At 37.3% G+C, this 72,089-nt stretch overlaps 1 protein-coding gene, 1 long non-coding RNA gene and 1 pseudogene across 2 annotated transcripts; 2 read left to right on the top strand and 1 right to left on the bottom strand.

Moving 5' to 3' along the window:
• Positions 1-6,137: 6,137 nt before the first annotated feature.
• On the bottom strand, positions 6,138-7,946 carry LOC113309329. The gene is made up of 3 exons (XR_003340525.1): positions 7,715-7,946; positions 6,633-6,718; positions 6,138-6,309 (listed from the first exon to the last, which is right to left on the bottom strand). It is a non-coding gene; the product is annotated as an uncharacterized LOC113309329 (long non-coding RNA).
• Positions 7,947-26,318: 18,372 nt separating this feature from the next.
• LOC113310091 lies at positions 26,319-28,156 on the top strand. Its single transcript, XM_026558654.1, has 5 exons — positions 26,319-26,429; positions 26,582-26,723; positions 26,816-27,027; positions 27,361-27,619; positions 27,699-28,156. Exons 2-5 carry the CDS (start codon positions 26,709-26,711, stop codon positions 27,996-27,998), a joined length of 786 nt encoding a protein of 261 aa, XP_026414439.1. The 5' UTR covers positions 26,319-26,429; positions 26,582-26,708; the 3' UTR covers positions 27,999-28,156.
• On the top strand, positions 26,330-67,068 carry LOC113310090 (annotated as a pseudogene).
• Positions 67,069-72,089: the final 5,021 nt, after the last annotated feature.

The raw sequence follows: 72,089 nt of genomic DNA, 5'->3' as shown, positions 1-72,089 counted from the left end.
ATAGGCAAAACCGATTTTCACAGTCACGTACATTTTAGAGTTTGTGTGATTGGAGATTGGGTTTGAAAAATAGGAAAGTTCAAGATGTCGACATAATGAACATGTGCTGAAATCTTATTTCTTAACTGTTCAAAGATATTCCTTGATACTCAAGTTGAGATTTTAAACCCTACAAAGGAGTTAAATTGATTTTAAACCAAAAAGCCTTTGTCACACTCAACTATATTATCTCTGATTGATTTCCTGGGATAGGAGTGGTTACCAAACAGATTATTCCTTTATTTTCTAGAAGAAGATCTAAAGGGTTGAGTGCTTAAAGTCTTCAGAGAGACTGAAGAAACTTAAGATAGTGGACTTTATCTTCTGATTCACGTGTGTTGGCCAGATTGGTTGTAGGCCCAGGGATATTGGGAGAACTAGGTAACTAAGGGTAGTTTTACTTGGTCTCAACCGTACGAGTTGGTAGTGTCTTTGTATAAGGTCTTCATTATGAGAGTATTCATAACTGGACTAGCTCCCGAGGTTTTTCTGCATTTGCGGTTCCCTTGTTAACAAAATCTTGTTGTGTCTTTATTTTTACTTTCTGCAATTATAATTATTGTTATAGTTTTAGTTAAAAGTAAATACATTGTACGTTAATCCCAATCACTTGGGTTGATCCCTATAATTACGGTTTGGTTTCGAACTAGTAACTGTATACCAAGTGTAGACCTTGTGGTTGTTATCTTCTTGACAGTCTCTGTCTATATTAGATCACACGAGGTACCATACTTATAGGATGATATCGAAAATATTGTGGTGTACTTGGTACCCTAATCATTTCACATTGTTCAGGTCTAAGATTAGCACATAGGTCATTGCATACCTATTTTCCGAGTCCTTGATCCTCTTTGACAATGCATGCACTGGTCTTGCTTGTTTAAAGTATACAGTAGCTATACACGTGCCATCATCTCCTCGCAGCCTTATGATGCAAGTGTCCCATACAATCTTCCAAAACTTGCAAGTTAGCTTCCATTTTTCTAGCCATGCCTAATTCGCGATTGTTGTATGCCAACATCGTATGGCTTGATAGAAAGTACGAATATCCAGTAAATGATTATAACTATGTCTCACATGTCGAGATAGATGGTATAAGTTACCAAAACATGTTGCAACCATCTTCCAATTAGATGATATGAGTAACAAATTGTTAGGCTACAATGCGCCTACCTACGTACCCGAACTGTACCATGAAGGGATCAAGCACATAACACATTTCAGTCGAAATATCAAGTTAACTTCGGACTGGAATGTAGTTAAGCCCTAACTAATCTCACACTGATTAAGGTGCAGTCATGTTCCTTACGCCTCTGAATCCCAGTAGGACTCTACGCACTTGATTCCCTTAGCTGATCTCACCCATAACTAAGAGTTGATACGACCCAAAGTCGAAGACATGATAAACAAATCTGTCTCACACAGAAAAGTCTATTGAATAGATAAATCTGTCTCCCACAGAAACACCTACGAGATTTTGTTCCGTCTTTTTATAAATCAAGGTGAACATGAACCAATTGATATACCGGACTTATATTCCCGAAGAACAGCCTAGAAATATCAATCACCTCACAATAATCTTAATCGAATAGCAAAACAAGATATTGTGGAATCACAAACGATGAGACGAAGATGTTTTTGACTACTTTTCTATCTTTCCTATCGAAGAAATTAATCTTAATCCAATCTTATGATTGTACTCAATCACGATAGAAACAGTAAGATCAGATCATGCAACTACAGAAAAAATAGTTGGGTCTGGATTTACAATCCCAATGAAGTCTTCAAGTCGTTGACCTACAGGGTCTCGATAGAAACTTAAGGTTAAAGGATAATCGGCTCTAGATTATACAACTAGTATCACACATGAGGCGTGGGTATTAGGTTTCCCAGTTGCTAGAGTTCTCCTTTATATAGTCTTCAAATCAGGGTTTGCAATCAATGCTACCTTGGTAACAAAGCATCAAATATTCACCCTTAGATGAAAACCTGATTAGATTCAAGCTAATATCTTTCAACTGTTAGATCGAACTTAGCTTGTTATACGCAAATGAAATGTAACGTTATTTAGGTTTGAGTAACCGTACCTAAACGTGTACACCTAGTTGGTTCAACAATAAACCAATGGTTAGCCATATGAGCACTTTCATATCAACCTTATTCATCTTCACCACAACTAGTTCAAATGACTCAAATGAACTAGTTAGAGAGTTGTTCAATTGCTTAGATCTCATAGAAGTATACAAGACACAATCGAAGTAAAAACAATTTTGATTCACTCGAATCGATTCATGAACATTATAGCCACGGTTTGCAAAGATTGCATTCCTTAATTTATAAATGTCTTAGTTCACGAATTAAACTGTTTTTAGAAAATAACCCACTTAAGTACTTAAGTACCCGGACTGAACTTGTTTTCAGTTCACAAACTCCAGCAGAAATTCATGGGATGTGAACTTCCGATAGTACGCGTACGGGTACACGGACTTAGCTTCGGTCATCCTGAACAAGTAAAGTACGCATACTTTGGTTCAAGGATTTTGGACTTACACAAGTACGAGTTTACATACAATGTTTATATCCAAACATGGTTATATATACTAAACTCTCATTTCAATCATTGAAACATTCTTAGAGGATATTATATAGTGGTTATTCACATACTATTTTTCATCAACGCGATTTTCAAGAGATTGAAATAACTAACATGACTTCTGTCACGAGTAAAGATGAACTTGGCCAAAGCGAAAGCTTACCAACACATATTTCGAGAAATAGATAAGCGAGATGAACTCGGCTCGAAATAACAAATGTGTATAATCGAAGTTTATATAGCAATACGAGTTTTGTCTCAAGATAGGAGATAGTGTAGATAGAATTTTGAGTAATAGATAAGTTCAAGTCTCCACATACCTTTTTGTCGATGAAGATCCACCAGTTCCTTGAGTAGTTCTTCGTATTTGCATGATGAACGCCGTGGAGTCTAGAGCTCAACTACACTTTCTATCCTAGTCCGAGACTTAGCTATAAGTAGACTAGAAATCAAGACTTATAGTTTTGGAAACTAAACTTGACAAACAAGCTTGAGATAGAAATGCTTGCGAGTTCGACCGAGCAGTGCTCTAACAATCTCCCCCTTTGTCAATTTTAGTGACAAAACTATCAATACATATGGAATACTAAATAAATAAACGTTGCAGCTTCTCATCAACATATTTGATCTCCTTGGTTCTTCAACATTACTCGAAATCTTCGTCACTTCCAAGTACTCCAATGATTCCAAAGATATTCAATGCAACATCATCGTTGTTGAAGATCCGTAGCCATAACAATGAGAAAACAAAAACTCTCAATTATTGTTATACAATGTCATAGTATTATTACACATCATCAAAGTTCAATTGTATCACAACTTTGACAACAATACTATGGTGATATGCATCACCCCCCCTAGTCAATACTTCATCTCACATGAAAACCACTCCCCCTTACATAATGATCCGAAAACCATATGTATTTGTAGTGTGAACTACACATTAATTCTCCCCCTTTTTGTCAATAAATTTGGCAAAAGTACGAAAACTAGTGGGATCCTAATGAAATTTCCATAGAGACGCTTCATGACCAAAGACATATCAACTTTTTAGATGCAATCATATAGTCGAAACTAAATGCACTCATCAAGGAGTTTATAAAGATACAAAATAGCCCCTATAATATTCCACAGCCGCACTCTCCACAAAGATTTGGTAATTAAGCACAAGTTCAATTAAGAACTCTTCCCCATATAATGTCATTCCCGAAAGAACAACAAGAGAGACCTTACTTTCACAAGAAAAGAAGGATTTCTTTGGACATTACACTAAGAAACCTGATAGAAAATCAACTACCGAAACAAATGTAGAATTGAAGCAACACTTACTGGAATTCCAAATTCAATTGCCCGACAGATCAAGATAAGCGCAGGGGCAAGAGTTTTAGAATGACTAATGAACCAAAACAACACCAATACACTGCCGTAAGTGTTGAAATATAGCAGTATCTAATGGTTTGGTAAGAATATAAGCCAATTGTTGTTCGGAAGGCACAAATTCCATATTTATGATGCCATTTTCATATAGATCTCGAATAAAATGGTAGCTTATATCAGTGTGCTTAGTTCTCTGTGATTCGACTCGCGCTAGAGTTATCACAAAAGATCTTCATTATTCCAGTATCAATTCCATAATCAACAAGCATTTGTTTCATCCAGATAAGTTGAGTACAACATGAGCCAGCAGCAATATATTCTGCGTCACATGTGGACAGGAATTGTGAATTTTGTTTCTTGCTATGCCAGGCCACAAGATTTCGTCCTACATAGTAAAAACCCCCTGATGTACTTTTTCCGTCTTCCACATATCCTTCCCAATCAGCATCTGAATAAGCAGAAAGATCAGTGTTAGTGTCAAAAGTGTAAGATAGACCATACCCGACCGTGTGATTGACATATCGTAAGATCCTTTTTGCAGCTGCAAGATGAGATTCCTTTTTAATTAGCCTGAAATCTAGCATAATACCCCACAATAAACGCAATATAAGGTCTAGTAGCTGTAAGATATAAAAGGATACCAATAATAGATCGATACCGTTCTTGATCCACATTTGTTCCTTTCTCATCTCTATGTAGTTTACCAGTGGTGGGCATAGGTGTGAGTTTTGGAGTTGACTTATCCAGACCGAACCTTGAGACAAGATCCTTAGCATATTTTTCTTGAGATAAGTAAATTCCATCCTTATGTTGCTGAATTTGTAATGCTAAAAAGAATTTTAGTTCACCAACATTGCTCATTTCAAATTCGTTGCCAAGAGAGACTTGAAAATCTTTTGCAAGTTTTTCAGAAGTTTAATCATAGATGATATCATCTACATAGACTTGAGCAATGACAACATCTTTCCCACTCCATTTGGTAAACAAGGTTTTATCAGCTCCACCTCTCGAAAAACCTTTCCTAAGAAGAGAAGTAGTTAGTTTTTCGAACCAGGCACGAGGTGCTTGTTTTAACCCATATAATGCCTTTTTAAGCTTAAGGACATGATCTGGGAAATTAGGGCTTTCAAAACCCTTAGGTTGAGCGACATAGACTTTTTCCTTTAAATTTCCGTTTAGGAACGTAGATTTTATGTCCATTTGAAACAACTTAACCTTAAGAAAACAAGCATGAGCTAATAAAAACCAAATGGACTCAAGGCGTTCCATATGAGAAAAGGTTCGTCAAAGTCGATACCCTCAATCTGTGAATATCCTTGAGCGACAAGTCTGGTTTTATTTCTGACAATTATGCCAAATTCATCAGACTTATTCTTGAATATCCATTTGGTACCAACAATATTGATATTGGAGGGACAAGGTACTAGTTAGCATACGTCTTGTCTTTGAAATTGATTTAACTCTTCATGCATTGCATTCTCCCAAAAGTTATCGCTAAGAGCTTCATCAATATTTCTCGGTTCTACCTGTGAAAGATAACAACCAAAATTGCAAATATTTTGAGATTGTCCTCTTGTCTTCGTAGTATAATCTCTACCTCCAATATACTATTGGGATCATGATTCCTTTGAACCTAGAGGTGTCGAGGAGGGACACGCTCTTGTTCAACAGGAGCATCCTGATCAGAGCTCTTCTCCTCGTCACTAGAAATATCTGGATCAATAACAGTGTGGGATAACTTCAACTGATTCTGGGATTTCTTTGACTTTTTCAATTGTCTCAGTTGGAGTCAATTCAGCAGGAGGATTATCATGATGAAAATTACTAATATCATCAATGATAACATTAGCAGATTCCATCATAACTTGTGCTCTGAGATTAAACACTCAAAAACCACGACTATCAGAGGCATAGCCAAGAAAGATACCTTCATCACTTTTGGTATAAAATTTTCCTCTATGTTCTCGATCTTTTAGAATGTAGCAATTACTTCCGAACACTCTGAGATAGTGTAATGTGACGCCCCTAAGTCCACCTACTAAGAACTCTACGTCAATATTCTACATTCTGAGGCATAATGAATCTAAAACATCTACTTAAGCAATATTTTAAAAATTCTAATAAAAGATTAAACCAAAATCTAAACCCTCTCTGTAAAAATATATACAAAATTCCTCTCCAATGATACATATATAATAGTGTATTGGTTTTCAAACCAAGTATATACATAAAAACAGATAAAGCAGAATCATCCAATCTTGATCATCTTCGCGAACGCTTATCGAACCTGTTATCTGAAACTGGAGTGGGAAACGAATGAGCACATCATCCCCAAAGGGGTGCTTAGAGAAAATATATAACAAACTTTCAAATATTCATCAAAACACGGAAAACACATTCATCTCGAATGTTAAAGGTTCCTCCAGATATTAAAAGTAATAAATACTACCAGGAAAACCCGGGCCTCGGCACCATTCCATACCGGCAAACATGGAAAGTCCCCAAAGCATATAAGGCCTATATATCGGGTTGGAGTACCCGTAATATGAGGAACCATCAACATAAAAGCGAATGACCATGAAAAACAGTAATGAACACAAGAGAGTTCGTTATCGATTCCCACCTCTTTTTGAAGACAAGCCACACCCACCTCGAGATCCGCGATCCACCAGATCATCATTGGAGTCAATCGTTGTTAATAAAGACTAACTGTTAATCACACACACTCTAATAAATTAGCCAATAGGCTCACACAACAGTCATAGCACAATATCATGCAAGCTTCTAGTTGTGGGCTAAGTGAAACAACTAATGGTTCTAATTTTATCAATAATCCTGTAACCTGGTATAAGTAATTTGGGCATAAATAATTATTTACTCATCCAAAAGGGGTCGAATTGGGTGTAATTGGAAATCCCTCGAAAAACCCTACAATTTTAATTTTGTTGAAGGAACCGAAAGCTAATTCGGACTATAAGTGGTCCAAAAACTCAAATTAAGGTTTCTAGCCCAATGCTCATGCCCATGGGCCTGATACAGCGCGACCCACAGAACCGGTCCACTAATCCTGTCCAACTAACTCGATCTGAAAAACAAGTCAGCTGATCTGATTCTCAGGCTCACCGAGTTGACTCGGTCATTTTCACGAACAGTTAATGGACATTTTTCATCATTTCCACAAAGGAAGTTCATATTCAGAAATAATAACTCTTGAAACTGCATACGGATCCAACTTTGATGGTCTCTAGATTATTCATTTTAACTCCAAAATGATCAATATTAGTCTCTTTAGAATCTAAGGTTCTCCCTCTACAAGTTTTGTGTACTGATAATTTTCCGATACTCATTCTAACCTACCAAGAACATCTCATACTTATGGTTTCTAGCGACTGTCTACACATAATTTCAGCTGCGACTGACTAGTTTTAGATCAACGATATCTAACTCATTACTAAACGTAATTGAACACACTTTGTATGTACAGAATCCCCACCCGGCATACTACAATTTCCATTTATAGAGCTATGTCAAACTAAGTCTCTAAGGCATCTAAAGAAGTGTATAGTTATAGGACAGAGAATATAAATTAATTCACATAAAATCATGGTTTTCATACACATCTCCTAAAATGATTCTAAGTTATTTTCTATATCTAACACACACCCAAATCATCATTTACATTCTATAATTAGTTAGGAATGTTACCTTGATTGTTTAAACTTGTTCCATCAACAATCATCATCTCCATCAACAAACCCATCAAGAACACCATTAGTTATCATCATATATTTTCCTCTTCCCAAACAATCTAGCTAGCCAAGTCTCTTTCGATATATTCGGCTCTCTCAAATATATTTATAACTTTTGTTCTATATTTCCCACAACTCTAATCTTATACTACCGTGTTTTGTGAGTCATGACTCACCAAAGTTTTCTATATACTCAACACCTCTAGCTTACTCCGAGGAGAAGATAAACTTCTTTTTAATTTCATTTTCAATATTATATCATGTCTAACATTCCACTAAGGGGTAACCTTTTTACTATACACAGGCTCACTCTAAGGAGAGGTATGGTCAAGCCAGGCAAGGTCGGAGTCAACAAGAGTCAAACGGTCAACGGTCAAAGTCAAACTATTTCCAATTCCAACTTGCGCGTGCGATATCTTTCTCGTCCGATGTCTGATTGACGCGGTCTTACAGTCCATTTCGCATAACTTTTCGAGATCTATCTAGTGATACTAATTTCATTTCTAAATTATCATTGGATTATTTTTAAATTATTGTTCGTATTTAGTTAGTCGGGTTATTAGCGGTTAAATCGTCTCTTGGCCGGTCTAATAGCGTTGACGAGCTTGAGGGTCCTTACATGTAAGTTGGGTTCTCTACTGTACCACAACTCATAGGGAGTGTTTAGGTTTTTAGACTGTAGGTAGACACGGTTGATCAAATAACATGCTGTGAAAACAACTTCTCCTCAAAATCTTAAAGGTAACTTTTTGTTATGGAGCATTACCCTGGTCATTTCCTGAATGTTCATATTCTTTATTTCTGCAACTCCATTATCTTGAGGAGTAATGGGTGGTGAGTATTTTTGAATAATCCCCAGTTCGTCACAAAATTCAAACACCTTAATGTCCTTGAACTCAGTTCCACAGTCGCTTCTAATTTTCTTTAGTTTGTGAGCTTGTTCGTTCTCGATTCTATTAACAATAATCTTGAATTCATCAAGGGTTTCATTGTTATGAGATAGAAATGCTACCCAAGTGAATTTGGTGTAATCATCTACCATAACTAAAGCGTACTTCTTACCCGCAACCGTGGGTTGTTGAATAGGTCCGAAGAGGTCCATATGAATTAAATCAAGTGAAGCTTTAGTCAGAATATCTCGAGATGATTTATGGTGAACCTTCGTTTGTTTACCCTTTTGACAGGCACCACATACACCATTAAACTTTGCATTGATTTTGTGAACGCCTATAACAAGTTATTTATTAATGATCTTAGTTAGAAGACGATAATTTATGTGCCAAAAACGCTCATGCCAAAGATGTGTAGATTTCACCTTAGTCAAATTGCAACAGTTACTGAACTGAGTATCCGGAAGATAACAGTTGTTTTTACCACGAGTTCCCTGAAAAATTACTTTCCCAACTTTGTCTACAATGTCACATCCATTCGCATTGAAGAGAACTCTATAACCTTTGTCACAAATTTGACTAATAGAAAAAAGGTTTGCAGTCATACCTTTAACGTATACTGCATCATGGATTTCAGGAACAATGGGAAGTTTCATCATCCCCTTCTTGTTTATGTAGCAGCAAATCCCATCTCCAAATGTTACCGGACCTCCTTCATAGTCGCTTGAAGTTACAAACCACGAGAGATCACCAGTCATATGTCGGCTACATCCACTATCAAGAAACAATTGAAAGGGCGATGTTTATTTTAAAGCAAAATCTCCCATACTAACACTACTATCTTGTTTAAGATTTCTTTTTAGTTTTGTACATCCTTTCAGAGAAGTAAACAGTTGATCAACTTTCTTATGAAGATTACTTGCAACTTTTAAACTTTTTCTGAAGGACATACATGTATGTTGAAAGTGATTGTAAGAGTCACGGAACATACATGGACCAACATCTTTAATCTCGCTTGAGTAGTTCCGAGTCTTATCAGGTTTCACAAATCTTAAACCTCGTTTATCATCTGACTTACGACCATTCTTCAGAGAAGAATAAACAGAGTTATTCAGATCCGTTGAAGGAATTTTGACATATTTCAAATCCTTATACATTGTAATTTCTGCAACAAGATCAGAGTTGATCTGGATTTGTTCATCCAACTTTTTCTGGAGAATAACAAGTTTTACAGAACTTTCTCTACGATCATAATTTAATCATGGTGAAGCGTTTATAGAGACTTTACTGTCCATATAGTAAGATTGCTACAAACACAGACTTATGAGGTCTTTAAACGTGTTTGCCTGCTCTCATACCAATTGAAAAAGTGTGGGTCTAACAACCTCACCCAATATTTCGCTTAGCAATCTATATGGACTAACTCCAATATACTTTTTAAGAGAATCAACTAGACAGTCAGACTCAATCTTAGGAAAAAATATATCAACGAGTTATATCTCAATTTCTCGATTCAATCCCAACTCAAACAAATAGAAATCTGCGAGTCTGATTAAATACAAGAGAAATCACTTAAATGGTACCAAATACCAATGCTCAAGGATCAATCAATTTCAATCAACAACCAAAGGTTGGATTTACCAATTGATCGATACAACACATAACCTGTGATATTTCAATTATATAACAAAATATAATGCGGAAAAGAAATAACACAGACACCAGAAGTTTTGTTAACGAGGAAACCGCAAATGCAAAAAAACCCCGTGACTTAGTCCAGATTGAACATACACTGTATTAAGCCGCTACAGACACTAGCCTACTACAAACTAACTTCAGTCTGGACTGTAGTTTAACCCCAATCAATCTCACACTGATCCAAGGTACAGTTGCGCTCCTTACGTCTCTGATCCCAGCAGGATACTACGCACTTGATTCCCTTAGATGATCTCACCCACAACTAAGAGTTGCTACGACCCAAAGTCGAAGACTTTAATAAACAAATCTATATCACACAGAAAAGTCTACAATAATAGATAAATCTGTCTCCCACAGAAATACCTGCGAGTTTTGTTCCGTCTTTTGACAAATCATACCAGGAACCAATTGATATACCAAACTTATATTCTCGAAGAACAGCCTAGAAATATCAATCACCTCACAATAATCTTAATTTAATAGCAAAACAAGATATTGTAGAATCACAAACGATGAGACGAAGATGTTTGTGACTACTTTTCTATCTTGCCTATCAGAGAAATTAATATCAAGCCAATCTTACGATTGTACTCAATCACGATAGAAACAACAAGATCAAATCATGCAACTACAAAGAAAATAGTTGGGTTTGGCTTCACAATCCCAACGAAGTCTTCAAGTCGTTAACCTACAGGGTATCGATAGAAACCTAAGGTTAAAGGAGAATCAACTCTAGATTATACAACTAGTATCACACAGGAGGTGTGGGGATTAGGTTTCCCAGTTGCTACAGTTCTCCTTTATATAGTCTTCAAAGTTAGATTCAAGTTAATATCTTTCAACCGTTAGATCGAACTTAGCTTGTTATACACAAATGAAATGTAACTTCATTTAGGTTTGAGTAACCGTACCTAAACGTGTACACCTAGGTGGTTCAACAATAGTTAACCAATGGTTAGCCATATGAGCACTTTCATATCAACCTTATTCATCTTCACCACAACTAGTTCAAATGATTCAAATGGATTAGTCAGAGAGTTGTTCAATTTATTAGATCTCATAGAAGTATACAAGACACAATCGAAGCAAAAACAGTTTTGATTCACTCGAATCGATTCATGAACATTATAGCCACGGTTTGCAAAGATTGCATTCCTTAATTTATAAATGTCTTAGTTCACGAATTAAACTGTTTTTAGAAAATAACCCACCTAAGTACGCATACGGGTACGCATACTTAAGTACCCGGACTGAGCTTGTTTTCAGTTCACAAACTCCAGCAAAAATTCACGGGATGTGAACTTACGATAGTACGCGTACGGGTACGCGGACTTAGCTCCGGTCATCCTGAACAAGTAAAGTACGCATACTTTTATTCAAGGATTTTGGACTTACAAAAGTATGAGTTTACATACAATGTTGATATCCAAACATGGTTATATATTCTAAACTCTCATTTCAATCATTGAAACATTCTTAGAGGATGTTATATAGTGGTGTTTATGGGTGAAAACTGTTTCTGCTGGTTTTGGTAATTTTGGGTGTGTGGATGAGAAACAAATCTAAGCCCTAAACAATGCACTACACAGGAGTACTTTTGATTCGAGAGATCAATCTGTATAATCCTGGCCTAAACCAAGAAATGGCCGTTTCAGGATTGCTTCGGTCACAAAGTGAAGGAGAAAGGTTGGTCTTAAGGAGGGAAGCGAATAGAGTGTTGAAACCAGAATGGTTAATTATGAAGATGTGGCTTGTTTTATGACTTGTATCAGAAAGTAGAACTGGCTTGCAGAGTGAAAAAGCTATCAGTTCTCGGTGATTTCTGGATACTATGTTGATGCCGACCAAAAACCTGTTGTTTGGTGGAAAATAGGTGAAGCCTATTTATACAAGTCATATTTAAACATACCCTGGTCTCGTAGGAAGTGGTAACGATTGAGTGATGAAAGAATGGAGTAACGCATAACCGTCAGAAACCCATGCTTCCATGATGAAGGAAGTGGATCTGTTTACACCCGTTACTTCTTGCCTCCACTAATTGTCCCGCTTCGTGACAATTTCTTATAACGGACGTATTGCACGCCGCAAGCTATAAACCGCCAGACCAATATCCTGATGAGTATCCCCCAGTTTGTGACATGTTTGATGTCTCGAGTGTTTTCTTGGAAAACGTGTAGCAGGTTGCTATGTGCGACAAGTCAAAGTCAAGAGTCTTCCCGCAGGAAAATAACATGTGATGCTATTAGGAACGTCTTGGATGGTTTCCTAAAACTTTCCACAAGTCCGTCAGTTCGGTGGAGAACTTGGATGGCTGAGATTGCATCTCATGAGGAAGGGTAGCCGTTGATTATGGCTACCTTCTGTTAGCGCCTGGTAATGGCGCAATGGCGTTTTTGGTGTATGCCAGTGGCACTGCGGTATGACTGGTATAGCTCGTGCATGCCAGTGGCACGGTGGTATAAGTGGCGCCTGGCGTAGCCATGACCACGAGATTTAAGCGGCTGGTCGCCTAAAACTTGCCACAAGTCTGTCAGTTCGGTGGAGAATTTGGATGGCTAAGATTGCATCTCATGAGAAATGATGGCCATTGATTATGGACATATCTTGTTGTATAGCAAAGTGGCGCCATTGGCATTATGGCGTCTGGCATAGCCATGACATAGCGATATGCCAGTGGTGTAGTCGTGACAGCTGTTTTGGCATATTGGTGTTAGACTCAAATATGGCTCTAGCAATATTGGCCCTGTTGCTAAGCTAAACTTAAGTCCTTAGGAGAATCACTTTACTTAGTTGGCATGACGAATTTAGCTAAACTAGGTTTGGCGTATCGAAACCTTAATTAGCACGTGCGCTGCGGCACGGTGGCGTGGCTGACATAGGTGGCGCATGCCAGTGGCACGGTGATGCAAGTAGCGCCTGGCGTAGCCATGGCCGCTAGGTTTTGGCACATTGGTGTTAGACCCGAAATGTGGCGTGGCAACATTGGCCTTGTTTCCACACCAATCCCAATGCTCTGGGGAATGTTACTTGGCTTGGTTGGCGTAGAAACCTTGCCTAAATTAGGGTTTGGCATGCTGAAACCCTAATTAGTGTGTGTGGCATGCAGACGCGGCATGGCAACACTTTTTGTGCAAACGGTGCCATAGCTGTGCCAAAGAACTATAGCAAGGTCATGGTATGGAAACAACCACATGAGTAAGGATTGCCGTGGGTGGCTATGATATGACGCCAGTCCTAGGGCTTCCTGAGTCCCACACGGCTCGTGGCATGTTGTGGGGTCGAAGTGGCATAATTTGTACCACGAATGGAAATTAAGGATTTGGTTAATGCCGAGTCGTGCTTCTGACTAGAAAATCCTAATTAAAGCTTATCATGGCGTTGGCCACGAACAGGAGGTAGGTTAGCACGCAGGGCGCTATTTATGGCATGTTTTTGCATGCTGCCACAAAGTGGCATGCCGCTCATCCCATTGGCGCAACATGACACGTTTGGCATGTTGGCGCGGTTTTTGGAAAGCCAATTGGCTTCGTGACCATCTCACGCAGTTTCCCCTTTTTAACACTGTGGCAAGTTTAGAGCAACCTGATTGGTCAAAAAAGAGGGTCGGCCAAGCATGGGCGTGGCTACACTTATGGTGTGAGTGTGGCGGCTTTAGAGCGGACTGATTGGTCGATGGGAAATGGGGATGGCAAGTATGGGCCCCAGCCACAACTCATGGGAGTGTGGAAGGTTTAAAGCGACCTGATTGGTTGACAAAGGAGTAAGGGCCGGTTGGGTAGCATGGGGAGTGGCCAAGTGGCGTCGGCTGGCCTATGGCATGGCCACGCTTCCTCTCATTGTTGCTCCTTCTCCGCGACTCCTTTATTCTTTGCTTTCTGATTTTGGGTAGGACTTTGCACCTACTAATCCATGGCGGATTTTTGCTTACATGCATCAGTCTGGATAAATTTCATGTGAACATATTGAGTTGCTCAATAAATACGCCAGTGGATAGGTTGAACACTCATCACTTTACATGGCTCCGTTTCTTTGCTGAGTGACGGCACATTAAATGTGAGTTTTTATAATTTTACCCCTGAACTAAAAACCACCATCAACAAGTGGTTATTCACACACTATTTTTCATCAAAGCGATTTTCAAAAGATTGAAATAACTAACATGACTTTCGTCACGAGTAAAGATGAACTTGGCCAAAGCGAAAGCTTACCAACACATATTTCGAGAAATAGATAAGCGAGATGAACTCGGCTTGAAATAATAAATGTGTATAATCGAAGTCTATATAGCAATACGACTTTTGTCTCAAGATAGAAGATAGAGTAGATAGACTTTTGAGTGATAGATAAGTTCAAGTCTCCACATACCTTTTCGTCGATGAAGATCCACCAGTTCCTTGAGTAGTTCTTTGTATTTGCATGATGAACGCCGTGGAGTCTATATATTAACTACACCTTCAATCCTAGTCCGAGACTTAGCTATAAGTAGACTAGAAATCAAGACTTATAGTTTTGGCAACTAAACTTGACAAACAAGCTTGAGATAGCACCGCTTGCAAGTTCGACCGAGTAGTGCTCTAACAACTTTCATATCAACCTTGTTCATCTTAACCACAACTAGTTCAAATCAAACTAGTTATAGAGTCGTTCAATTGTTTATATTCTCATAGAAGTATACAAGACACAGTTGAAGCAAAATCGGTTTTGATTCACTCGAATCAATTCATGAACATTATAGCCCCGGTTTGCAAAGATTGCATTCCTATTTATATAAATGTATTTTTTCATGAGTATGTAAACATACATAACCAATTTTAGAACTCAACCCGCTCAGGTATGCAAATGGGTACACATACCTAAGTTCCCGGACTTGGTCTTGTTCGCCAGTATCCAAATGGGTAAGCATACGGGTATGCATACTAAATTCCCGGACTTGGAATACACTTGCAACAGTTAGCATACAAGTACACATACTATGCTATATCTAATTAAAGGTTAATCGTTCTAAACTCCCATTTCAATCATTGAAACATTCTTGGAAGACGGGAATAGCTGTCTCACAGAAACTATTAGCTTCAAAGCAATTTTCAAGTGATCAAACGATCAATACGAAACATTTCGAGTCTACATCAAATGACTATCTCACACAAATCATGTAAGATGTTACCAGGCGATTTTCACATGATTATCTTTTGACTTTCATCAAGAATAAAAGATGAACTTGGTTAAAGCGAAAGCTTACCAACACATATTTCGAGAAATATGTAAGCGAGTTAGACTCAACTCGAAATATCAAATGTGTATAATCTAAATTCTATATAGTTATACGAATTTTGTCTCAATAGGAGATAAAATAGAAATAAACTTCTGAGTGATAGATGAGTTCAAGTCTCCACATACCTTTTGTTGATGAAGTTCCACAAGCTCCCCTTAGTAGTTCTTCATCTTCAATCGATGAAAGCCGTGAAGTCTAAAGCTCAATTACACATTCTATCCTAATCCGAGACATAGCTATAAGTACACTAGAAATCAAGACTTATAGTTTTGAAAACTATACTTGACAAACAAGCTTGAGATAGCAACGCCTGCGAGTTCGAACGAGCAGTGCTCTAACAATCTCCACCTTTGTCAATTTTAGTGACAAAACTATCAATACATATGGATTACAAAATAAATAAACTTTGTAGCTTCTCATCCAAATGCTTGATTTCCTTGGTTCTTCAACATTACTCGAAGTCTTCGTCACTTCCAAGTACTCCAGTGATTCTGAAGGTGTTCAACTCAGCATCGTAGTTTTTGAAGATCTGTAGCCATAAAAATATATAAAAACAAGATGTTTTCGTATTGTTATACAGTTTGTAGTATTATCACACAACATCAAAGTTCAATTGTATCACAACTTTGACAATAATACTACGGTGATATGTATCACTCCCTCTTAGTCAATACTTCATCTCACAATGAAAACCACTCCCCCTTACATAATGATCCGTAAACCATATGTATTTGTAGTGTGAACTACACAAAAATTCTCCATCTTTTTCTCAATATAAATTGGCAAAGGTACGAAAACTAGTGGCATCATAATGAAATTCTCATAGAGATACTTCATGACTAAAAGAGAACATATAAACTTAATTTCGATGATTTCACATAGACGAAACTTAGTGTATTCATCAAGGAGTTTATAAAGATACAAGATATCTCCTACAATATTCCACAGCCGCACTCCCCACAAAGACATGTCAATTAAGTACAAGTTAAATTAAGAACTCTCCTCCATAAAATGTCATTCCCGAAAGAACAAAAAGAGCGACCTTACTTTTGCAATAAAAGAAGGATTTCTTTGGACATAAACAAATTACATGAAACATGAATATGTATCCAGAAAACTCAATTAACCTAACCACAAAGGAACCTCAATGTTAATTTAATCGGAAATGCTCAGCATAAGAAAACTTACAGAGTCGTACGGTACTTTCACAAATAAGTTGATCAGTGAAAGATCAATATTACGGAATATTCAAAGATTCATTCTATTTTTCATCAATATTTGCATAATAATATAGCATAGACTTAATCTTTGACATCAAAAGTTCATTCTATTTTCCATTAGTATTTGCATAATGACATAATAGACTTAACTTTTAACATATATGGGACAATCATAATTTAGGGACGTAAACACACATATCCCATAACATTATTTGCAATATATAAAACCAATAAAGATTAATAGTGCAAAATCATCTTCAAAATATGAATACAAGTAAATAATTAAAATTGTTACATAGTAGGCAAGCGAGCAACAAGCTGCACCGCAAGCCCTTTTTGAATAGCAAACCATATCCTCTTAAACACAAACTCTCTCGAATCAGGAGTCATGACATTACTGTACATGACTCTTTGAACTCTCGCTAGAAGTCCAACTGCCTCTGGCGCTAAATACCCAAAAGTGTCAAAGGCAAAGGGAATAAAAGCATGTCCATTATCAATACACGCCTTTTCATGCTTCGCTATCTTACCCGAGGCAGCTTTCGAAGCTGCATGTCCAACTGTGAAAGAGCTTTGTCCGATGCCTACTAATGGAGAGACCCCAGTAAGGTCAACACACGCATGTTTTCCGTTGGCCCACCCAAATATAAGAACATCTGCTGGCCTGAGTGTTGATCTCCTTTCAAGAGGATCCGTCAAAAAGTTGACCGATGCCTCTTTCTTTGCTGAAATTCCAGCCCTCCATAATACATCATATAAGATATCTCTCACGTGATCATGTCTATATTTAAAACCAGGATCTACCTTACAATACACTGCATGTTCCCCGTATGCGTCTAAGCAGCCTGTAATACAAGCAGGGCAACGAGAATCAGAGGGGTATAAGGGAATCATTAACCTGTATTTAAGGATGGACCGGTACTCCAAGGGGAACATCTTCTGCCCAAGGCCCTCAATCGGGATAGCAAGAAGAAAATCCTGCGCATGCGCTGCTTGTAGGCAACCAAAAACTGCTTTCTGTCTGTCCGAAAATCCATAAACCCTATCCATATGTTTAACAACTTTACTAAAAAGAGCACACGCCAGGTTGCTTTGTGCTTTAAGGGGGGCGGTGTCTTTATTAGTAAAACTACTAAAGTCTTGGTCGGGCAGAGTTTCTTGTAAGGTTTTCAATGTCATATAAAAATTATCGTCCATACCTTCCACTCCACTATCCCTGAGTATGTGATCTTGTAACCCCCAATATTGCACATGTGATGCAAGAAAAGCGTATTGTGATGCTTCCTTAGCCGTGTATAACCCAAGGCCTCCATATCTAATAGGCAGTGTAACTAGTTTGACTGCACCACCTAAAAGTTTGACCCCATTGTCAGGCCTTGAGATCTCAGCAGGAAACATCCCATACCTTACCTTTCTTCCATCACAAGAGGGCCAAAAGATTTCGGTTTTTTTAATATTCAACATAAGTCCCAACCGAGGCCCTTCTGTCTGAACGACAGTGAGTGCTTGCGCTACTTCGACAGTGTCACCAATAATAGTACCATCATCTAGATACCAAGCCTGTAATGATAATGTGCATTGCTCATTTATCTTCGTTATAAGTTGATGAAGTACCAAAGAAAACAACAATGGACCCAACGGGTCACCTTGTTGCACCCATGTCGAAGAATAGATATGATAATCTCCCACATATAATCTTGCAGGTTGACCATACAAAAAATCTACCCATGGAGATATAGATGGACAAAGTCTACGAACCTCAAGAAGCATGGTTGTGCGGTCAACTAGGTTGAAAGCGTTGGTGAAGTCTACAGTTAACATAGTAAGACTATGGTCTAAATGGTGTTTACTAACATACCTGTTCACTGCATGTAAAATTGCCTCCGCACCTCCTGAAACCCCCACCCCGAACTGAAAGTCCTGCAAGTAGGTCTCCATGTCTTTGGCAACTCCCTTCATAGCAACCTCGGATACAAGACGAGCCAAATTGTCCCAACAGCGATAGGATAAATACTTTTGTCTGGCTTAGGACATGATTCTTAAGGTTCGTAGACTTTGTCCATCACAAATACATTGCAAAATGAAATGATCTACAAAATAAGCTTTAGAATTTAAATAAATAAATCTAAAAACATTTCAAAATGAAAATCTTTGGCAATAGCTATGTCTAATCACAATATATGCTATTTCAAACCCTAGTTATCCTTCTTAAAACATAAGAATAAATTCTCATAAGAAGTTTCCTAGACATTAAGACCTCTGAAAAATTCTTTATCGTCCCCGAACTCCTTGTCGTCAACAACCATTGGAACATACGGTTCATGAAGAAAGGAGTCAATTCCAACAAAACTTCTTGACTGATGCCGAACCAGGGCCTTCTGAATTTCAAGAGTTCTTATAACAATAGCCTTTATTTATTGAATCTACTTCCTTGATTCCTTCAACTCTTCAAGAACACCAGAAAACTTCTGAAGATTAGAGGGGATAACCCTTGGTTTCTTCATATTCTTCCGTTTTCTCTTTAAAGTTGTAGATGAATGAGATTTATCTTTTTCCTTCATGATTTTTGGCTTAACAAATCATATCAACATCTTTTCCATCAGCAGACATGATGCTTGGAGTCACCATTCCAAATATGGGATTGTGAGAATATACAAAACAGACTCTACAAGCAGTCTAGTGATAAAATGAGTTTTTAAGGAAGGAAAAAGGAATGTAGGGTTACAGAACCTTTATACAAGTAAAATGATTCATGTACGACCAATTCGCATCCCTAAAAAAGGATGAATTATCGAATTTAACCCTATTTCAATAATTAAAAGGGGAAATCCTTTTCAATACCAAATTATGATATGAAAGGATCAATAGAATTCCAGAAAACCAAAAGAAAATAAAAAAATAAAAAAATCTTTTCTAAAAGCCTGAATTGTGCCCAACTCTTGTCTCTTTGACAAGGCACATGAGACAAGAAGCACTTTCAACACGATCAAGTTGTGTTGGGGTGTACAATAATATGTCCACCATTAAATTCTTGTACGGAATTCTTAATATCCTTTTTCACAGAATATTTAGAACTTGTTCTTTTCAGGAGAGGTCTAATCATTTCTTTAGAAATTAACTTTTTCGGAGAATTGAGTTTACTTACCTCAGATGAATTAGACTTCTGAACAAGTTTGAGCTTGTTTGCTAATCGATTTGCTCTCCGTTGAAGTTTATTGACATATCTTATTTTATGTTTGTATTTGTAACATTTAAAGAGTTCATGACCCTTAGAAGTACAATAAGAACATGTCAATGTGGAGGACGATTCAGACACCATAGCTAAGCATGCTGCTAAACAAATTGAGGTACCTGAAATATGTGAAATAGAATTTTCAGTAGATGGGGAAAAATCCATTTTATCCTCCATAGTGGTTGACGAAGTTTCTCCAAGAAGAATATCAAGATTGATGTACGTATTACTACAATGATCAAAATCAATATTTTCACCAAGGAGCGCAACACCTGACTTTTCATCATTGTTTGAATGATAGTGATCAAACATTTCATCAAGAGTTGCAACAAGACCTTTGTTCCCAGTGTATTTTCTACGATTTGGACACTCATTAGAAAAATGACCAAAACCTTTACACTTGAAGCACTGTGGCATATCCTGATCATCAGTATCAACAGTGTCCCTGATTTCGGAGGGGCATGGTCATGAGGTTTGACTGATGACCTGGGTTTATCTCTAATGAACCGTTTACTTATCTTCAAAAGAAGATCTCTAAACTGTCTTGTGATCAGTGAAACTGAATTGTCAAGATATTCATCTAATGAGTCAGTCTCAATAGGATCAACTACAGAGCTGCCAACACTTTAACTTTTGTCAAGTAATTTAGTGTTCTTTTGTGCTTTGAAAAAAAGATCCTTCCCAGATTTGGATGTATGCTCATGATCAAAGATCTTTAACTTCCCAACAAGAGTATTTCCGAAAAGATCATTAAGGTTATTTCCTTCAATGATGACATGTTTCTTAGAATCGTATTTGGCTAGCAACGATCTGAGAATTTTCATCACAATGCCCTTTTCAGGAATAGTCTTACCAATGCAAAAGATGCATTAACATATTCAGACACTTTGTGATTAAACTCATCAAATGAATCTTCATCAGTCATACGAAGGTTTTCCCAATCAGAATTTAGATTTTGAAGCCTAGATTCTTTTTCAGAGGAATTTCCTTCGAATACAGTTTCTAAGATATCACAGGCTTTCTTTAGACTTAGTGAACGTAGTCACATGGTGCTAACGATCTGGGGTAATGGCATGGATGATAACATTTAATCTGTCAGAATTCATATGCACTATTATCCTTTGGAACAGTTTCATCTTCTTCTATAACAACCGGAGGATCATATCCATTAACTACACGAACCCATGATTGAAAATCACGTGCTTAAAGAAAGGCACGCATAACAATTTTCCACCATAAGTAATTCGAGCCATCAAAGACTGGTGGTACGTTTATAGAGAAGTGTTTCTGTCCATAGAGTCAGATTGCTACAAATACAGACTTATAAGGTCTTAAACGTGTTTTCCTGTTCTGATACCAATTAAAAAATGGGGGTCTAACAACCACACCCAATATTTCGTTTCGGAAATCTGTATGGACTAACTCCAATATAATTCCAAGAGAATCAACTAGACAGTCATACTTAATCAAGGAAAATATGTCCAAGAGTTATATCTCAATTTCTCAAATCAATCTGCAATCGAACAGATGGAAATATGTGAGCCGGATCAATATGAGAAATAACTTGGATGGTACCAAAGACCAATATCCAAGCGTCAATGAATTTCAATCAACAACCAAAGCTTGGATTCACCAATTGATTGAACTACGCACAACCTGTGATATTTCAATTATATACAAAATATAATGCGGAAAAGAAATATCACAGACACCAGAAATTTTGTTAACGAGGAAACCACAAATGCAGAAAAACCCCGGGACCTAGTCCAGATTTGAACACCACACTGTATTAAGCCGCTACAGACTCTAGCCAACTACAAGTTAACTTCAGACTGGATGTATTTGAGCCCTAACCAATCTCACACTGATTAAGGTACAATCGCGTTCCTTACGCCTCTGGATCCCAGCAGGACTCTACTCACTTGATTCCCTTAGCTGATCTCACCCACAACTAAGAGTTGCTACGACCCAAAGTCGAAGACATGATAAACAAATCTGTCTCATACAGAAAATTCTATTGAATAAATAAATCTGTCTCCTACAGAAATACCTACGAGTTTTTGTTCCTTCTTATGATAAATCAAGGTGAACAGGAACCAATTGATACACCAGACTTATTTTCTGTGTGAGACAGATTTGCTTATCAAGTCTTCGACTTTGGGTCGTAGCAACTCTTAGTTGTGGGTGAGATCAGCTAAGGGAATCAAGTGCGTATAGTCCTGCTGGGATTCAGAGACGTAAGGAACACGACCGTACCTTAATCAATGTGAGATTGGTTAGGGCTCAACTACATTCCAGTCCGAAGTTAACCTGTAGTTGGCTAGAGTCTGTAGCGGCTTAATACAGTGTGGTGTTCAAATCTGGACTAGGTCCCAGGGTTTTTCTTCATTTGTGGTTTTCGTCGTTAACTAAACTTCTGGTGTCTGTGTTGTTTCCTTTCCGCATTATATTTTCTATATAATTGAAATATCACAGGTTGTACGTAGTTCAATCAATTGGTAAATCCAACCTTTGGTTGTTGATTGAAATTGATTGACGCTTGGATATTAGTCTTTGGTACCATCCAAGTTATTTCTCATATTGATCTGGCTCACAGATTTATATCTGTTCGATTGCAGATTGATTTGAGAAATTGAGATATAACTCTTGGATATATTTTCCTTGATTGATTCTGACTGTCTATTTGATTCTTTTGGAATTATATTGGAGTTATTCCATATAGATTGCCTAAACGAAATATTGGGTGTGGTTGTTAGACCCCCGCTTTTTCAGCTTCTTTACTGCCTCCCTCCCTCCCGGGCTAAATCACATAAATATTATGATGATTCATAAGGTATAAATCCCCTCTAGTCCTTCTGATTATCGTAATATTGCTTTAACTAATGTTATGTATAAAGTAGTGACTAAAATCCTACCCAAAGAATTAACGGGAAGCTTAATGTGCTAGTAAACAGAGTCGAATATGCTTTAATTCCTGGCAGATTAATAATCGACAATATTGTGGCAGCCAAAGAGGTTTTATACTCTATTGCTAGTTCTAACTCGATTATAGATGCTTTTGTTCTCAAGATTGACATTAGCAAGGCATACGATAAGGTTAGCTGGAGATTTCTAAGTCACTGCTTTAGGTATTTTAGTATAGCAGGAAAAACCCATGATTTGATTATGAATTGTATCTCCACCGCCTCATTTTTGACAATAGTCAATGGTCAAGCTGAAGGGCACTTTGTCAATGGTAGGGGCTTACAATAAGGGTGTTCATTATCCTCGTACCTATTCATTACATGTTCTTAAGGCCTCTCGTGGTTGATGAGGACTATGGAAAACAATTCCTTATATAATGGGTATAAGATTTACAAATACGCCCTTGTTGTTCTTACTTAATATTCACAGACGATCTCCTTCTTTTCGGTACTATGGATAATCGAACTGTGAAAACTCTTATGGACATGTTTAATATTTATGTTTCTTGGTCTAGTCAAAGTGTAAACATGAACAAGTCAGTTGTGTTATTCAGTAGATGAGTTGATGATGTTAGAATGACTGAAGTGGTCGTCTTTTGGGGGGTTAAATAGATGGAAAATGATGATAAGTACCTGGGGTATTATCAGTTCAAAACAACCCATCTGAACTCTTCCTTGGATTTTCTTACCGACAAGTTTTATGGTAGCTTAGTTGTTGGAAAGGTATCTTTTAATCTCATGCAGGGAGAACCGTGTTAATCAAGACCGTTCTTGGTATTATTGCCCCTTACAGAAAACTTTGTAGATCCCTACGAGAAATATGAAATTTTTTTGATGGGGTCACAATAGGAAGGAAAGGAAGATGCATTTCATAAAGTGGGAACAATGAAATTATCTGAAGATCAAGGAGGATTAGGTATAAGATCTCCCAAGAACTTAAACAGATCTACGATAGCTAAACTGATTTGGAAGTTATTCGATGATTCCGATTGTTTATGGGTACAAATAATGGAAGACAAATACTTAAAGGAAGTAGCTTCCAAGAAGTTAAAAAAAACACCATTTGCTCTTCCACTTGGAGTGCAATGATCAAGTGTAGAGTAGACATGAAGGGTGGATGTTGTTGGGCAGTAGTTGATGGTGCTAGTAAATATATGGGATGATCCTTGGATTCCCAAGATGCTGAATAAATCTCCTGAAAGAACATCTGAAGTGATACCAAATGAGAACAGATGGGATAAATACAAGTTGCAACAACTGTTCACCATTCTGAAATCAATCATAAAGATAATGAAAATTCATTTATCTGAAATTACGGAAAACAGAACCATTGATAAGATGTTATGGATACACCACCATAATGGGGGTTTTCTCTACAAAATCATTTCTCAAGACTATTACAGACAGGCAACCTACTTCGTCTCACAATGTTGAGTCTCCATGGAAGAAGTTTTAGATGGTAAGAAATCTTCAACCAAAAATCAAAAATCCATTTATTTTTCTAGAGAATCCTCAAAGATGGGTTGGCAGTGACAGGTAACATTAGTAAACATATAAATGGAATAAATGTTGAATGTAGACTATAAACCATTTAGTTTTGAACTGTCAGGCGACCAAGCCAAATCCTTTTTTACTTTTTTCTTGAGTCTCAGAATTAATGCTTCCTAAGGATTCAATATACATGAGTTCATTGTTAATTGACTCTATGAAGGAGGTGATCATGCTAAACTGAAAATGGGATCATGCTTTCTATGGGCTATTTGGAAGCCAAGAAACAAAATTGTATTCAACGGGCAAATTCAAAATTCAGAACATCATTAAGGAAACCTTATATTGGTTTAATCTGGAGAGTAATACTTATGAGTCAGGGGCCATGCCTACGGAAAGGGACTCTTTGGATGCTCATAATGAGTATCGGGAACTCCTCCTCCTGCTAATGTAGTCAAAATCAACTTTGACGGAGCTACACGCAGGGACAAGTGGATTCGCGTGTAGTGCTGTCGCTAGAGACTGCAACGCTATGTTCCATGGATGTCAGAATTAGGTGTTACAATTTTCATCTGCAGTGGAAGCGGAAGCTCAAGGTGCGTTGCTTGTTGTGGACTTGGCTGAGAGTAAAGGTTTTAGAGATATCATTATGGAGGGAGATTCCTTGATCGTCATAAACTCTCTCGGGCTTATGATTATCAATATCTCTGGAGAATCAAAAACTGCATCAACAGACTAAAGGATAGCACTCGTCGGTTCAGTTATGTGTCGTTCAGATTTGTCAAAAAGGAGGCCAACTCCACGGCTTACGTGTTATCAGCTCATGCTATGTCTCACCACTCCTCCTCTTGTATAGCTCAATATTTTAACTGTCTGAGCTCTTTTTTTACTTAGTTCTTGTTTTACTTTATTGTGCCTTTGTTTTGTTTTGGCTTTTCAAAAAAAAAAAGAAAAAAGAAAGAGAACGTAGAGAACAGGGACAACTTACAACCACAAGCAATCTGTGGGAGAATATCCATTATGCAATCAGTTGTCACTTATGGTATGAGAGATGTGATAGGGCATTTGGAGCTAGGCATAAATCAGTGGATGAACTTGTCATGATTATAAAACAATCTGTTGTCTTATGGCTTCATGAGAAGGATACTTTTAGAGACATTGATGTAAGGTCTATCTTATTTAACTGGGAAACAGTTCTACATTCTTAATATAAGTGTTTGAACCCTCCCTTGAGTTGTAAATATTTTTCTCTTAATATAACTTTTTTTTCGGAAAAAAAACCTACACCCACGAGCCTAATTTATTTTTTTCCACTAAATTTTAGGTTTTGTCTAAGCTATTAGCCCGGGCCCTGAAGAGAAATTCAACTCCTGGAACCATCCTAGGCTGAAAACGAACTAGAATAGACTAGGAAAAAGTAGAACTAGCAGCAGTGCAGCACACTTCAATTATCATTTTATTCTTTTCTTTTTCTGAAAACAATCTTATATTTTCCACTTTCCAGAGTCTTTTCTTCGTTGTTTTCCATTAGAGAACCACTTTTTCCTTCTTTCATTTTGAATGAGGGAAGTTGAGCGAGTGAGGACTGATGAGTGAATATTTACTTCCACTACTTCTTAACTTCCCATCGAATATCACTGTATCTTATTATTGATATGATAATGATAATAATTTTCCCATAAACTAATTGAGCGTCAAATCACATTCACAGGGTTCGTAGTATGAGTATCTGTAGCAATTGGTAGAATTCCATTCCCGTGGAGTTTATTACCTTTTTTGCTGAATTCTTATATATAAAAAGAAATTTGGTTGCAGTAATGGTAGGAGTAAATAAGAAAATCTCTGCAGCATCAGCTAGAGGTCACACAAGAAAAAGGAACCAGAGCAACGGACTCAAACTTCCATTCGGTATGTCTTTCATGCAATCTAGATCGAATCACTTTTTCAAGCATTCTTTTTTGAATTCTTGAAAGGGGTATGGTATGTATGCTCTATTCATTGGTTTTTCTTTCAAAATTCACAACTTGAATTGAATTTTAGTATTGATCTGTGATTATCAGGGATGTGTAAGACAATATCATTAGTCGTGTTGATGGTGTTTGTTGCATTTGCTTATCAAGCAAATTCAACCTCCACCTCCAAAGATTTGTGGATCTCCGGGTGGTCCGCCCATTTGTGGATCTCCGGATGCCCTTATCGCAGGTACCTTTCCGTTTTCATTTCATTTCGTTTTGTTTTTTCTTTTTGAGTTTAGCTCTTTGTTTGGTTTACTTAAAGAGTGTAGGTAATGACAGGAACTGGCTGAAGATTTAGGGATATATATGGTGTCATTTGATAGAGCTGGGTACGGAGAAAGTGATCCGAATCCAAGACGTACAGATAAGAGTACTGCTTTATATGTGGAAGAGCTTGCTGACCAGTTGGGTCTAGGATCCAAATTCTATGTAATTGGATTTTCTATGGGAGGTCAGGCGACTTGGGGCTGCCTCAAATACATCCCTCACCGGTATGGTTTCGCCAAGTTCAATTACGCACCTTCGTTTTATCTTTATTAAGCTTAATTTGCAGAACAACTTGTTTGAAATGTGGAGAATATAATGTGCATTAAAGTACAGTAGTACAAACAAATAGAAGTAACAGATAGCACATTGCAGAAACTAATAGCGGAAAGTAATACCTAATGATATCAGTCGAGTTCATGAAATAGACACTCCTATTTTACGTAAATGGATGCAAGTCATAGATAATAATTTCAGGTTGATTAATTGTTTACACCTACACTACATGTGTATATCTGGCTTGAATGGTCTCAAATAAGAAAACCTTGGAGTCCTTGCAGGTTAGCAGGAGCAGCACTACTCACTCCAGTAGTTAATAGCTGGTGGCCTGGTTTTCCTGCCAAATTAAATAGAGAAGTCTTTGCATTGAAACGTATGCAATACCAATGGACTCTTCTAGTGTCTCACTACGCCCCGTTCCTTACCTATTGGTGGAACACGCAGAAATGGTTTCCTTCTTCAAGTGTTGTATCCCGCGTCAATGATGTTTTCTCTAAACAGGATTTAGAGCTTATTCCCAGGCTTTTCAGCGGAGATAGGGTGTGTAGTGTCCTATACATCTTATACTTATAATGTCTCATGAATGTCTGATCTTACTATACATCTCTTATTTCGTCAGACACAAATAAGGCAGCAAGGCGAATACGTGTCAATTTTCAGTGACATGAATGTTGCTTTCGGAGGTTATACATTTGATCCTATGGATCTTGAAAATCCCTTCAGCAACGATGAAGGTACAGTTCACGTATGGCAGGGAGATGAAGATAAAATTGTACAAATTCCTCTGCAACGCTATATTGCAGAAAAGCTCCCATGGGTTCAGTACCACGAATTAGCAGGTGCAGGACACTTGTTCCCTTTCGCTGATGGTATGAATAATGCCATCGTAAAGTCACTCGTACTGGGAGAGAAGAAGTAGCGCTAGATGCACTATTCTACTTGTTTTTATTTGGCGAAACCGTAGGGGTCAATTTTCTGAAGACTACTTGTTATAGGGAAAGCTGACTTTGAGTCAAAATACGGTTGACTTTGACAATTATGGGTGTAAACAGAATAAATCTGTGTATTGAGTCTTGACTCTCCTCTCCTAAAGTAACCTAATGTCTTTCCCGTGAATCCCACAGTTCCTACCATTACAGTGACGCACAGACACATTGTATTCTTTTCACCGCATCCCATGGAACAACAAAACCTAGTTGGCCGATTGTTAAGAAGGTCTTCCATGTGATGACAAATCTGCACTGGTCGAAACAATTTTCATTTTTTTCTTGCAAATAGGAAATTCATTAAAAAACTATCTTGGGGAGTTAGTAACCCTTAGTGCCGAACTAGTGGAGCCATCTAATGTGGAATGAGTCTTCCCTCTCCTAACATTAGATTTATCTACTGATAAAGCCGAGCTAATACAAGACAGTGGGATATAATGCCAATTTAAGTTACATTTAAAGTGTTTTGTTTTGTTAGGGTTCTAGACCAAAACACAAGGATTTAAGCAACTGAATAGGTATAGAACCCGGATAAAACCTTTTGAATTGGGGTTTAGCCACCAGAATTAAGAGAATTGAGAATATTAAGAAGAGAAGAAAGCTAGAAGAAGAGTAATTTGTATTAATTCTTGAGTTTTTATAAAACTCAAGTGCAGTATTTATAACTTCAAATACTTGTAAAATAAGTAATGCTAACTATAAAGTTTAAACTAAGCAAGGAAACTAGAATAAGCTAAATATAGAGAAACTAAATAAGTAAACTAGTATGAATAGGTGTTGGTACGCAACATCCCACCGTACTCGAAAAATGGCTTGTCCTCAAGCCTCAAATGCTGGGAAACGAAGAAGCAACTCATCTGCATCTTCCCAAGGGGCTTCTTCTTGTGGATGATCCATCCATTTGACTAACCATTTAGTCCATGCATATGAACCCTTTTTGAACATCTTGCGCTCTAGTACAGCTTCTGGTTCCCACTTATCATAATCAATGATAGAAGGTAAAACTTGCTCAACAGAGATAGTTGATCCTATCTTCAGTTTCAATTCAGAAACATGAAACACATGATGAATACGACTTGCTACAGGTAGTTCTAACTTATAAGCTACGGATCTTATCCTTTCAAGAACCCGAAAAGGACCATAAAATCTTGGAGAAAGTTTTGAGAACGATTGATTAGTTAATGTTCTCTGTCTATATGGTTGTAAACGCAGATAAACCCAATCACCTATAGAAAATTCTCTTTCTGTACGATGAGCATCAGTGTATGCTTTCATTCTAGCTTGAGCATCATGTAAATGGGATTTCAGTAGTTTGAGGGTGTGATACCTTGCCTTTAAGTTCAAATCAACATCATTCACAGAAGTTGAACCAGGTAGATAAGCTGAAATTGTTGGTGGAGGACGACTGTAGAGTGCTTGGTAAGGAGTCATGTTAATGGCTGAGTGGTGACTTGTATTATACCACCATTCTGCCCATGGTATCCATTTAGACCAATCCTTTGGTTTCATACCAGCAAAACATCTCAAATAGCATTTTAATGTTCTATTAGTTACCTCTATTTGTCCATCAGACTGGGGATGATATGCTGAGCTACGACAGAGTTTGGTATTCTGCAGAGTAAAATAAGCATCCCAAAAGTTGCTCATGAAAATGGGATCTCGATCACTGACTATACTTCTTGGCATCCCATGAAGAGGAACAATCTCTCGTACAAATATCTCTGCAATAGAGCTAGCAGAATAAGGATGTGTGAGTGTTATAAAGTGTGCGTACTTGGTTAAACGATCCACTACCACTAGAATGGAATTCTTACGATCAGATGATGGAAATCCATCAATAAAATCCATTGATATGTCTATCCACACATCAACAAGTATAGGAAGAGGATTCAATAATCCTGGTGGAGCTATAACTTCAGCTTTATTTCGTTGACACACATCACACTGAGAAATAAAGTCTTTAACTGATCGTTTCGTACCTTTCGAATGAAAATTATGTTGCAAATGCTTATAAGTTCGCAAAAATCTTGAATGACCCCCAATAGGATTTGAATGAAACTCCTCAAGAAGTTTGGTACACTATAAAGAAGTTGGCACCACTACTATACGTCCCTTGTAGCGTAAAACTCCATTAACATAAGAAAAATTGAGTTTGTAAGTTGGGGTATCAATGAGTTGTTGAATAAGAATACTTAGCTCAGCATCGTTATGACATTCTTGGATTATCTCAGTAACTCCAGAAAAAATTGGTGCAGTAAGGCTAAAGTTAGGGACTGTGTTGCGAGACAAAACATCAGATGCAACATTTTCTTTGCCTTTGCGAATAATAATCTCATAATCATAACCCAATAATTTCGATAACCACTTATAATGCTCCATAGAAGATAATTTTTGGTCAAGAAAATACGTAAGACTTCTGTTATCTGTATGTATCTTGAAGTGTCTACGAAGTAAATATGGCCTCCATTTTTGAGGTGCAGATACGATTGCAAGCATCTCCTTATCATATATAGAGAGATTCAAAAAAATTCCAGATAAGGGTTTGCTATAATAAGCAATGGGTCGACCAGACTGCATTAACACAGATCCTAACCCATTGCCAGATGCATCACACTCAAGAGAAAATTCTTTTGAGAAATCTGGAAGTATTAAAACCGATGTTGTAGTGAGAGCCTTTTGAAGCAATTTGAACGCAGCAATTGCATTGTCATTCTAGGAAAATGCATCTTTCTTTAGTAGCTGAGTTAGTGGTGCACTAAGATTACCAAAATCCTTAACAAACTTACGCTAGTAGTCGGTTAAACCCAAAAAACCTCGTAAGTCTTTGATTGTAATAGGAATAGGCCAAGAAAATATGCATTAAACTTTATCATGGTCAACTGAAACTCCTTCAGAAGAAATTACGTGGCCTAGATATTTAACTGAATGTTGTGCAAAAGTGCATTTAGACTCCTTGACGTATAGCTGATGAGATCGTAATAGTTCAAACACCAAAGATAAATGTTGGATATGCTCAGTCATGTTCTTACTATAAACTAATATGTTGTAAAAGAACACTAACACAAACCTGCGAAGATAAGGTATGAAAATATGGTTCATAAGTCCTTGAAAGGTGGCTGGTGCATTTGAGAGACCAAACGGCATAACCAAAAATTCATAATGACCATCATGTGTCCGAAAAGATATTTTTGGAATATTTGATTTGTGCATTTGTATTTGATGATAAGTAGATCGAAAATCCAGTTTTTCAAATACACTTGCACCATGTAATTCATCCAACAACTCATCAACCATTGGTATTGGAAAACGATCCTTGATAGTTAGCTTTAAAGCTCTGTAATCCACACACATACACCAAGAACCATCCTTCTTATGCACCATCAAAATTGGAGAAGAGTAAGGACTAGAACTAGGTCGTATCAAACCAGCCTGTTGTAACTCATACACTATCTTTTCAATCTCATCTTTTCGAAAGTGTGAATACCGATATGGTCTTACGTTGACAGGTGCAGAATCTGGAGTTAAAGAAATACGATGATCCTGCAATCTTTCAGGAGATAAAGATGTGGGAGTCTTGAAAACATCTGCATAGGTAGAGATCAGTTCTTGCAGCTCAGGTGGAATAGTTGTTGTAGCTTGAGTTGAAGTATTTAATGCAGATATTTGTAATAAAACTACAAAAGTTTTTCTGCATAACAAATATTGCATGGGTTCAGCATCCAAAAACATTATACTGGATGAATTATTTCAAATTAATACCACATCTCTATCTTTAATTCTGAACTTCATGGTCAACTTAGAAAAATCCCATGTAATTGGACCCAATGTACGTAACCATCGAGCTCTTAAGACAACATCACAACCACTGATATCGAGAAGATGAAAATTTGTTGTGAAAGAATAATCCTGAAGCTTAACTGGTATGTTACGGCAAGAACCACGAGTTTGTATTTGACCACCATCACCAACTGTAACTTGTAGAGATGCATCCTCAGATTGTGTGTGATAACTACACTGCTTAGATATATTTGGATGAAGGAAATTATGTGTAGAACCAGAGTCAATCAATATAGAGAAAGGATGAGCTTTTATGTAGCCTAGAATACGCATAGTTCTAGGAAAAGGAGAACCCATCAAGGAATTTAAAGAAATCGAGGGCCCTGATTCCTCTGAAAGAATGGTTTCAGTCACAAAAGTGTCCTCTTCAGTGTCTTATTCTTCAGGAACTTCCACATAATTTGGAGGAACATCTAATATTAACAGTTATGCTTTAAACAAACATAACCAGGCTGATAAAGTTGGTCACAATTAAATCAAAGACCCTTGTCTCTACGTTCTTTCTGCTCATCCCAAATGAGCCTTTTATAACCAGGTGGTAAAGGATTCTTCTTGAACTGAGTAGTGTTAGGATGAACTGGAGATCTAAACTGACTAAAACGTGTAGGTTGTTTTAAAGCGGCCAATAATACTTCTTCTTGATTGAGTGCCTTATTGAAAGCCGAATCCAAAGTAGATGGTTCAAGCAATTTTACAACAGAACCAATCTCAGGCTTCAAAGAATGAATGAACGGATTGATCAAATGGGTTTCAGGAAAGTCTACAAAATTCAAAAGACGTTCAAAATCATGAATGTGATCCTTAACAATACCTTTTTGTTTAATTGTGCTAATTTCCATCTTAGCATCAATAAACTTCACAAGAGAAAGCGTTCACGAACTAAAGAGCAAAATTGTGGCCATGTTGGGTTAATAATTATAGTTCTTTTCCATCGAAACCACGCATTAGCATCTCCTTTAAGGTGTGCAACAACAAGTTGAACCTTCATATTATTAGCAATAGCATGTCATGAAAAGTATTGCTCAGCTTGAAATAACCAACCGTCAGGATCATCATTATCAAAAGAAGAAAATTTCAAATTAACTGGTGGAGTACGGACATGAGTTCCAAGAATTCCAGCACTATTGTTATTACCAGGAACATTGGTATTAGTATCCAGAGTTTGAAACTGAGGAAGAAATTCTCGAAAAATAGTGCGTAACGAATTTGTGAGTTCTGTGCTAAAAACTGGTGTCAAACTTGGTGTCAGGTTTTTTTCATGGTCAGCTAAGTCAAGCTTACGACTAGCTCTATCTTCCTCACGAACTAATTTGTCTTCCGCACAATTTTCTTTTAACTTGTTCTTCATCATGCTCGCGATCTTTGGTAATAGCTTTAACCAGCTTGTCAATCTTCTCTGTAATTCCCGTAAGACCATCGTTTACAAGCTTGAGATTTTCTGTGTAAAACATTATGTGGAGAAAAAAATGGTCGAAAATTTGAGTAGAATCTAAACCTGCTCTGAACCAGGTGTTAGGGTTCTAGACCAAAACACAAGGATTTAAGTAACTTAATAGGTATAGAACCCGGAAAAAACCTTTGAATTGGGGGTTAGCCACCAGAATTAAGAGAATTGATAAGATTAAGAAGAGAAGAAAGCTAGAAGAATTTTTATATGTATTATTCTTGAGTTTTTACAAAACTCAGGTGCAGTATTTATAACTTCAAACACTTGTAAAACAAGTAATGCTAACTATAGAGTTCAAACTAAACAAGGAAACTATAATAAGCTAAATATAGAGAAACTAAATAAGTAAACTAGTATGAATAGGTGTTGGTACGCAACATGTTTCCTTAGCTAAAATGTTTTCCACATCGTTTGCAGTTCTGTGAACAAAAAGAAAACCTAGAAAGTTAGAACAAAAGCTGATTTTCTTCTTAACTTCCTCCATCATCGCTTGATTCTGCCAGGATATAGCCGATGGCTTCCCATTTATATAATCCAAAATATTTTTGAAATCTCCTTCGATGCTGAAATTGTTGAGGTTGTGTTCCTTAGCCCATTTGACTGCATGCAACATACCTTTTGCTTCTACTTCTTTTAGGGATATTGTTGTGCAAGATCCTGCTCTTCCTTGTTCAAATTCACTTGCATCATTTCTAAAAATTATAGCAAACCAGCTGGTATACTACTAGATAGAAATCTAAGAAGCACCGACATTAATTTTATGATTATTAGTGCCTGGAAGTTTCCATTCCTCATTGTTATTATTTAAAGTTTCCATTGCTAATTGAATAGCATTCTTTTGTGTTTCTTGATTGAAATACTCTGTTACATCTTTCTTTCTAAATAAACCACATTTTGGTTATTATTTCTAAGGTTATCAAAGACTTGCACACATTCAAGAAACTAACATTATTGGCGAAATTGAGTTATACTGGGTTAGGAGCTAACTCTCATACTAATTTGGCAAAGGGGCAGTGAGAAAAAACATGCTCTATGGTTTCATCTGCTACACATACAAAAGGGCAGTTAGGAGCAATATCTTTCATATATTTAGCAAGTTTGGGGTTTGTGGAAATTGCATTCGCAAGCATTTCCGAGTGAAAATTTCGATCCTTTGTGATACATTTAGTTTCCATAGATCTTTTCAAAACTTATCTGTCATATTTAGGTTATTGGAATTTATCCTATATTCACCTAATTTTGCATACATAGATTTAACTGAAAATAATCCCGATTTGGTTAATAACCAACGTAGTCTATCTAATTTGGGTGTGTTATTTCTTGTTAAAGAAAACTCTTATGTTGCATATCCTTTCTACTATTGTATCTGGAAACATTGAAAATACTAAAATTTCATTCCACTTTTTAGTGATTGGATCTAAAAGATCATCCACAAGTATTAAATGGTTGCTTGCATCATTACGGTATTGGTCGATGTTACTAAAATATGGGATCCACAAATCCTCCCAAATTTTTATATTATTTCCATCTCCTACCTCCCAAAAAGAGTTTTGTTCTATCAGTTTAATTCCTTTACCTATGTATTTCCACACCCAAGAGCTATCATGAAAAATTTTGGTCATAATTTTCCCTAAAATATTTAGGTTTCAACCGACATGCCCACATAGAATTTGGTTCACTTAGTAAATGCCAATTTTGCGCTCATCGCTAAGTTCATATACTTTGCATTTCTAAAACCTAATCGTCCTTTATGTAATGGTTTACAAAGACAATAATAAGCTTTAGGATAAAATCCTTTCGCCTTTAATTCTTTCCCCCACCAGAAGTTTCTTTGTATTGCATCTATTTTATTAGTGATTTTTTTTGGTAGTACAAAACAACCCATATGAAATGTAGCTATGCTAGCTAAAACTGCTTTGGTTAAGACCATTTTACTAGATTAGGATAAAACTTTCCTTTTTCAACCTTGATCGGTCAAAACAAATGTCTTAGGAATTTGAAATTTCTTACAATTTTATAAAATTAAGGTTAGACTTGGGGTAATCAATCAAATTGATCACAAATTTCAGTCGAATATAATCAAACAAGCAAGATCCCAGTTCAAAGAACATCAAAATAGACACTAGATTGGTCGGAATCGATCAATTTTAGTTTTGTTTTCATTATAGAAAAAATAATCAATTCTCTATTTCCAAATCAATTTGAAGAAACTACTAAACCAATAAAATAAAAATCAACCTCAATTCAATAAAAATGCAATAGGCCCCATTTAAGTGATTGGTCATTCGGTAACAAATTTAAGATTTAGAAATTAGTTTTTTTTTTGGAAAAAAAATAATATCTGCAATATATTTACAAAGATTCCAGGTCAATCCGAGATAAATCAACCTCAATTTAATGAAAATACAATATCCCCATTTAAGTGATTGATCATTCAATAAAAAAATTAAGAATAAATTAGTTTTTCTGCAAAAACAAACCCTGCAATATAGTTACAAAGATACTGAGTTAATCCCAGTTTGCACGCTGGTGTAGAAGGAAGACTATATGTCTTCTTAGCGCGTTAGATACTATCATTACGGAGAACTAGTAAGTTGGAAAAGTAGGTTTTGTGGGTATATCTCTAGTAAACCCTCATGAGATGGAGTTGTATGTATCCTTTAGAATAAGTTTTGTTTGATTTGCTCGAAGACTAGCAAAGTCTAAGTGTGGGGGAATTTGATAGGTGTTTTAAAACACCTAATTTTATATTTAGTGTTTATGCTTTCTTTGCTATTATTCTTGTGAATTGCATCTCTTATATTTAGTTTTGAGCTTATCAGGTGCAATGGAGTCAAACTGATTCAAGGAATGTTGTGATGCAGAAATAGGGTTTATGTTGATGTTGCTATGGAATTCCTTAGAGATTGTGTTTGAGATGGTTTCCATGAGGTGAAAGAGTGTTAGATATTGCAAAAGAAGTTGTGGTCAAGATGCTAGAGATGTTGGATGATAAGCAGTTGCAACTGAAGATGGTGAAACTGAGTAGATGAAAGTGCAGATGCAGTAGTAAGTGATGGTCTTGGTGACTGCTTTGAGCTGGTGGAATTCATAGTTGAAATGGATGTTTTGTTGGCTGGGTGATTGCAGGTGGAAGAGCTAGCATGGGAGTGTGTTGGTGGTTGCAGCTGAGGACTCAAAGCTTGAGCAGGGGGTATAAGTTGCAGCTGAAGTAGTGCTTGCTCAGACATCAGAGTGATGATGAGTGTACAATGCAATTAAGAGCATGGAAGAACTGAACTAGATGAATGCTTAGGAGTGATTACATGACAATGCAAGAAGGAGGTGACGGTGTTGGTTTATAGCAGGTGAAAAGAGTGTTGCAGGTTTGCAGGGGGCACTAGATTGAAAAGGAGATGATCGTGCTGCTTGTTGTTACTGTCTTGGCTAGGGGAGAAGAACTGAGTTGTTAATGTAAGTGAATGTTGAATTTTGCAGGGAGTTTTTGCGTTGCAGTTGCAAGAAATGAAATGGTAATGCTGGCTTAGATGTATGTGTAGGATACAGGGCTGGAATGTATGGAGTAGGTGGTTCAGTACAGGCAGTTGTAGGTGGTTGTTTGTGTTGGCCTGAGTTCTGTCGCTGCTGCGAACAAGGGACTGTAATGTGCTATGCTTGTTGGTGCTGAAAATGTGGATTTGAAGCTACAGCCAATGGATGGAAGTAATGGCTGGCAATCTGGCAGTGTTGCACAATGATGGTGCACCACAAGATGGCTGGCCAAGGAGCTGTGATGCACAATCATTGTGCAACACACTTTTGGCCTGAGCAAGACAGCTTAGGCTTTGGCCAAGGCTAGTCAGATGCTGACTAGAACTGACTCACCCTGACTCGATGAGCTGACCAGGTTTGATTGAGTTAATCCGAGTTGACTCGTTGACCTGACCGTTTTGACTCGTTGACCGGTAACCGGGCGGACTTTGCCGGTCACCTGAGATGTTTTCCAGTGACTTTTCCGGCCAATTTCCGGTGACACTTTTTGGACAAATTTTCTACATGGTTCTCCACACACATGGGCTTGGTGGACTTCTTGGTGATGGGCTTTTGAAGACTTGACCTAAGAAGAGCTACAAAAAAAAAAAATTCTACTTTCTTTTGGAATCACGTATTATTCTTGGAGCTTTGGAGATAGCTACAACTAGGGTTTGCTTTCGTTTTATTTTTCATCTTCTTCAATTATTTTATGATTATGATTATGATGAACTCCATTATTATGAGTAACTAAATTCAATTATTGGTTATGGGATAAAAGTTGATTTCTCAAGCATGTTATTTGATTCAATGAATTAGTTTTGTCTCAACTTTATTGTTTATGATTTATTATTGATATCGTCTTATGATTTGAATGCTAGTTTGGTTGAGTCCGGAATCAATCCGATTTTCATTCATCTCTATTGCTAGATTAGGGTTTTCAATACGAAATAGTTGTTTATCCCTGATTCTAAGTAGCATAATGCCATTATTACTTGTAGTGATACATCTTCTTAATTGCATATGAATCATAACCTTTGTTAAAACGAATTAGTGCTTTTACACGTTTGTTGCATTGATTAGTCTTATTTCACAGAACTTATTGCTCTTAGGGAGTTAAACTTAATTGTGCTTTTACACTTTAGGTTGCTTTCTAGGTGATTTCACAATAGCATCTTTTAATGTTGTTTGTGATAAAATCGGGAAATAAACGGGATATACTTGCGATCAAGATTTCCTAGGACTTCTAATAGATGAGAGATTAAAATTCCATTTCTAGTCATTGATGAAAATACATGTTTGTGAATGATACTATCCCGTGACCAATATCTTCTCCTTATTGATTATTACAAATTATTTTATTTCTTTCGATTACTTTTATTGCTTTGTTTATTTAGATAAAATAACCCCCCCTTTTGGTTACTAAGAAACTAAAAATTGATAACAACAAAAGCCTCTCTGTGGGAAAGAACTCTTTCTTATCACGTACTATATTTATATCTAGTTGAGTGAGAAAGTGAATTATATTTGCACGGTTGACAACCGGTCAGTTTGATCATCGATTCCCAAGTTAAGTCGAACGACTGAACCTAAAACAATCGTTGGCCTAATTTTGACAGAGCCACGACTCAGATTGAGATGATAAACGTCTTATACTGAGACGATGGTCACCTCATGTTGAGCCGCAACGGCTAATGCATCCAGCGGCCCTTATCTCACTCCCTATAAATACCAACATTTATAACCCTAAAATCACACATTCTACTCCTACTTCCAAAGTTTCTTATATTGTTACTTTCAATCTTAATATTTCTCTCTCAAACTCTTAATATCAAAATATTTAAAGAAAAATTCCAATCAATGGAAAATTTATCACAAACACAAAATAGTTTACCTTAAAATACTTCATCAACAAAATTTATCGCACAAACACAAAATAGAAGATAAATCTATTTGCAGAGGATATGTGGCATTTACGCTTGATACTATCAATGGTGTTCAACAAACATATCATATGCTTTGGGGGAATATTTTTATATAGTTTTGTCAGGAAACTAGGAATACAAAAATCGGGATGTTGCCAGGTTGTCGGGTCGTTTTGGTGCAATCAACAAAGACATGAACAGTCTGATAGCTTTGATGATGCAAATTAGAGCTGGCAAACGGGCGGGCCGGGGCTGGCTTGTTACGGGTTACACGGGTTCGGGTTAACACGGGTCCAAGCTTGCGGGTTGATATTCTTCACGGGTCGTCATTTCACCAACCCGCACCCATAGCGGGTAAAACCTGCGGGCTTACGAGTTACCCGGCTTGTTTAATTAATATTAATCTAAAACTTAATGAAGTTAATTTGTGGTCCTGTTTAAGTTTGAGCATCTTAAATCTCTATTCAACACAAAAATCAAACAAGGATCCATTCAATTTCAATACAAAAATCAAATACAGATCCACTCAACACAAAAAATCATGAGCTACATCTGCATCTTCATCTTCAAAACCCTGTCCTAACATACATCTAAGCATGCACTTTCTCAAACATCATCAAGAAACCACAGTTGCCACAATTCAATCCCCCAAAATCATTACCTATAGTTACTCCATCCATCGAACACAATCAACAACAATTTAGACTAAAACCAAAACCCGAAATCCCCAATTTTAACTGTTGTTTCTGTAATAGAAATTAGCTTCCGGTTCTTCACCGATTTCCTCCATTAACACTAGCTGCTTGGATGAGGCTACTTGAAATCTTCCATTGATCCATTCGATTAATCAATGAACTAGATATATGCACCTAACCCCATTCATTTGTAGCTTTCCTTTTTTCAATTAATTTAACTGATTTCCTCCACCTTCAATTCAGATCCATTTCCACCTCTTCAGTAGCTTTTGTGTCACCTACACCTAAAACCAGTTTAAACCTAACTAAATCATATAACAAAAACCCTAATTTCAGACCCCCATCGACAAACCCCTCTTACTCAATCTTCATCTGATTCCAGAAACTGAATCCACCCTGGTCCCTAGACGTCTTCTCGATCTTCTCTCATCCACAAGCAACAATCCATAATCCTTATCCTAACTCGGGATTAAACCCATCAAGTAATTCTTCATAAACTCTCGATTTCTACTCAGAATGGCTTCATCTGCTCAATTTCTCCCCTGAGTTCTTCACAAATTATCCCCTAACCCTAACTCTGAAATAAAAAGCATAACTTTGTTTGTCTGTATGGAGAGAAGAAGATGATTAGAAGAAGGAGGAGAAAGAGGTGGTGAATTGATTGACATGGTGGTTCTCTGTATTGGATTAATGGCCGCAACTGCGAGAGAAAAAGAAGAAGGTCGAACATTTTAGTTTTTTAGGGTTATCAGATGGTAACGTTGTTTATATATGATACACACGGGTTTACGGGTTGTACCCATGGTTTTGCGGGCCGGGACGGGTTATCCCGTTTTCCCACAAGCCGGCATTTCTCCAACCCTAACCCGGCTTGTTTAGACACCAACCGAGCTGGGTGCGGGTTTTTTACGGGTCGGGCCGGGTAAACCCGCGGGTTTTGGCTTGTTTGCCAGCTCTAATGCAAATAAATCGTCAAAGAGAAAGCTTTGATATTGATGTGGATGTGAAAAGTTAAGTTTCAAATATTTTTAAAATGTGTTATGTCTGTTTTAATAACAAATTTATAAATGTTTAAACTGGAGCAACAAGAAATCAGGAAGAATGGCAAAGAACAAGATGCTCAAGTTTCAAGCACGAAGCCTTTGCACATTCTGAAAAAGATGAACCGATATAACCCTGGTATATTGAATGGATATTAATTACCAAAGGATTCCCCATATGAGTCTACACATGTTTCTCAAGGGTCTCATTATTCTTCACCAGAAACAAATTCTCAGCCCAACACTGGTGAATACCAACATGGTAATTCTAATTTTAATGTTAATGGAAATGCTGCTCGATGGGATGGAATGGGTGTAAAAAAACCAAGAAATACGAGAAAGGGAGCTCAAGATGCCGCACAATCATCAATTTCAGAATTCAACATTCGAGAATATTTTGAAAAATATAACAAAATTGAAGAAAGACCGTAAGGCGGTTGAACTAAATACTTTTAATGCACACGTGAGAGTAATCATGGGTATGGACACGACAAAAATGTAACAATTAAAGCTCTGACAAGCTGAATTTGATTAAATTCGAGCACATAAGGCACGATAATACCCAACAACAGACGACGTTGATTTTGAAGGGGATGACACCTTAGATGAGGAAAACCGTAATGATATTACACTGGTTTAGCTATTACTGTTAAAATTCTAGATGTAATTGTTATTCTAATTTCGATGTAATCCTTTATCTTAAATTCAATAAATCCTTCATTTGAATTTGAGTTTACGTGTTTTTTTTTCTATTTTGATATTTGATTTCAATTTCAAATTGCACGAATCAAATTACATTAATAGAACTAAACTGTTTGAACGAAAAAGGTTAAAATAAATTAGTTCTTGTAAGGTTAATTCAGCCCAGTTGTGTGCAGTGAGATCTTCCCTCAGTCTTAAATGCAAATCTCTATTTTGAATTCTCTCAAAGACGGCTTCACTCCTGGTGGTGCCCTTCCGTTTTTTTAAGCTTCATCCTTGCGACCATACTCCCCCGGAACCCATAAACTTTGATTTCTCATAAGGTTCCGGCGAAGTCCTAAAAGTAACATCCGTTGATCCCTGGTCGGCATATTATGGTTGAGACTATGGCGGATAGTTAATCCCTGGCTTCTAAAGATTGGAACTATCCAAGGTGCGGGATAGTTACTCGAAGAGGCTCAATACTCCAACCAAGTCAAGACACGACGGAAGAACAAGAGTTAGAAGTGGAAGAAGAATTACAACTAGAAGAAGAACAAGAGGTTCCATTTGTAGAAGAACCACTAGTTGAATAAGAAGAAGCAATGGGTGATGCAAATCGTTCACTCAAGTACTTGGCTTCTCATAGGCTTGATGCACAATAGTGGTGTATTGAGACAAAATCAACCTTCGAGATCAAGCCGGGGTTGATTAGAGAGTTACTGAAGTTTCATGTCATGGAGAATGAAGATCCAAACAAGCATCTCATGGATTTCCACAACGTTATCATGGCTATGCTCCCACCGGAGACTAATGCGGATGGAGCAATGTTGAAAGCTTTTCCGTTTTCTTTGGCGGACAATGCTAAGGAGTGGTTGTATTGTTGACCATCCGGAAGTGTCACTACATGGAACGGGTTGAAGAAACTCTTTCTAGAGAGGTATTTTCCTGCGTCAAAGGCTACTCAAATTCGCAAAGACATTTGTGGGATAAAGCAACACGTAGGAGAATCTTTGTATGAATGTTGGGAGCGATACAAGAGATTGGTGGCAGCTGTCAACACCACCAATTTAGTGACGTGATGATAATACAATACTTCTATGAAGATATCCAAACAAGTGATAGATATCTTCTTGATGCAGCGGGTGGTGGAGCTCTAGTGAACAAGACGGTGGCCCAAGCTACCGAGTTAATTGAAAGCATGGATGCGAACTTGCAACAATTCTACACAAGAGGTGAACCAATGGTTAGGCGAGTGCATGAAGTTACGGAGTCATCATCACACCGTGATCAAAGGATGGATAACATGAAGCAAATGATGCAAAAGATGGCTGCGGTTATTTTACCTTCATATGGTGAAGAGTTGGAGCAAGTTAGTGCGGTCTTTCCAAATCAACAAAGACGGTATCATCCCTACTCCAACACTTACAATCTGGGATGGAGAGATCACCCCAACTTTAGTTATGAAAACAAGCAAGGCGCGGTTCAACAACTTACATTCAACCGTTTGGGTGGATTTCAACCACAACAACAACAATTCTATCCGCAACCTCAATAATTTCAGCAACCACAACAATCGATACAAAATCAAGGTTCCGATATCGATACAAAGCTTCAAACTTTTATGCAAGGAATTTCTACCATGTTTAAAGACAGCCAACAAGAAACAAAGATTTCTATCAAGGAGTTGTAGACACAAATGGGCTCCATAGAGGTTGATATAAACAAATTGAAGGCACAAAATAGTTGGAAACTCCCTTCTCAACCTATTAACCCAAAAGAGGGTGTCAATGCTATTACGTTGAGAAGTGGTACACAACTTGTGCAACCCGAAGTTACTGATTCGGGCAAGGTGGAAACACCAAAGGAACTTGTTTTGGAGGAGAAGAGTGATGATTCTCCCCAAACTTCTGAGGTACCTATTTCTAACTCTAAAACTCCGGTTTCTACTTATGTTCCTCCTTTACCTTTCCCTCGCAGATTTGCAAGTTCCAAGAAGGCGGAACTAGAAAAGGAGATTTTAGACGTTTTAAAGAAGATTCATGTGAACATACCACTCATTGATGCGATCAAGCAAGTTCCCAAGTATGCGAAAGTATTGAAGGACTTGTGTACCAATAAGCAAAGGCTCAAAGGTAATGAAGTGCTAAGTGTGGGGGAGAATGCTTCGGCAATCTTACAACACAAACTCCCACTGAAATGTAAGGATCCCAGTAGCTTTGACATTCCAGTCACAATTGGTAACACCACATTTAACAAAGCTATGTTGGATTTAGGTGCATCCGTTAATGTTATGCCTGCATCTATGTACAATTCACTTGAGTTAGGTCCTCTTAAAAAGGCTGGAATTGTATTGCAATTGGACGATCGTTCTAATGTCTACCCAATGGGTATTGTTGAGGATGTTCTTGTGCAGGTTAATCAATTAGTATTTCCAGCTGACTTTTGCGTGTTAGAGATTAATGAAGGGTCACCGGTTGATGAAAACGGGGAAAACCATTATTGATGTGGATAAAGGAATGCTAACTATGGAATTTGATGGAGAAACAATATGTTTCAACATTTTCGATACGATGATATATCCTAGCGATGTCCACTCTTGTTTCTCCATTGATATTATGGATACGTTGGCACAACAAGTGTTTGAATTGAATGATGATGATGCTTTGGAAACCGTTTTGACTACATCCATGGATAATGGTCTAGAGTGTGGTAATGAAGTCAAGAAAGCACTTGGTGATCTTAATTCACTACAAGGATGCCCGGAAACTCATAATATCTCTTTTATTTCTTTACCATGCAGTGATGGAAAGCTTGTACCTTCCATTGTTAAATCTCCAAAGTTAGAATTGAAAACTCTTCCCGATCACCTAAAGTACTTGTACTTGGGTGACAAGGAAGATTTACCTGTGATTTTTTCTAACAAGCTTAGTGAATTACAGGAGCAAAAACTTCTAAGGGTGCTAAGGAAGTACAAGACGGCCATAGGATGGACAATTGCCGATATCAAGGGTATAAGCCCTGCCGTATGTATGCACAAAATCCGTCTGGAGGACGATGCAAAGCCTATAAGGGAAGCGCAAAGTCGTTTGAACCCTCCCATGATGGAAGTTGTGAAAAAGGAGATACTAAAGATTTTGGACGTGGGTGTTATCTACCCCATATACGATAGCAAGTGGGTGAGCCCGGTGCAAGTAGTACCAAAGAAATCAGGTGTAACGGTGGTGGAGAATGATAAGAACGAACTTGTCCAAACTCGTGTGCAAACCGGTTGGAGGGTTTGTATTGATTACAGGAAATTGAATGACACCACTATGAAGGATCATTTTCCATTTCCTTTTATTGATAAAATGCTTGAACGTCTAGCTGGACATTCTTATTATTGCTTCCTTGATGGCTATTCAGGTTACAATCAGATTATGATAGCGCCGGAGGATCAAGAGAAGACCACTTTCACTTGTCCATTAGGTACTTTTGCTTATAGAAGGATGCCTTTTGGCTTGTGCAATGCTCCAGCTACCTTTTAAAGGTGTATGGTAAGTATCTTCTCAGAATATGTTGAAAACATAATCGAAGTGTTTATGGATGACTTTACTTTCTTTGGTGATTCATTTGACCTTTGCTTACATAACTTGTCACTAATCCTTGAACGATATGTTGAAACAAATCTTGTGCTAAATTGGGAGAAGTGCCATTTCATGGTAACTCATGGCATAGTTTTAGGCCATATAATATCTTCTAAAGGCTTGGAAGTCGATAAATCTGAAATAGACCTTATTCGTGCTCTAACCCCTCCCACTATGGTGAGTGAGATACGCTATTTTCTTGGTCATACAGGTTTTTATCGTAGATTTATCAAGGATTTTTACAAGATAGCATCACCACTTTGCAACTTATTGCAAAAAGATGTGGTTTTTAACTTTGATGAAAAGTGTATGGCGGCATTCAATCGTTTGAAAGAACTTTTGATTTCAGCCCTTATCATTAAACCACCAGATTGGAGCAAGCCTTTTGAGCTCATGTGTGATGCAAGTGACTTTGCGTTTGGTGCGGCGCTTGGGCAACGTGTGGGGAAGATACCTCATGCTATCTATTATGCTTCTAGAACGTTAAATGAAGCCCAACAAAACTACACAACCACTGAAAAAGAGTTTTTAGCTATTTTTTTTTGCTTTCGAAAAGTTTCGTTCTTATCTAATTGGTACAAAAGTTGTTGTCTTTTCTGATCATGCAACACTTAGGTATTTGCTAATGAAGAAAGAGGCGAAACCGAGGCTCATACGATGGATTTTTCTCTTGCAAGAGTTTGATATTGAAATCAAAGACAAGAAAGGAATTGATAACACCATTGCGGATCATTTGATCTGTCTTGTTGTGGACAAGGAAGCTATCCCATTGCGTGAAAGTTTACCGGATGAGAAACTATTCTCAATTACTTTGGGAGAACCATGGTATGTCGACATTGTGAACTACTTGGTGTCTAAACAAATCCCAAAGAACTTGTCTCGTGCTGAGAGGGACAAACTTAAGAGGTTAGGGAACCAATACATATGGATGATCCATACTTATGGAAACAAGGTAGTGACCAAATGTTATGAAGGTGCATTCCCGAATACGAGTTTAATTCTATCTTGTCTTTTTGTCATTCCTATGCTTGCGGAGGACATTTTGGGAGTAAGATAACCGCTTACAAGGTACTTGAAAGCGGTTTCTATTGGCCAACCTTGTTTAAAGATGCATATATATTTTGTACAACTTGTGATAGGTGCCAAAGAACAGGCAATCTAGGTGACCGAAACCAAATGCCACAGACTTTTATTAAATTTATTGAAGTCTTTGATGTATGGGGTATTGATTTTATGGGTCCTTTTGTCAACTCTCATGTGAATTTTTATATATTACTTGATGTTGATTATGTCTCTAAATGGGTGGAAGCTAAGGCCACCCCGACTAATAATTCTAAAGTGGTTTCAGATTTTGTGCAAGCTAATATCTTTGCAAGGTTTGGAATTCCAAGAGCCATAATTAGCGATGGGGGTTCTCACTTCAATAAAAGGATCTTACAAAGCTTGTTGAAGAAGTACAATGTGTCGCACAAGATTGCAACACCTTATCATCCCCAAACAAGTGGACAAGCCGAGGTTTCTAACCGGGCGGTGAAATCCATTCTAGAGAAGACGGTGAATCCAACAAGGAAAGATTGGAGCATGCGACTTAATGATGCTTTGTGGGCTTATAGAATCGCATACAAGACACCTATCGGGATGTCTCCCTTTGGGCTTGTGTATGGTAAACCTTGTCATTTACCCGTTGAAATTGAGCATAAGGCGTTTTGGGCTATTAAGCAATGCAATATGGAGATGGATGGGGGTGGAAAGCAAAGGAAGTTACAACTCCAAGAGCTAGAGGAGCTTCGCAATGATGCATTTGAAAGCTCACGCATTTATAAGGAGAAAACGAAGGCTTTTCATGATAATATGATTTCTAGGAAACAATTTTGCATTGGGCAGAAAGTGCTTTTGTTTAATTCTCGCTTGCATTTATTTCCGGGTAAACTAAGGTCACGTTGGATCGGACCTTTCATTGTTACTAATGTGTTTTCTCATGGTGCAGTGGGAATTCGTAGTATAGCTACAGGCAAGGAACTTAAAGTTAATGGCACCGGTTGAAACCATATTATGAGAATTTCACTTCTGAAGTGGTGTAAGGAGCTAACTTTGTGGATGCACTCCCTCTGGAGGAGGCATAGAAAGCAAGGAGATAGTCGGGCTGACGACTTTAAACCAAGCGCTAAATGGGAGGCAACCCATAGGATGAGTATTTCTTGTCTTGTATTTATATTCTTGTTTCGTTTTTAGCTTTTTCTTGTTTTTTTTTTACTTTTTATGATTTCTTGTCATTATCATGTTAGCATTTCCCACCTTGACTTTCTTCGGACGATTCAATTTACATTGAGGACAATGTAAAGTTTAAGTGTGGGGGAGTGGATAAGCTTTTGCATTGTAATTTTTTCAAAATTTTTTGACTTTTTTTGTAAAATAGTGAATAAGAAAACTCCAACTTGTGATTAGTTTAGGGTCACATAGTATACATGTCGCTAAGATTACACCGAGATTCTCATAAGAGTGACTGAACTTAGAGATGACAGATAACATGATCGAGTTTCTTACTTGTATGAGAGTTAAAGTTGGATTTAACCATCCCAGTGGAAAATGAGGTGCAGACTGAATTCGGTATTAGATTTGTGATCCCCTATAGTGGAGACTACCCATGTTACATCATGTGAGGCACCGACCTTCATTTATAATATGTGCTTTTAGAGTGTGTGTCACCGTACGTAAACTCCGGGTAGAATGGTGAGCTATCCAACCTCCCACCAATAGAAGCACTATTTTGATCTCTTGAGTGATATTTTATCAATCATGAATGGTGACGTCGAATTGCTAACTTACATACCACTTGTAATCTTGTTCGCAGTTAGCACCATCCACTTTATCTCTCTCTACACCAACAGGTCCATAGAAACACCATCATCATCAACAAGAGGAGCATCACAAATTCGAAGGAAAGTTGAAGACGTTTAAGGTTTAAAAGCAACAATACATAAATGAGCAGATTTCAGATTTAAGTATAGCAACAAGACAAGGAGCAGAATTTTTACAAGTTGAAGACTATTGTACAAGAGAAAATATTATCAAGATGGGAATTCAAGAAGTTTATGATATCGAGACATACGAGTTGTGGAGAATCGAGCGGTAAAGTACTTACACCATGGCCTTGTACTTGCATTTTTATTTTTATCTTTATTTTGTATTTGTATCATTTTCTCTTAAAAAAAAAAAAACTTAGGACATGGTCATTATTATGCCAGGTCCCTTGCCAAAAAAAAAGACAAGAGAAAATTTTTATTAGGTTCACCATTAGTTTTCATATTTTGTTTATTTTTATTTTGTATTTATTTTATTATTATCAAAAAAAAAAGTCAAAAAAAGAAAAGAAAAAAGACAAGAAAAATCATTTGTATCATATTTTGGGTTTGTATAGTTCGTTTTTAGTTTTGTATTCTTTCAATAAAGCCAATGGAAAGAAGGAATATCCGTAATGAAGTTTCAAGCAACAAGGAATTAGAGGAAAGAATCACATTGTCAATATTCTACGAAGTTCAAGATTTCATCATCAAGAGTTGAAGACCGAAGACGTTTCTATGGATGCTGTGAGAGTGGTGTTAACTGCACATCGAACGGATAACGAGGTAAGTAAGCATATTCCCACCTTCGTTAAGTGGTTAATTTCCTTTCTTAGAGATCGTCAGAAAAAGGGTTTTCAAAATGAATAAAAGATGTGGGTTCTCAAAACAATTCGGAGGGTTTTTGCCTTCCTACTATTCAACGTGTCGCAGGATTCTCTTTTCATTCCTACCTCGACACATGTGCGACCCATAAAGAGCTATTTATTATTGAGAGCAACTTCATAAAACATTTTTTGTGAGGCAGAGTCGAGACTTCCGATCACTCCGAACCCGAATTTCTTTCGAGAAGGGATGGTTATTTCTCTCTCAACCTTTAAGGATGAGATTGTGTTCATTTATGTGTCTAACTTCTTATGACTAGTGTGCAAAATTTCTATGTCTTCTTAGCGCGTTGGATACTATCATTACGGAGACCTAGTAAGTTGCAAAAGTAGGTTTTGTCGGTATATCTCTAGTAAACCCTCATGAGATGGAGTTGTATGTATCCTTTAGAATAAGTTTTGTTTGATTTGCTCGAGGACTAGCAAAGTCTAAGTGTGGGGGAATATGATAGGTGTTGTAAAACACCTAATTTTATATCTAGTATTTATGATTTCTTTGCTATTATTCTTGTGAATTGCATCTCTTATGTTTAGTTTTGAGCTTATCAGGTGCAATGGAGTCATTATGAGCAAAAGAAGAAGAAAACACTCATTTGGAGCGAAAAGGACAAAAACGACATTTCATTGGCTAATGCTGCGCGGAGTCAACCTAAGGAATTAGGGGCTTCCATTTTGGTGGCCTATATCAATTCATCGGGTGCCTAGAATCATTCTGGTTGACCCCTTATCTGCCTCACCTGGGTGGTGGCATCCATTCTACTACACAAGCCCTAGAATTCAGAAGAGAGTTATTTCTCAATCATTTGGTTTCTAACTCAGAAGAGTGTGCGGCTGAGTTCAGGGTCTCTGTGTGTTTGAAATCAAGAGAAGGAATCAGAGAATCGTTAATGAAATTCGAGGGATTTTGATGGGTTCAATTCTGGTGATGTTGGTGAGAGATCGAGAAGCAAAAATCGAAAGTTAGGGTTCATTTAATGTGAATCGAGAAGACCCTGTTGTTGTTGAAGAACGAGATTCAGAGCTCGATTCAGTTTAGGGTTTTGGATCTGGTGAATTTGAGAAGAACTGGTGAAGGTTATCGTTACAGTTATGGTGAAGATGAAGCTGTTGTCATCTGGTTATTGATTTGAAACTGAAATGGAAGTTAGGGTTTCGATCTGTGAAGAGTTAGGTGTTGATGAATGAAGGGTTCAACTCGAATTTGAGTTTGGAATGATGGTTTTGTATTGGATTCGAAGAGTACACTGAAGAGGAGAAGATTAAATGGTTTTGAGATGATTTGTGTGTTGGCAGAGTTACAGATGAGATCTGAGGAATTGAGAAGGAAATCAGGAATGGGTTTCTGCAGTTGATGATGATTGTTTGCTGTAATGGAAGAAGTTGTTGCTGATGAGATATTGAAGTGTTACTGCAGAGAATTGGTGCCATGGGTATTTGATGAAATATAGATTAATGTAAGGAGCATTGCAGGTGTGTCAGGAAGCAAGGGAGATGCTCTGGAGATGAACTGATGCAATGAATGTTGTGATGCAGAAATGGGGTTTATGTTGATGCTGCTATGGAATTCCTAAGAGATTGTGTTTGAGATGGTTGCCATGAGGTGAAAGAGTGGTAGATATTGCAAAAGAAGTTGTGGTCTAGATGTTGGAGGTGTTGGCTGATAAGCAGTTGCAACTGAAGATGGTGAAACTAAGTAGATGAAAGTGCGGATGCAGTAGTAAGTGATGGTCCTGGTGACTGCTTTGAGCTGGTGGAATTCATAGTTGAAATGGATGTTTTGTTGGCTGGGTGATTGCAAGTGGAAGAGCTAGCATGGGAGTGTGTTGGTGGTTGCAGCTGAGGACTCAAAGCTTGAGCAGGGGGTATAAGTTGCAGCTGAAGTAGTGCTTGCTCAGAAAATCAGAGTGATGATGAGTGTACAATGCAATTAAGAGCATGGAAGAACTGAACTAGATGAATGATTAGGAGTAATTACAGGACAATGCAAGAAGGAGGTGACAGTGTTGGTTTATACAGTGTTGATTTATAGCAGATGAATGCTTATGATGATTGTGCTGTTTGTTGTTACTGTCTTGGCTAGGGGAGAAGAACTGAGATGTTAATGGAAGTGAATGTTGAATTTTGCAGGGAGTTTTTGCGTTGCAGTTGCAAGAAATGAAATGGTAATGCTGGCTTAGATGTATGTGTAGGATATAGGGTTGGAATGTATGGAGTAGGTGGTTTAGTACAGGCAGTTGCAGATGGTTGTTTGTGTTGGCCTGAGTCCTGTCGTTGCTGCGAACAAGGGACTGTAATGTGTTATGCTTGTTGGTGCTGAAAATGTGGATTTGAAGCTACATACAATGGATGGAAGTAATGGCTAGCAATATGGCAGTGTTGAACAGTGATGGTGCACCACAAGATGGTTGGCCAAGGAGCTGTGATGCACAATCATTGTGCAACACACTTTTGGCCTGAGCAAGACAGCTTAGGCTTTGGCCAAGACTAGTCAAATGCTGACTAGAACTGACTCACCCTGACTCAGGTCTGACTCAATGAGCTGACCAGGTTTGACTAAGTTGATCCGAGTTGACTCGTTGACCTGACCGTTTTGACTCGTTGACCGGTAACCAGGCGGACTTTGCCGGTCACCTGAGATGTTTTCCGGTAACTTTTCCGGGCAATTTACGGCGACACTTTTTGGACAAATTTTCTACATGGTTCTCCACACACATGGGCTTGGTGGATTTCTTGGTGATGGGCTTTTGAACACTTGACCTAAGAAGAGCTACAAAAAGAAAAGTTTTCTACTTTCTTTTGGAATCACGTATTATTCTTGGAGCTTTGGAGATAGCTACAACTAGGGTTTGCTTTCGTTTTATTTTTCATCTTCTTCAATTATTTTACGATTATGATTATGATGAACTCCATTATTATGAGTAACTAAACTCAATTATTGGTTATGGGATAAAAGTTAATTTCTCAAGCATGTTATTTAATTCAATGAATTAGTTTTGTCTCAACTTTATTGTTTATGATTTATTATTAATATTATCTTATGATTTGAATGCTAGTTTGGTTGATTCTGGAATCAATCCGATTTTCATTCATATCTATTGCTAGATTAGGGTTTTCAATACGAAATAGTTGTTTATCCCTGATTCTAAGTAGCATAATGCCATTATTACTTGTAGTGATACATCTTTTTAATTGCATATGAATCATAACCTTTGTTAAAACGAATTAGTGCTTTTACACGTTTGTTTGCATTGATTAGTCTTATTTCATAAAACTTATTGCTCTTATGGAGTTAAACTTAATTGTGCTTTTACACTTTAGGTTGCTTTCTAGGTAGATTTCAAATAACATCTTTTAATGTTGTTTGTGATAAAATCGGGAAATAAATGGGATATTCTTGCGATCAAGATATCCTAGGACTTCTAATAGATGAGAGATTAAAATTCCAATTCTAGTCATTGATGAAAATACATGTTTGTGAATGATACTATCCCGTGACCAATATCTTCTCCTTATTGATTATTCAAATTATTTTATTGCTTTCGATTACTTTTGTTGCTTTGTTTATTTAGATAAAACAAACCCCCCCCCCCCTTTTGGTTACAAAGAAACTGAAAATTGATAACAACAAAAGCCTCTCTGTGGGAACAAACTCTTTCTTATCACGTACTATATTTATATCTAGTTGAGTGAGAAAGTGAATTATATTTGCACGGCTGACAACCGGTCAGTTTGCTCATCGATTCCCAAGTTAAGTCGAACGACTGAACCTAAAACAATCGTTGGCCTAATTTTGACAGAGCCACGACTCAGATTGAGATGATAAACGTCTTATACTAAGACGATGGTCGCCTCATGTTGAGCCGCAACGGATAATGCATCCAGCGGCCCTTATCTCACTCCTTATAAATACCAACATTTATAACCCTAAAATCACATATTTTACTCCTACTTCCAAAGTTTCTTATATTGTTACTTTCAATCTTAATATTTCTCTCTCAAACTCTTAATATCAAAATCTTTAGAGAAAAATTCTAATTAATGGAAAATCTATCACAAACACAAAATAGTTCACCTTAAAATACTTCATCAACAAAATTTATCGCACAAACACAAAATAGAAGATAAATCTATTTGCAGAGGATATATGGCATTTACGCTTGATACTATCAACGGTGTTCAACAAACATATCATATGCTTTGGGGGAATATCTTTATATAGTTTTGTCAGGAAACTAGGAATACAAAAACCGTGATGTTGCCAGGTTGTCGGGTCATTTTGGTGCAATCAACAAAGACATGAACAGTCTGATAGCTTTGATGATGCAAATTAGAGCTGGCAAACGGGCAGGCTGGGGATGGCTTGTTACGAGTTACACGGGTTCGGGTTAACACGGGTCCAAGCTTGCTGGTTGATATGCTTCACGGGTCTTCATTTCATCAACCCGCACCCGTAGCGGGTAAAACCTACGGGCTTACAGGTTTCCCGGCTTGTTTAATTAATATTAATCTAAAACTTAATGAAGTTAATTTGTGGTCCTGTTTAAGCTTTGAGCATCTTAAATCTCTATTCAACACAAAAATCAAACAAGGATCCATTCAATTTCAACACAAAAATCAAATACAGATCCACTCAACACAAAAAATCATGAGCTACATCTGCATCTGCATCTTCATCTTCACAACCATGTCCTAACATACATCTAAGTATGCACTTTCTCAACCAGCATCAAGAAACCACAGTTGCCACAATTCAATCCCCCAAAATCATTACTTATAGCTACTCCATCCATCGAACACAATCAACATCAATTTAGACCAAAACTAAAACCCGAAATCCCCAATTTTAACTGTTGTTTCTGTAATAGAAATTAGCCTCCGGTTCTTCACCGATTTCCTCCATTAACACCAGCTGCTTGGATGAGGCTACTTGAAATCTTCCATTGATCCATTCGATTAATCACTCAACTAGATATCTGCACCTAACCCCATTCATTTGTAGCTTTCCTTTTTTCAATTAATTTAACTGATTTCCTCCACCTTCAATTCAGGTCCATTTACACATCTTCAGTAGCTTTTGTGTCACATACACCTCAAACCAGTTTAAACCCTAACTAAATCATATAACAAAAACCCTAATTTCAGACCCCCATCGACAAACCCTTTTTACTCAATCTTCATCTGATTCCAGAAACTGAATCCACCCTGGTCCCTAGACGTCTTCTCGATCTGCTCTCATCCACAAGCAACAATCCCTAATCCCTATCCTAACTCAGGATTAAACCCGTCAAGTAATTCTTCATAAACTCTCGATTTCTACTCAGAACGGATTCATCTTCTCAATTTCTCCCTTGAGTTCTTCACGAATTGATCCCCTAACCCTAACTCTGAAATAAAAAGCATAACTTTGTTTGTCTGTATGGAGAGAAGAAGATGATTAGAAGAAGAAGGAGGAGAAAGAGGTGGTGAATTGATTGATAATGGTGGTTCTCTGTATTGGATTAATGGCCGCAGCTGTGAGAGAAAAAGAAGAAGGTCGAACATTTTAGTTTTTTAGGGTTATAAGATGGTAACGTTGTTTATATATGATACACACGGGTTTACGGGTTGTACCCGCGGTTTTGCGGGCCGGGACGAGTTAACCCGTTTTCCCACAAGCCGGCATTTCTCCAACCCTAACCCGGCTTGTTTAGACACCAGCCGAGCCGGGTGCGGGTTTTTTACGGGCCGGGTAAACCCGCGGGTTTTGGCTTGTTTGCCAGCTCTAATGCAAATAAATCGTCAAAGAGAAAGCGTTGATATTGATGTGGATGTGAAAAGTTAAATTTCAAATATTTTAATTGATTTTTAAAATGTTTTATGTCTGTTAGTAACAAATTTATAAATGTTTAAACTGCAGCAACAAAAGATTCAGGAGGAATGGCAAAAAACAAGATGCTCAAGTTTCAAGCACGAAGCCTTTGCACATTCTGAAAAAGATGAACCGATATAACCCTGGTATATTGAATGGATATTAAGTACCAAAGGAGCCCCCGTATGAGTCTACACATGTTTCTCAAGGGTCTCATTATTCTTCACCAGAAACAAATTCTCAGCCCAACACTGGTGAATACCAACATGGTAATTCTAATTTTAATGTTAATGGAAATGCTGCTCGATGGGATGGAATGGGTGTAAAAAAACCAAAAAATATGAGAAAAGGGAGCTCAAGATGCCGCACAATCATCAATTTCATAATTCAACATTCGAGAATATTTTGAAAAATATAACAAAATTGAAGAAAGACCGTAAGGCGGTTGAACTGAATACTTTTAATGCACACGTGAGAGTAATCATGGGTATGGACACGACAAAAATGTATCGGGGACAATTAAAGCTCTGACAAACTGAATTTGATTAAATTCAAGCACATAAGGCACGATAACGCCCAACAACAGACGACATTGATTTTGAAGGGGATGACACCTTAGATGAGGAAAACTATAATGATATTAAACTGGTTTAGCTATTACTGTTAAAATTATAGATGTAATTGTTAGTTTAATTTCGATGTAATCCTTTATCTTAAATTCAATAAATCCTTCATTTGAATTTGAGTTTACGCGTTTTTTTTTCTAATTTGATATTTGATTTCAATTTCAAATTATACGAATCAAATTACATTAATAGAACTAAACTGTTTGAACGAAAAAGGTTAAAATAAATTAGTTCTTGTAAGGTTAATTCATCCCAGTTGCGTGCAGTGAGATCTTCCCTCAGTCTTAAATGCAAATCTCTATTTTGAATTCTCTCAAAGACGGCTCCACTCCTGGTGGTGCCCTTCTGTTTTTTTAAGTTTCATCCTTGCGACCATACTCCCCCGGAACCCATAAACTTTGATTTCTCATAAGGTTCCGGCGGAGTCCTAAAAGTAACATCCTCTGATCCCTGGTCGGCATATTATGGTTGAGACTATGACGGTATCTGATTGTCTTCGAGCCCCCCAATTTTCATTCTTGATTGATGAAAACATCCTTGGAAAATGATTTCGCAGTTGTTCGTCTTTCATAATTCCAAGAATTTCACCTCTGAGTATGAAATATGAATGTCCCCGATTGTTCATGTTAATCGTTACTCTGAAGGCCAACGCAATAGGATCAAAATCCTATGATGTTATCCCATGCTAATGTATCAAGAGCTTGTGTTTGATTTGAACAATCTAATTTCTTCAAAGTAAGAACGCTGGAGGCACGACCCGTCCAATTAAGGCTTGGAACGCATCGCCGGTAGAAGGAAAGAGACTACCGGTGCACACTCAAAGGGCGGACCAGACTCTAAGATTCTACATTTTCTTGGGTACACCCCATGCGGGTTGAAATCCTTTCCTCAAATATTTATCTAGATAACTTGTCCAACTGGTATCCCTTCGGAACCCCTCAATTGCCATATTACGCAAAATGGTGCAAGTGAGCATAACCCAATTAGTTTAAACGAACGATATATATGGTCCATAGATTATATGTTTATATCTCAATAAGCATAATCTAGCGTTACAAAACCTATAGCAAAATTTGCATAATTTAAAATCTTCACATTCTTAAATGCATGTGAAAAATAAATTAAGTTAAAAAAATAAAGTAAACAAACTTACCAACTTCGAAATACTTGACCTACAACGTACTTGTAGTACCCCAGTGGCCTTTTATAAATACTTAAGAATATTGAGTCATATGATTTTCATATATTAGGCGTAGTCCTATGTTGTGCTAATGTAGCAACTAGATTAGCAGTCCACGTCAGGTAGCGCAGCCTCCTAAGTCCTATGGTAGTGCTAGTCTAGTAGCTAGTCGTTGAATAGAACAACGCTGAACGTTGAACAGTAGAGCGCCCAGCTGAACGCTGATTAGAACATCGCTTGACTTAGTCAACTAGGTTGACAACGCCGCACCAAGCAGCGTCCACAGAAGATCGATCCTCCTCATTTCTTCCCTCATTTTTCACTTTTCCCTCATTTCTCCCGAAAATGCATGTTCAAATTCAATATTTTTAGATTTTTTTTTCTTATCAAATTCCTTCTGCAGGTTTGTTCTACATCGAATTTGTGATCGTTTGAGGGTAGTTTGGTGCGATTCCATCCACGAAATCAATTGGGGTAAGAAATTTAAGTTTTAGGTTTAAAGTTTTATAACTTTTGATTATCATGATATTTCATTCAAATTGATGATTGATATTAGTTATTTAGATGATATGTGTATGATTTAATTTGATTATTTGTGATGCATTTTTTTAGGGATTTAATTTGATTATTTGTGATGAACAAATAATGAAATTTTGATTTTTGTAATGAAATGAATGATAATTTGTATGATTAGTTTGTAGGTAAATTTGTTTGATAAAAATAAATGATAATAAATTATAATGAAAATTTGTATGGATAAAAATGAATGATAATAAATTATAATGATAATTTGATTATTTTTTATTATAATGAAAATTAGTTTGTATGATTGATATTTTTTCATGTTTGTTATTGATTGTAGTATGAGTATGGATGAATTGCTAGATCGTTTGGATGAAGTATCGTCAAAGACTATTGATAAACGTGTATGTAAAGATACGAAAGATCATCGCAAAGTAAACTCTAGAAGTAGTTTGAAAGAGGTTGAGGTGTATTATAATATTGTAATGAACAATAATCCGGTAGCACAACGATATTGTGACAATTGTGTCTTTTCTTATGTTTTTGAGTTTGATTTCGCCAATGGGGACAAAGGCTTAGTTGAAGCCATAGCTAAGAGATGGTGGGGAAAAACGAAAAGCTTTCATTTTCAAGAGTTTGAAATTGTCTTCCTTCCTGTAGATTGGTACATGTTAACGAGAATTCCCACTGGTAACCCTAGTAAACGACCAGTAGTTATGCCGCAGTTGCGTAGTGATCTAACATATCATGCTCAAGATGATTTATATTTCTTAGATATCAAAAATCATCATGGTGCATGGGACTATAAGAAAAATTCATTATCCTTGGCCATCTTGAAAAACTACATTAAAAGTAGAGAAAACCAAGACAATATTGGATGTGCAGAGACATTGACACGAGCATTCTTTATGTGGTGTTTTGGTTATTTTTTTCTTACGGATTCTAGTGGAATAGTAGATAAACTTGGGTTATATTGTTGGTTGATTTAGATAGAGTTGAGGAATATGATTGGGGTATAGCTTCGTTAGGTAATACCTATAAATTTCTTGATGAATGGTCAACCAACGGTAAGGATTTTTCTGGCATGGTTATGGTAGTTGAGTATTGGTACTATTATTACTTCCACAACATGCAACCCTTGATTTGTCAGATACCTGGAGAACATTATGATGTTTTCCCGAAGATTTGTCTCTTCAAGAAGAATAACATTATATCAAGGAAGAGAGGACATAGAGGAGGCCAAAAGGATACTAGGAAACACTCAGTCACAAGCGTAAAAATACAGATTGACACTAGAACAAGTGCATCATGTATTTGGAAACCATGGTTAGATAGTGAGTATGCTGTGGGAGAACAATATGAATACGCACTACAAGTATCCAGTAGAAGAGTTCTGTTTTTTATCTGAATGACAACACAAGAGTTACTTATTACTTGGCTGAGACATTTCAGAGGCAGATTACAGGTGAGATTGTAGTCCCAGCAAATCCTCCAAATTTGCAATCAGTTGAGTATAGAGCAAATGTATATGTAGGCACCGACTATTATGCAGTCACTGAGGATCAATATAACTTGGTATAAGAAGAAGAGTGTTGGAATTTATTTCACTGAGTCATTCCATGCACATAACGTCGATAAGATAACATTGGGTAGCTCAGCTATTCCTCGCCATTTTTTCATAGTCATCCGCCTCCTGACATGATGTCGCAGACATATACTTATGGAACACAGAATGAGCCCCTGTCACAACTGCCGGAGATAGATTTCAGATTACCATTTTCCAATGAAGCCGGCGTAGAACAACAACTACCAGTTCCAGAAGTACCTTGTCCGTTTGACTTTTCCCAGATGGGTTTGACATTGATAAGTACATTTACATTTGTTTGCATTTTCATTTTAAGTTTTTTGAATATTAATTAAATCTCTTTAATTTATACTTGTAGGATAATTGCTACAAGTATATGGAACGACAATATTCATTCGAGCTTGGAGCTCGTCAACTCGTATGGAATGAGACATACCGAAGATCTACAACTTCATGTTCCTCATCTGGCAGATCTACATATTCTTTGTTACCATCTGTCCAATCCCATCAACCAAACAATCCACATGACCTCACATTGGGTGGTACATATTTCGAATGGCATACAGGTCAACAATTTTACACTCCTACGGTCGAAGATGGAGCTACTACATCACAAGATCAACAACAACATCACCAAGGCAATGAATTTACCGATGCGTTGTTGGCGCAAATCGCGACTAACATTGTTTATGATACTCAGTTCACCCAACAACAACAACCCCATAATTTCTTTGACCTGAATTAAATTACTTGTCGTAGTGTTTATGAAACCATATGGAGTGTTTTTTTTTATGGAGTGTTATTTGTTTTTTATGAAGTGTTATACTTTTAAGTGTTATTTATTTTATAGGGTGTTATTTGTTTTTTATGGAGTGTTTCAAGTGTTTTTTTTTCTTATTATTATTATTTTTTATGTGTGTTGATTTATAAAATCTTATTTTATTCATTATGTTAGATACATTATGCAGGGAGTTTTGAGAAGAATTTTGTTCAATCTTCCGGATGATGAAGACGATATTGAGACGAATGTTCTAGCAGTGGCTACCGATTTTAGAGTCACATAGGAGGCAAGGAATACATCAACCCATCACGAATGAAGTCAAGACTCGTCAGAGAGTGCACAGAAAACGTGTAGATGTCGATGCTCGTATGATGCAAAAATTCTTCAACTTCAATTGTATATATGGTCCAAACAAGTCCAAAGGTCGGTTTTTTGCCTCGTCCCCTTTTTCTGAGAATTTTAGAGCAAGTTTGTGATTATGACCATGATTTTCGCCAAAAAACAGATGCTTGCGGTATTCCTAGTCATACTCTTTATATGAAAATGGTTGTCGTCATGAAACATTTTGCCAAAGGTGTTGCACCCGATTCTTTAGATGATTACACGCAAATGAGAGCAACCACTATCTACTATTATGCTATGAAGTTTATGGATGCAATTATTTGGATTTATAATGGTCGATACATGCGTCAGCCTACCGCTCAAGATACAAAAAGAATTTTGGAAGATGATGAAGCTCGAGGATTTCCTGGGATCACACGGGATCCCACTGCGGCTATAAGTCATATCCCTCGGTTGTTTTGCAAGCGGTAGCTACATATGATAGATAGATCTGGCATTCCTATTTTGGGTTAGATGGAAAAACAATGACCTTAATGTCTTGCATGCTTCGAGTTTGTTCAATAGACAACTTAATGGTGTAGCACCTCCTTGTAATTATCATATCAATGACAGGAACTACAGCAAGGGGTACTACCTAGGAGATGGTGAATATCCTATGCATATATATGGTTGCATTGTCCAAGCGTACAAACTCGCCTCAACCAATAGATAGTCTCTTTTCAATCAATACCAAGAAGACAAAAGGAAGGACATAGAGCGTGCATTTGGTGATCTAAAAGGTAAGTTTGGCATTATATTGAAACCTTGTCGTTATTATAAAAAATCGTACATGAAGGAAATTATGAGGGGGTGCTTGATAATGCACAATATGTGTGTTGAAATGGAATATCGCGATGAGGAATGAGGGAGGATCAAGGGAGATGAACCTCAACTTCTAATTCAAGGAAACATAAGGCTAGCTCCTCATGTATCGTACAACCTTGTGCATTGGGCGGAACTTCGCTTGGAACTCACTACACATTTAGAACCGACATGGAGAAGGTTTGAGAGATGGTGATATTCCAAACATGGTGATGGATGATGCCTTGCCGGAAGTTCATGAGGGTACAACCGACGTGGATGCTGATGAAGACCAGTATGACAATGAAGGAGATGTAGCATTTTATGAGAATGGAGAGTAAATTTCATATTCACCAATTTATTTAACCATAATACTCCTTTTTCCATTCAAGCACGTTTTAGTCAAGTAGACATTTTAATTAGTTCTTGTAATAACTCCATGATACTCTTCTTCTTTTTTTCTTTTTCTTTTTCATTTAAGTATGTTTACGTTACATCACATATTTAACTAGAACTTCATAATACTTCTTCATGCATATACTCAACGTCGAGCTCCACCAAATATCTCCAAAGCGGTGATATAAATGAACGGCATTCCTTGATCCGTTTGGTATAAAACCATAGCATCTTCACGATTACCATTTTATGCCCTTAATGAAATGGCAAAAAGCTTGCAATAATACTTGATGCTTGCTAACCGACATTGTAGGACTCATCGGCTACTTCCATTAGCATTACCATTGATTCTCACAAATTCTTCAAGAACTTGTTCCCAAAAATTATTATGTGTTTGAGAAGTTTCTAAAGAATTTGTGTCGCTAATTTTGCAAAAACTTCTCACCAAGTCATTGTCTACGGCAATTGAGAATCCAACCATGCTTGAATTGAGAATTTAGGAGACGAAGAAAAAGAGTGAAACTTCACAAGTTTGGGGGTGGGGATGTTGAGTTTATATAGAGGGAAGAAATGATCTGCTTTTGGGCTGGAAATGTAGCCGTTATATAAGCGATGAATGGTACAATGCCAGCGCTGAACCAAACAACGCTTTGAACAGCCGCAAGATAAAAAAAATAGTCGTTATTTTCAACGGCTGAGAACACGACATCGAACCATTCAGCGCTGTCTAATTTCATCCATCAAATCAAAATGACCGTTGACTTCAGATTTAATGGACGTTTCAAATATCAACAACTATATTTTCAGGCTACCCTATACATAGAGAACTACTTCTCCTTCATCCCTCACACCAAAATCAATTGATTCTCTTCTTCATTGATTTTCTTTTTCTTCTTCTTCACCTATTTTTTTCATACAAAATTACGGCACACATTACTACAAAAGAAGATGAGGCACTAATTTTAGGTTGGATTATAGCAAGCAACGTTCCGATTAGAGGAAAAGATAAAATAAGGTAAAGAATTTTGGGCGAAGATTATTGAAGAGTTCCTTAAAAGATTTCCTAATGGTGGAGAGAGGGAAAAAAAGTCATTGCAATCAAGGTGTAACACGTTGAGATACGAATGTAGAAGATATGTTTCACACATTAGACCCTACTTCCGAAACAAACCTACGGGAATGACAATCCCGGATTATGTAACAATCTTAGATTTTTCCATTTAGGTCTCTTTATTTCTTTCTCTAAATTTTTCTTTCTTTCATTCTCTAATACATTTTTTTTCTTTCTTTCTCTAGTACTATCATGGAAAACAAAATTATGAAGCAGAATTTAAGAGACTTTGGAAACATGAATCGGTTTTCCAGTTCCTGAAGACCTATCAACCCGACTACAATCCAGAGGTTAATAATGATGATGGAGTTGGTACTTCCTCCCAACCTACTCAACCTACTCAAGACGCTGATACTTCTGCTCCAGTAACTATGGATGAAGATTTGGAGGATATGGCAATGTTTGGTAGCTCATCATCTACTCATAATTCTGAAACCTCAGACATATCTCGTAGAAGACGTTATTTTGAACAAACAAATGATGTTAGAAGTGCAGGGAAAGATAATGCAAAGAAAAAGGCTCGTGAGGCTAAAGCATCGCAGGGAGCAGATGACATAATGGATAAGCTCATCGAACGTCTTGAAAAATCGCAAGCACAAAGGGTTGCCAAGTATGAAACAAAGGAAGAGTACCTTAAGAAGCACACGGAAAACTCTACAATCTTGGAACAAACACAACAAAGAGAAGCTGACTTGAAGATCCTACGCCAAAACATGAATGAAGTAGAGAATTGGGAGAAACCCCTCTATAAACTATGGAAGAACGAAATTTTGGTCCGTAATGGATTACCACCTATCCCCTAAAGTAGAATTTAGAAGTAGAATTTTAATTTCAATACACTTTTTTAATTTTTAGAAGTAGAATTTCAATTTCAATGTACTTTTTAAATTTTTAGAAGTAGAATTTTAATTTCTTCAAAAAACATTGGAACCTTGTTTTACAATGTAATGAAAGAATTCCTAAATTTCGTAAATTTCCAAATTTTGAAACAAACAACTATTGGAACAAATTGTCAAAATTTCACAATTCAATATTTGAAAACATATTCGTTGGTGTAGGAAAAAAAGGAACATTTTCAAAATTTGAAATTTGAAAAAATATAGCCGTTGATGGTGTAGGGGGCGTAAGAATTTTTTTTTCTAAAAGAAGGCCAAGCGTTGTTTAGTGCAGCGCTGAACTGAACAACGCAAACTGTTGGCGCTGAATAGTTCAGCGCAGATGCCCTGGAATATTCTTCCAGCGCTGAATCATTCAGCGAAAAGGTGCTTATTTCAGCGCTGAACCATTCAACGTTTCAATCTCGCTACTAGTTCACATGCGAGCAAATGCTAGCAGAGAGAACTAGTGTTAACAAATAGACATCACTTTTTTTTTGAACTGCAACACTTAATTGCTAATCTAACAGTTCAATCTAGCCCATAGGACTTAGTCTGAATAGAAACAAAACCACGAATACCTTCGACTGCATTCGGTAACCGCCCTCACATTTCAACGAGTTCTGACTGCTCACCTATTAACAGCGATAGTGATTATTTGTAAGTTACACCAGGACCCGGTACAACTCGTGCCCAACAGAGCTTAGCTTCTCATTTCTTGCCCTGGACGGAGGATCGGGTGACGGGGTGTCTTCTTTTCTATTAGGACGTAGTGAACTAGCCATAGCCCACGTGATAGTCCTAGTGGATTTTGAACCCAAGAGTGAGGATAACTGAAAACTCCACTGAAGCAACTGGCAGCACACTTCAATTATCCTCTTTTTTTTTTCCTTTTTTTAAAACAATTTTATCTTTTCCACTTTTCAGAGTCTTTCTCCTTGTTTTCCATGAAAAAGATTTTGAACTCGCAATGCGAGATCAAAAATGAACTCGCAGTTTTAGGATTGTCAGATTGTCCAGATATGACATCATCTAACTGCCCACTTAACCACAGTTATCTAACAAATTTTCTAACTAATCCTTCGTATTTCACCGAATCCTGATAAAATTAGAGACCAAACGATTTTTAATAAAAGTGCGTTAGGTTTATCTTTTACGGCGACGAAACGTAAGCCAAAAGAAGATAAAATTAAAATGATTTTTTTCGTAAGGGGGTTTGTTAAGAACATTCTAATCATGATTCAAATCATCAAAGTAACATTATATGTTCAATCATAACTTAACTATCAATATTTCGTCAAACCAACACCATTTGATCAATCAGCTGTTAAATCTATTTGACCATCATCAAACTAAATATAAGTGTTTACCTTGATTATTTTAGCATATTATTAGCATAGCATCTTTTCTGAGTACACTCATATTAATTCTCTTTCAGTTTAATGATAGCAAAGGGTATCATGGTGAAGATCTTAGGTTAGCATCGTCAGCAATTAATTGAAGAAGCAGGACAAGGACCATCAATGAAAATGGCACCGAAAGATTAGATAGCTGTTTAAAATGATAAATCAAATGTATTACCTTGGATAAAATAAGGCCACTGAGATGCTGTTGATATACCACCTTTATTGAAGAATTACGTGGTGATTATGGTCAAATTCAAGAAGGGAATAATGACAATACGTGGTGATTACAACTGTGTTGGACGTTTTACTGCAATTACAAGCATTCTTCTAAGATCAATAGCCATGGAGGTCCAATCAGTGAGGAAAAGAAGACATATGACATTAAGTCTGAAATTGTTGGAATACTGTGCAGCTTTTAAAAAAAATCGGTTAACTGGATAACTGTGGTTACAGTCCATAGTTAGCTGATGTCGTATCACTATAATCTAACATATCTTCCGTTTTCCATTAGTTTACTTTTTTTTTCTTTCCTTTTTTAGAATGTTTAGAATTGAGTGAGTGAGTGTATCATGAGATCTTTCTCTTGATCAATTGGAAGAATTTCTTAGTTTATTATTTCTTCAAACGTTAGTAAACCAAGTTTGAGGGCAATTTTCGTTTCCGGTTAACTCTATGTAAATAACGGGATCAAAACTAGTTGCTCGTCAAATCACATTCACCGGGTTCGTAGTATCTGTGGAAAATTGGTAGAATTTCCATTAACTTTTTGCTGAATTCTTATACATAAAACAAGTTTGGTTGCAGTAATGGTAGGAGTAAACAAGAAAATCTCCGCAGCATCAGCTAGAGCTCACACAAGAAAAAGAAATCAAAGCAATGGACTCAAACTTCCATTCGGTAGGTCTTTCATCTTCTTACAGGTTTTTTTATTTTGAATTCTTGAGCTCTATTCATTGATTTTTAGTATTGATCTGTAATTATCAGGTATGTGCAAGACAATATCACTAGTCGTGTTGATGGTGTTTGTGGCATTTGCTTATCAAGCAATTCAACCTCCACCTCCAAAGATTTGTGGATCTCCGGGTGGTCCGCCCATTACGGCACCAAGAATCAAACTCAGTGATGGAAGACATTTAGCCTACAAAGAACATGGAGTTTCGAAAAACGATTCCAAATATAAGATTGTTTTACATCCATGGATTTGATTCCTACAGACTTAATCCGATGCCCTTATCTCAGGTATTTTTCTGTTCTCATTTCGTTATTCTTTTGAATTTTAGCTCTTTGTTTGGTTCATTTAAGAGTGTAGGTAATTACAGGAATTGGCTGAAGACTTGAGGATATATATGGTGTCATTTGATAGACCTGGTTATGGAGAAAGTGATCCGAATCCAAAACGTACAGATAAGAGTACTGCTTTTGATGTGGAAGAGCTCGCTGACCAGTTGGGTCTAGGATCCAAATTCTATGTAATTGGATTTTCTATTGGAGGTCACGCGACTTGGGGCTGCCTCAAATACATTCCTCACCGGCATGGTTTCGCCAAGCTCAGCTATGCACCTTTGTTGTTATCTTTAATAAGCTTGATTTACAGAACGCCTTGTTTGAACCGTGGGAAATATTAATATGCATTGAGGTACAGTAGTACAAACAAATAGAAGTAACAGATAGCACATTGTAGTAACTAATTGCGGAAAGTATAACAGTCGAGTTCATGAAACAGACAAGCCTATTTTATACAAATGGATGTAAGTCTTATGGATAAAATTGCAATTCCAGGTTGATTAATTGTTTGCACCTGCACTACATGTGTATATCTGGCTTGAATGGTCTCAAATAAGAAAACCTTGGAGTCCTTGCAGGTTAGCAGGAGCAGCACTACTCACTCCAGTAGTTAACTTCTGGTGGCCTGGGTTTCCTGCCAAATTAGCTAGAGAAGTCTTTGCATCGGCCTCTGTACGATACCAATGGACTGCTCGAGTGACTTACTACACCCCGTTCCTCACCTACTGGTGGAACACGCAGAAATGGTTTCCTTCTTCAAGTGTCGTATCCGGCGTCATTGATATTTTCTCTAAACAGGATTTAGAGCTTATTCCCAGGCTTTTCAGTGGAGATAGGGTATGTACTGTCCTATGCATCTTATACATATAATGTCTAATGAATATCTGATCTTATTATATATCTCTTATTTCGTCAGACACAAATAAGGCAGCAAGGTGAATACGAGTCAATTTTCAGTGACATGAATGTTGCTTTCGGAGGTTATACATTTGATCCTATGGATCTTGAAAATCCCTTCAGTAACGATGAAGGTACAGTTCACCTATGGCAGGGAGATGAAGATAAACTTGTAAAAGTTCCTCTGCAACGCTGTATTGCAGAAAAGCTCCCATGGATTCAGTACCACGAATTAGCAGGTGCAGGACACTTGTTTCCCTACGCTGATGGTATGAGTGATGCCATCATAAAGTCACTCGTACTGGGAGACAAGAAATAGGGCTAGATGTACTCTTCTACTTGTTTTTATTTGGTGAAACTGTATGGGGTCTAGGGGTCAGTTTTCTGAACTACGCCACCAATTCTATTCCCCTTATTAATGTTAACTAGATTTTGTGCCCGTGCTACACACCGGGCGGAAACCATCCATTATTCTTCTTTTAACCATCCATTATGCCCGCACGGTTGCAATGCATTTTTCATTTGGTTTGGCTCGGCTTCACCTCGCCAATGTAGATATCACCAAAGCTCTTTTGACTGCTACCAAGTCTTAATCCAGAGAACCCAATGAGTCCATCAATACCACTGTAATGACGGAAGGAGCTGACTTTGCAACATGTGATAACATTGTTCACTGCTCTTTTAATAACATTGAAATATCTAGAGTTCCTTTAGAACCAGATATTCCAGCATCTCCACACAGCTTCACGGCAAGAAGAACCATCGAAAACACGCCACGACTTGTGCAACTCAAGTGTTTTCGGTTAAGTGCTTGTAGAGATGTGTTTTCTCTTTTCAGACAGGTTGTTTTTGTTATCCAAAATTACTTTCTCATACAGGTAATTGTTATAAATATAGTAGAGTGTGTGGCACAGGATGGTCGAAAATGAAACAAATCAGTACGATGGAGATTACTTCCTGGACAATGTCTAAAGAATTTTAATATTTATTTTTGTTTGGAAAAACACCAGTTCTGGTCTATTCATACAAATAGTAGGAAAAGGGAAAAGTAAGTACCAAACACACGATTTGCCACCACAAATTGGTGTGGCAAAGGAGTAAGCTAAAAATGTTTGTTGATAAGCACAACAACCATTGCATCTCCAAACCCATTCTAGAGTAGCCACACAAATAGATGGAATAAGTAATTTCAATAATGCAACGAGCATCTCCTCATTATCTATTCTCCATCTTGTCTTTTCTAAAATGTTTGAAAGGGAAAACTCCAAGATTCGAATGTGACCATATATATATACTAGGTATCACCCCGGTTTACAGCTGGGAATCAACCTTTTTCGAGTTTTGTTTACTGTTCGGCCGGCCGGTCAATATCCTCACATAAAATTTTAGTCAGCATGTAATGATCGTTTTGTGTGTGATCAGTCGGGTCATAGCAGCCGGGGCCTACGACCCCGGCCGTGGATTAGAAAATCTAGAGTCAAATATAGTCCCCGCATTAAAATTTAATCAACATATAATGATCGGGTCGTGTTTAGTCAATCGGACCATAGCAGCCGGGGCCGTGGATTAGAAAATCAAGAGTCAAATGTAATCCCCTAATTAAGATTCGATTTACTGATTTCCTATATTCCTAACTTCCTAAAATTTATAAATTTTTTCCTTTTCTTTTTCTTTGCGTGTTTCCTATATTCTAAACGTAGTTAATTTAGAAACCATTATGTAAATAGAATTCTAATACATATTTTATACGAAAAATATAACTGAGGTAAATCAGCTAATTAAATCTAGCACAGGATACTGCCGTAATGGGGTAGTAATACTTAAAGTTTGTCGTGAACCTTAGCTTATTGAATCTCCTTTACTAATATTAAAATGATTAACGTGTCCTCCTCCGCATGCACCAATACCGACACGAGGAATGAAGTTATTGACTTGATAAGTAGATGTTCTTTTAGCAAGCAGGTCTAGCAACTCTGTATGCTTTCCGGGGTGAGCGTGGGCCGGTATGGACCGGTTTTCACCTCATCCGCATCCAATCCATTGCACTACGGATTTCAAATTTGGCATCCGCATCCAATCCATATCCAACGGATTTGCATCCAATGGATGCACGATGGACAGATTGGATGCGGATAATCCAATGGATTTATAGTAAAGAAAATAAAGCTAACAAAAATGACTCCTTATAAAACCTATATATCTTATATATGTATGCAAGTATAAAAATGCGATGTACGTCACCCCAAGCAAACATCTTAAAAATTCCTAAATGATCCATAACATTTTCTAGAACTATATAAATGTCCTTAATTTAACGGATATGGATGTCCAACGGATTTTCAAGGTTGCATCCGGGCCCGATCCTTTATCCGTTGGATTTCAAAATTTTCATTCGCATCCAACCCATTAACGAACGGTCCGGACACCCATCCCCAAATGAACGGTTGGTCCCGGTTAAATCCACGGATTATGGATCAAATGCTCACCCCTATGCATGCGTCCATACAAAATTTGGGAGAGCTGTGGAGCCCATGTACATAAATATTTAGTAATAGCTGTCTAGCCCATTACAAAATTTAGTAATGGGTTCTCAAATGTGTATGCATGCGTCCTGGCTAATCAAATAGAGTAGACCACGAATTTAATTGGTCACGATAAGGTTAGGGTGCGGTTCATGAAACCTAAAAATTGGTCAAAGTAAAATTAGGGAATTTTGGTTGGGCCTGGCATAATTCGCACCGTCCAAAATTATATGTTAAAAACGGGATCAGACGGACGTCTATATAGAACATATAACTAATCGATCCGAGCCGTTGGATGACGAAATCGATGGTCGGATTTGTAAGGCTACACACACACCACTTCTATATATCTTATATATGTATGCAAATATAAAAATGCGATGTACGTCACCCCAAGCAAACATCTTAAAAATTCCTAAATGATCCATAACATTTTCTAGAACTATATAAATATCCTTAATTTAACGGATATGGATGTCCAACGGATTTTCAAGGTTGCTCCGGGCCCGATCCTTTATCCGTTGGATTTCAAAAATTCCATCCGCATCCAACCCATTAACGAACGGTCCGGACACCCATCCGCAAATGAACGGTTGGTACCGGTTAAATCCACGGATTATGGATCAAATGCTCACCCCTATGCATGCGTCCATACAAAATTTGGGAGAGCTGTGGAGCCCATGTACATAAATATTTAGTAATAGCTGTCTAGCCCATTACAAAATTTAGTAATGGGTTCTCAAATGTGTATGCATGCGTCCTGACTAATCAAATCGAGTAGATCACGAATTTAATTGGTCACAGTAAGGTTAGGGTGCGGTTCATGAAACCTAAAAATTGGTCAAAGTAAAATTAGGAAATTTTGGTTGGGCCGGGAATAATCCGCACCGTCAAAATTATATGTTAAAAACGGGATCGGACGGACGTCTATATAGAACATATAACAAATCGATCCGAGCCGTTGGATGACGAAATCGATAGTCGGATTTGTAAGGCTACACACACACCACTTCTTTTTATAATATAGACTAGGTATCACCCCGGCCTACGGCCGGGGCTCAACCTTTTAGAGTTCTGTTTATTGTTTGGTCGGTCGGTCAGTGTCTTCCCATATTTTAGTCCATCTATAATAGTCGGGAGTATATTTAGTTAGTCCGGTCAATACCATAACGGTCCTGATATTTAGTTGATCGTGTCATATTATACCGTGTTAGTTAGTCGGGTCACAAAAGCGTGTTCAATTAGGCGGGTCATAGTGGTCGGATGGGGTTGGGGCCGTGGATTAGAAAATTTAAAGGCAAATATGATATCCGCATTAAAATTAGCCGTGATTAGGTAAAATCTATAGAGTCTTCAAATTAATATTTGTTTTTTTTTGGTAAAATCAGAAAGGATATTTATAGTTAGTGCATGAAAACTTTCAAGGAAACCGAAACGCATTAGGAAATGTTGATTCGAGTCACATAAGGAAATGTTGAGTCTCGTTTTGCACGGGGCTGGGGCATAATCCCTGCCGTCTAAAACAAAATATTAAAAGAAGATCATCTCACAAACCGACGGACGTAAATATCTCTCAAAATTATATGTCTAAAACGAACGGATGGATAGAAATCTTGCCAACTATCTTTCTCAGCCGTCGGATTGCCGAAATCAAGGGTCGTCTATTACCGAAAACAGACATCACTTCTTTTTATAACAACCTTATTATTACTTCAAAGTCATATATTCTTATATCGTGGCATGAATACCGAACGTCCAAAATAATAAAATCCCCGTCATATATACAACGTACGGATGTACATTTCGCGAACTAACGGTCCAGACGGCAGAATGGCCAAAGTCAATGTTTGGATCTGTCCCAAGGCTAATTTGTAATATGCGTGAATCTAATATCTCTATACATGGTTCTAAAATTGTACATAGAATATTAGTAAACTACACCGAGTTTGTTTGTCCATTTTGTTATACAACTTTGTCTTCATTCAGCAATTTGTACATTTGCATCCTCAAAGGTCTGATTGACTGAGTCAAAATTTTAGGTTGTTCATTTTTTATGTTTTTGGGCAAGGTTTTATGCTTGCTCCTCGTGCCTTGTTTAAATTGCAAATTAAATTATGTCATTGGGTATTTAATTTGCAAGAGATGATTTCATGGGGTGTTATTCGTGTTTTTGAGTTCGTGTATATTTGGTAACATTTTCTTTTTTCTTTGTCTTAATTTGCTGCGAAAGGAAGAGAATGAAGCACCAAGTTGCACCCGGGTGAAGCTTCCTGCCCAACAACTTTCTCCAATTCCTTACTTTACCTTACCATAACTTAGTTAGTTTAACTTGATACCTAGTACATATATAGATACTGTGATATTGTGATAATGTCCTACGGTTGTCTACATTTTTTTTGAAAAAAAAATTGCGAAATTTTTTGCATTGGTTTCCTTTTTTGTTTTTCCTTGTAGATGAAACGTAAGTATCTCTCAAAACGTAGTCAGATAAGGAAATTTGAATATATCCCTCTCCCATATTTTTATTAGGAAACGTAGTTAACGTGGTATTTTTTTCCCAATATATAATGGTCAAGACATCTTATTATGGAAGCATAGTCAAATCAGGAAACCCAACAATCTGACGGACGTCTATATAAAACATATAACGAACCGATCCACGCCGTGGGATGACGAAATCGATGGTCGGATTTATCAGGCTACACACACAGCACTTCTTTTTATTATATATATATATATATATATATATATATATATATATATTATAAAAAGAAGTGGTGTGTGTAGAAGTATAAATCCGACCCTTGATTTCGTCATCCCATGACGCGGATCGATTCGTTATATGTTGTATATAGACGTCCGTCCGATCGTTGGGTTTCCTGATTTGACTTTGTCTCCATAAATTTTCCTTACTTGAATTCGTTTTTGATGTGCATCCGTCCATTGGCGAGACATACATCCGTCATGCGATTCCTAGATTTTCCTTGTATAACCCTGTTTCTAACTACAAAACAGTTTCCTAACATTTAATTACCAAAAACACGTTGATATTGATTTTATTTATAATTGTTTCCTACAGTTTCATTCCCACCGTCAAGCTTCTCTCCAAACCCTCCAACCCTAATTCAATTCTTTACAATCAAAATTGACCCGTAAAACACATGGTCTTTACTGGGATATCGGTGGTACGGAGTGCTGCATGCTCTATCCGACATATTAGAGTTTCTCCACCAAACTAAAAAGAGACCTTTTGATTCCTTAAAAGTTTTCACTCGATAAAAAATCGGACTAACACCACTAGGTGGTTCGCTTCACAGTTGAAAT

This window comes from Papaver somniferum, chromosome 9, assembly GCF_003573695.1.
Source record: "Papaver somniferum cultivar HN1 chromosome 9, ASM357369v1, whole genome shotgun sequence".
In the NCBI taxonomy this organism is placed as follows: domain Eukaryota; kingdom Viridiplantae; phylum Streptophyta; class Magnoliopsida; order Ranunculales; family Papaveraceae; genus Papaver; species Papaver somniferum.
Note: the sequence above shows the minus strand (reverse complement) of the source record. Positions and strands in the feature narration are given on the sequence as shown.

Bases quoted from the DNA above. Each gene is read 5' to 3' on its own strand.
- LOC113310091 (XM_026558654.1), top strand. The intron at 27,028-27,360 runs GTATGGTTTCGC...GAGTCCTTGCAG, and splicing joins CTCAAATACATCCCTCACCG to GTTAGCAGGAGCAGCACTAC. The intron at 27,620-27,698 runs GTGTGTAGTGTC...TTATTTCGTCAG, and splicing joins GGCTTTTCAGCGGAGATAGG to ACACAAATAAGGCAGCAAGG.